The sequence below is a fragment of the Clytia hemisphaerica genome, unplaced genomic scaffold, assembly GCF_902728285.1.
Source record: "Clytia hemisphaerica strain Z4C2 unplaced genomic scaffold, Clytia hemisphaerica genome assembly, whole genome shotgun sequence".
Taxonomy (NCBI): Eukaryota; Metazoa; Cnidaria; class Hydrozoa; order Leptothecata; family Clytiidae; genus Clytia; species Clytia hemisphaerica.
The window spans coordinates 27,154-99,242 of NW_027103633.1; the positions used below are offsets into that span (position 1 = coordinate 27,154).

A 72,089-nucleotide genomic window follows, 5' to 3' on the forward strand; every position below is an offset into this window, starting at 1 on the left:
TAACAATGTAGAGAATCTGTCTAAATATAAATGATGGGCTAAGTGGTTTTTCTATATGCAATAAATATAAATAAGTACAAATCACAACAATGACTCCTTTATAACTGCTTTACACTGCATCCCATTAAACAAACCCTCCCCAATTTCTTGCTGGTTATCCCGTAAAATATATATAGGGGAAAGATTCCAGAAAAGTATCAAGAATCTTAGTGCGGAAATTGGAATCTTATACAAAACAACGGTACCACTGGAGATTTTAATGATTCAAAATGAAAATCCTGATTAGTAAAAGGTGTATCAAGATCGGTGAAGCTCGATATTGAAGCTTGGTTTATTACCTTTTTTGCCCATTTCCGACGGCTTATTAGCAGACGCCCACACTAAAAAGCTTAAAAAGCAGGCTAATATCTATCATCCCATCGACCGGGTGATTTCAACCAAACTGTTTGATTACCGAACCAAATCGAACAGTCATCGAACCAAGAAATTCCAGTAAGGTTCGATTTGTTCGATTGATGTTTAGTAAAGTAAAAGTATGTTTGATGTGCTTGATTTACGGTTTTCGTTCACAAATTATTCTCAGAGCACATGAACAACTCTTCTGCTAATCCAATGATTGTAAGGGATTGTTTAGGCTAGAGCTGTTGCGCTAGCAATAACTGGAACCATTTGAGCTACAAAAACATTGATTGAACTTGATCGAACTGCAATACAAGTAATCAAACTGAAGATTTTCCGGTAAAGTTCGATTACTGTTCGATCAGGTTCGGTAATCAAACACCTAACCGTTCCATTTCGTTCGATGAAATTTGATGGTTCGATAACGAAAATTGGTTTGATAGGGTCCGGTTGAAATCCTCTGGGCTGGCATCGGGAGAGAAAAGCTGGAACTTTTTTTTAAACCAAACACGTTGAACACCAATCAAACTTCATCAGATAAAAAACTGTCATCAAACTTATATAATCAAACTAATCAAAACATTTTCTTACCAAATCAGGGACAGTAATCGAACAGCTATCGTTTGATTTCGTTGAATAGTTTGACAGTTCGATTACAAAAAAATATTGCTGAATTTCAATTGACATAATTTCCAGGAAATACATGGAAATACTTGCTAAAAATGACTGTTTGTCACAACTGGTTAACATTTAACACATAAATATCTGATGAAAAAAGGAAAAAAAGATCATACCTGTGCTGTTTGTAGTTTTAGTGAAGAAGTGGGCTATGTGTTGCTGTTTGCTGTTAGTGTTGTTGCTGTGGAAAATTAACTCTTTTTGTACTACTTACTGAGAATTATCAATTTATTGGTGCATTCACCAGCTACACAAACATAAAATACTTAGTAGTAAGCGAATAATAAACTTCTTTAAATACTCTACAAAATACCAGAAACATGATAAAAATGTATACAACAGCAGCAAGTTTCAAAAGCATTTGTGCAATCAAGGAGCAAACATTAAAAATTTCTCACGATGAATGTTTACAAAGGCTTGGTTACACTTTTTACACTAGCGTATTTTAATTATTAAGAAAAGTGCTGTTTTTTATCTTTGTGAGTGAGTCCACCTTTAGAATATTGACCGTAGTACGCCTGCAGCCAAACACCCACGCCATAATTTGCGCCCCAAAAGTATTGCCCGGATAAACTACAGAATGTGAAACATACAGAAACTGAAAGACGACAAAAAAACAAACAAACTGACAAAAATTTTCACTCGCCTCTTCAACTCATCGCGAAACTACTACGCCACCTACGCTCCGCTGCGTTTCGCTCGGTGGCAAAAAGTAAAATATTTTTTCACAACATGTTTGCCTTAAACGTTTATCTTTGATATTTCAAATGCTTATAACATTTGAACACTTGATCTTTTTGCTTATAAGGTTAACCTTTTTTTAAACTAGCCATAACTTTCATTAACCCTCTTCAACCTAGGCTTTTAGGGGCGGTTCAGAACTAGGGGGGGGGGCTTTCCTGTACCACCCCTTAACTTTTGATCTAGTGGGTCTTTTTGGATGAAATTTGGCAAACAAGATCCTTGTCACCTAAGGTAACTTTTCACAAAAAATTTTTTTGATGACGTCACTCATCATGCCCAAAATGAGCAAAAACTAAAAATTTCCTTTGTTCTTATAAATGGCTATTGTATTCTAACAAAAGCTAGAAATGCTTATTTTATCCTAAATATTCAATAAATTACGGTTTAAACGATATATTTGACATTAAAAATAAATTTGTATTGGAGAAGTGTCAATTTTTGTGACACCTTACTGTCAGAAATGTCATCATCCTCAAGGTGTGAAAATTTTTATTTTTGAAGCTAGATAAAAGTTAGGAATTTGCAGAAAATTTCACGGCAAAAGCTCTCTTATTTTAGGAGCTATATTGATATTTAAGCCTTAAAAACTAGATCAAATGACTTACTGGTTTTTCCTATAAAAAGCGTATATCTGAAGATACTGCTCTTCATGTGTTATTTTACTAATGTACACGTTTAGCAACATAACTGTTCGAATACTCTGAGTAGAGTAAGATTTTTAACCTATGAAGAGCGCTTAATAACTACTTGTGGTATAAAAAGGGAATTTCCCAGAGAAGGGAATTTCCGTAGATTCATTAACTCTCCAGGGATAAGAAAAAGACAAACTGACATTTCAAAATGAGTAATCAGATCAACATAACTCCGGAAAAGTCTTTTTGATGATGATAAAACAATAGAGAGACCGTAAGATAAGAATGCTACCGTTAAGCGGAACTAAAATACTGAAAAACACGCGCAAAATTATGAGATGTTTGCCCAACTTCCTTATGCATGAAGCTATGAATGCCATCCTCGGTCGCTTTAGGCTCCCTGCGGTGGCAATTAGTATAAAATTTTGCGTCGATTCGTATATAATATGACCACTTTTCGCGGAACCACCTAAGCAACGATTTTTTACGCCCAAAAGGGCGTTCCCAGGGTTGGTTCCACCGCCCTCGGGAACGGGACCAAATTTTTTAGAAACTTTAGAACATACATAACACGGATCAAAAGGTTCCAACTGTACGCAGTGATTTGCCTACGAAAGTTTTCCCAGCGCTTTACAGATTGTGATGGCTAGTCGCTAGTTTGTATTTACTTCACTGTATTTCAAGGTAGACTCCAACCTCGTTCCCTGCGCATCATCAGCTTTTTTATGCTTTAACTATATGGCGCTAGATAATGCCCTGGCATTGTCTGGCCAAACGTTACGTCATCGGGCCCATTATCATTTGGTTACATTAATTGCCTGTTACCAAGTAGTCGCCGGCAAAACTAATCAAAAGGTCAAACAAATTAAAAATTACAAACAAAGTCTGAAAGTCTGAAAGTGAAATTGATCGATAAATACAGTATATGTGAAAGTTTTGTAGTCTCTGGTCTGAAATAAGAATATCAAGTATGTAATTAACCACATTACATCATTATAGTTATATGACTGGAGCTCGGAGACATCATGTCAGAAGGTAAAAGCAATTTTTTATGAAATTTATAGCTATCTAAGGTGCTGACCCATCCTCCCCTATCCTGTGTCATGGATTTTTCCTGTACCTACATAATTTTTTTATGTAGAGCTGGCTAGTGAGGGTATGATGAATGAACAACAAACTGCTAAAAAAAGAAAATGTAAAATATTAAGTATAATTTTTGAAGTCATGTAAAACTGATATGACACCAAGATCAGTTCAGCACACCCATAGTCACACACTTGAAGATGAGATAGAAATGATTAAAGATATCCAAACAATTAACCCGTCTAGCTATGAACAGAACCGTGCTTTCAAATGTTCAAATCATCTATCAGGATCCCGTGGTGTACGGTCATGCTCTTGATGTGCTAACGTGTCTTTTAAAAAAGGGCGTTTGAAATTTTTTGCTCAATCTTTTTGCTTGGCCATTGGTTTTTTGATTTTCTGTTGTTTTTTGGCTTGGTTTATTGATTTCTTCTTCTGGTTTAATTGTTATTATGAGTCAAAAGACAAGAAGCTCAACTGAACTTGCTAAGATGATAGAAGAAATATTAGACAACAGACTTGAAAACTTGGCCTCGAAGGATGATGTTGCTGAGATCAAAGGCATCTTTAACAAGATTAATGAGAACATTTTGTACCAGGATAAGAAGATTGCCTCACTTGAAAAAGACTCTGTGGATCATGAGGAGAGAATTTCATTCCTTGAACAAAATTTGCTTATCCTTCAGGACAAAAATGCTGTTTTGAGTAGCACAGTAGACTTTTTGACTAAAAAAAGTGACGATCAAGAGCAGTATTCACGTAGGAGTTGTTTGCGGATCAATGGAATCGAGAAAAGGGAAAACGAATCTAGTGCTGATTGTGTTAAAAAGGTAATCGAAGTTTTTAAGGACATGGATGTTGCTATTGAACCCAAAGACATTGACAGAGCTCACCGTGTAGGCAAAGAACGCAGTACTATGATAGTCAAACTTTATTCTTTTGATAAACGTACATCGATCTACAAGGCTAGAAAAAAAGCAAAAAATAACATCAAAGTTTACTTGGATTTAACAAAAAAGCGGTTGAAATTATTGGATGAAGCTAAAGAGTTTATCACTAAGGACTGCAACGTTGATTTTGTTTTTGCGGACATCAATTGCAACACTGTTGCGAGATTGAAGTCAAACCAATACAATTTTTTTGACAATATTGATTCGTTCAAGAGTAAGATCTTGAAAACACAGAGTTTTTTTTCTGTTGTGATCTTGTTTTTCGTCAAACTCTACATTGTTTCTCTCATAACATTTTTTTTAAACCATCTGCCGTTTTTGCATTTTATATAATGCCCTTTTTCTACACTGAAAGTGATTATTAATTGCTTTTCTTTTTGTCTTTTTATCACTTGCAATTTGATTACGGGTGTGATTACCATTACATTTGTGTTTGAGTATTTTCTACCTAATTACTTTTTATCAACTCTTTTTTTCTATAATGTTTTGTCTTACCTATTTTACTATTTTATGTGTATGTTGGAGCTACATCTGTAAGGTTTATTTTGGTTTTGGATTTGTCGAACCGGATGACTTGATATGGGAATAAGTCTACAGCAGTATAGAGCGTGCGTTGGAAATTTTAACTCTTGCAAATATCTTTTCGGGAGATTAAGTCTGTGTATTAATCTTACGTTTGGGGGGTTACCAAATGTTCTCCCTATCGTTTCCATCTTTTCTGGTTACAATATTTTTATATACTTTTTCAGCTTAATCTACTTCTTTTAGCGGGAGATATCGAGTCCAACCCGGGGCCCAGAGAGAAAGATAACACCTTATCAATTTCTCATTGGAATCTAAACAGCGTTTGGGTTGATAAATTTTCAAAGATTGCTCAAATTACTGCCTTTCTGAGTGCTCACAAGTTTGATATCTTCTGCGTAGGTGAGTCGTTTCTCGATTCCTCTATCGAGAGCTATGATTCGAGGTTGAAGATAGAAAATTATGAGTTGCTCAGATGTGATCACCCATCTAACTCAAAAATAGGTGGTGTTTGTCTTTATTATAGAAGGGGTCTTTCTGTTGAGAGAAGGCCTGAGTTGTCTTCTCTTGACGAGTGCCTTGTTTGTGAAGTTAATTCTGGTTCGCTACCGAACTCCTAGTCAAAATGCAGAAGAATTTTCTGCATTTAAACAAAATTTGGAGGAAACTATCAGAAAAGTTCATGATGTTTCTCCTACTTTAGCTATTTTCCTCAGTGACTTTAACGCAAGAAACTCAGTTTGGTGGACTGGTGATATCACAAATTCTCAAGGAGAGGACATTAGCGAGTTAGCTTCACAATATGGGTTACATCAACTAATTGATGAGCCGACTCATCTTCGTCCTGGGTGTTCTCCTACTTGCATTGATCTTATTTTTTCATCTTCGCGGACTCCTATTTTAGATTCCGGGGTTTTACCTTCACTTAATCCACGTTGCCACCACCAGATACCCTTCGTAAAACTAAACTTTCGAACTATATTCCCTCCAGCTTATAAACGCAAGATTTGGGACTTTTCTCGTGCTGATGAGAGGGGAATCGTGCTTGCCCTGAATGCCATTGATTGGGAAACCTCCTTTCTGGGACTCAACGTAGAAGATCGTGTTTCCCTTCTTTCTGAATATATACTTAATATTATTTCTAATTTTGTTCCAAATAAAACTATCACCATCAGAGACAAAGATGCGTTATGGATGACTCCTGAGATTAAGCAGATGCTTTTGGATAAGGCTAAGATATATCGTCGTTGGAGAAAATGGGGAAGTCCTTTAGATGGTCAGACACTTGATGACATGGTTGACAGGTGCAGATTGGCCATCAAGACTGCCAAGGATAGTTATTTTTCTCGTCTTGGCAACTCTTTAAATGATCCGAACATAGGAAGTAAGAAATACTGGTCTACTCTGAAGCAGTTTCTGAACGTACGTAAAACCCCGAAAGTTCCACCTATTCGAAATGAAAGAAACGTCCTTGTAAGTGATGTTTCTGAGAAGGCCGATATTTTTAACTTTTTTTTCTCAAACCAATGCTCACTTATCGATACTGGCAGTGTTTTGCCACCTGAACAATTTCTTACTAACTCTAGACTGGATAATCTTGTATTTGAAGAAGAAAAAATCGAGTCTATTATTAATTCTTTGAATGTTAACAAAGCCCATGGGTGGGATAATATTTCTACTCGTATGGTCAGAATCTGCAGTAAGTCTCTAGTAAAACCTTTGCTTAGCATATTCAATCTTTCTATCAACTCTGGCATCTTCCCATCACAGTGGAAGAAAGGTAACGTGGTTCCTGTCTATAAAAAGGGAGACAGGAGCATAGCCAAAAACTACAGACCAGTGTCTCTTCTTCCTGTGTTTGGAAAAATATATGAAAAGTGTATTTACGATACACTTTACAGGTATTTTGAAAACAATAACTTATTTTCTCCTTGTCAGTCTGGTTTTCGGGAGGGGGATTCCTGCATTTCTCAGTTGTTATCCATAACGCATGATATTTATACAGGGTTTGACAAAGATCCTTCTCTATATACCAGGGGAGTGTTTTTAGATATTTCAAAGGCATTCGATTGGGTGTGACACGATGGCTTACTCTTTAAACTTAAATCTTATGGGGTGACTGGACCGTTGTTTTCCTTAATTCGCAGCTTTCTTAACGATAGGCATCAGAGAGTTGTGTTGAATGGGAAAACATCTGAGTGGAAGCGAATCAATGCTGGGGTACCTCAAGGCTCGATTCTTGGTCCATTGTTCTTCTTAATTTATATTAATGATCTTCCAAAAAACCTTGAGTCAAAACCGAAGATCTTTGCTGACGATACCTCTTTATTCTCTCTTGTGATTGATCAACTCTTGAGCCTTGATGTACTTAACAGAGATCTCTCCAGGATAACTGACTGGGCTCATCAATGGAAGATGTCTTTTAACCCTGACCCATCTAAGCAAGCCATTGAAGTCTATTTTACCTGTAGACTCACTCCTCCTAATGTTCCAGTAATCTCCTTTAATAATTCTAATATCGCGACCAGTGAGTACCAGAAACATCTTGGTCTAATCTTAGATTCAAAACTTTCTTTTGATCGCCATCTAGACGAGAAGATAAAAAAGGCCAATAAAGGAATTGGTCTTATTAACCGACTTCGCAAGCATGTGCCTAGGAGATCTCTACTAACCATTTATAAATCTTTCATTAGGCCTCATCTTGATTATGGTGATATCGTATATGACCGCCCAGGAAATGCTACCTTTGTGCAGAAGCTTGAATCTATTCAATATAATGCCTGTTTAGCTATAACAGGCTGTTTTCGTGGAACGTCTCAAGAAAAACTATATTCAGAACTTGGTCTTGAAAGTCTTGCTGACAGGCGCTTTGCTAGAAGAATGACATTCTTCTGTGGAATTATTAACAATTTAGCCCCTTCGTATTTACGTAACTACCTGCCAGTAAGACTTACAGCACCAGGTGGCCTTAGAACAAGAAATCCTATTTATCCTCTTAATATACGAACTGAGCGTTTCCGTAACACTTTTTTTCCGTACTGCATATCTCAGTGGAATGTTCTGGGAGGTAATATACGAGATCTACCTTCAATTAAAACTTTCAAAAAAGCAATCTATGAATTTTTGAGACCCAAGCAATCTCATGTTTTTGATGTTCCTGACATTCAAGGAGTGATCTTTCTTAATCGACTTCGGGTCGGTTTCAGCCATCTCAACGAGCATAAATTTAGACATGGCTTCCGCGACACTTTAGACCCTTTCTGTGGTTGCCGAACTAACTCTGTTGAAAACACTCAGCACTTTCTTCTGCACTGCTCTATATATTCCCATGCAAGAAAATCTTTGTTCGACAAACTTCAGACCCTAGGCATTATTTTTCATCCGCCGCTTAACCCTCCTTTTTTCTGTCGGCTTTTATTATATGGGGATGAAAGTTTGAGTTCAAATCTAAATAAATATATTCTTTGTTCTGTTGTTGAATTTCTTAACGAAACTGAAAGGTTTAGCGGTGCTTTATTTTAGGCTTTTACCTAACAATTGGAGCTTCCTTCTCCAAGATTTTTTTTTTCTTTATTTACTTATTTATTTATTTTTTACATAGTCTAGTACCTCTGGCGATATAACGTTAGTTCCTAGCGGGGGAGGGACTATATTTTATGTTAAAGTAATGTTTTGTAATATATGTTCGTAGTGTACACGTGTTTTTGTTTCAATAAAGAAAAAACAAAAAATGTTTCGAGGATATCAAGCGTTCTCCATTACGTTATTTCAAAGTTCCTGATTATATGATTATATGATATATATGCATTAGGCATATTGTTCCATTCTTCTAATAAAAGTTTCAATGAATCGTGAAACATTGACAAATTTTCTGAGGAAAAGGAACGAAGCTTTTGTTGAATTTCATTTGAATGTAGAGTTACTTCAGCTATTGCAGTCTTTAACCCATTCATATCACAGTTCGAACAACACCGAATTTGTGAGTATTCATTAAAACCAAAATATTTGAGGATAAACATCCTCAAACAGCCTGAACTTTGACAAAAAGATTTTACTTCTTTTGCAATAACTGGGGAAGCCAAATCAGAATTATTGTAGTAGAGTAGAGTTGATGCTTCCTTTGTGTCTCTACCAGCTTTGCCAATTTCTTGAATAAAAGATTCCATGGTTGTTGGGGGCGAATATGAATGATCTGCCTGTTGGAATTGGCATCAACACCCATTCCAAGTGCTGTTGTTGCAAAAATTACCCGAATATTTGAGGTGTTGTCTTTTATCTCAGACAGTATTTCATTACGGAGTTGTTGTGTAATTGAGGAATGAAATTCAGTAAAGAGGCATGTGGTGGGTTTCGGAACATCAGAAACGTAAATGTTTGAAATCAATCGCTCGAACAAACGATAAGCATAGCCAAGGTGTTTCAGATTCATGTAAATTATTGTCATGGGAAAGTTCTCACGGAGGTTGTTCAGCTCTATTGCAATTGGTTGCAAAATTAAATCATAACCTTTAAAGCCTTCTGAATCTGGAAGTCTCATAGCTTTACCAATTTGGAGAAACCCTAACAATTTTTGGATTAGTTACGGTCAAATCTTTCTTCATTTTGCCAACATCTTGAGGTGAAATGGTTGCTGTAAGGGCCAATGTTGGTATGTTTGGGAAAATTGCTTTTAATGATGAAAGTTCAAGGAAATCTTTGCGAAAATCATGTCCCCTAATCATGTAAAACAAATTGAATCAAAATCAGAAAAAAAATGAAATATAACTCAGGAGTAAAATCTCAATTTTTTTGAAATATCAGTGGCATTAGTTAGCTAACTTTATATACCTGATGTCTGAAAAAAAAAAAAAGTTATGAATTTTTCTAGGCTTGGCAGTTAATTCAGATTTGGATTTAGCATAACATAACCCTCATAACTTAAGTTAGATGAAAAGAGGCAAGCTTTTTTACAGATATTTTGAATGAAGCTTCAGATAAAATTTTTCCGTGAAATGTGAAAAATTGGTCAACTTACCAAAGTTTTATACAATGAGCCTCATCAATAACACACGCCAGAAAGACCTCAGACCTTAAGGGTTTTCGTCCTTTCTCACACAATAAAGATTCCGGATGTGAAAAGACAATTGATATGTTACCATCAGTCAACTCTTTTGATATTCCAGCAGATTTCTTGTGTGATTCTTCTGACAACTCATCCTCAAAAAGTTTAGTCAAGCCTTGCTCTTCAAAGCAATTTAGTACACTGGATTTTACATTCTTCTTAGTTAATGAATCCATTTGGTCTTTAATGGTGGAATTTAAAGGAGAGACTACAATAATGGTTTTAGCATCATCGAAGATGTCGGGAAGAAGTTGGTAAATAATAGATTTTCCATACCCAGTTGGAAGCAATGCAAATACATCTCGTCCTTTGAACACATAATAAATTGCAATTATTTGTTTTACCTTCAAGTTTTTTTTCTAATAGTCTCTGTAGAGTTTTTAAAAATGTAACAACTTCTACGAAGCCAGCCATGTTTTGTTGTTTTTTGTTTTGTTTTTGTTGCTGCGCTCAAATGTTTCTGCGCCTCCCGCATCGTAACTGGTAAATTTTCACCGAGAAAAGTATTACGTAGAGTTCCCCCTCTCAGAGGGGGAACTTGATCAGCCAACACCAGGGTATTCTCTGGCGTCCATCAGCAGTGTAAATAAAGCCTGGGATACACGAGCACGAGGTTGGGTAGACTCATGATATTCAAAACATAATCAATTGTATTCGTATTTCGAATCAGCTGGCTGATCAGCTTTATCCTCCTGTTGTCTAGTAAAATAGAAACATCCTCAAGATGGAACAAGTGGTTTACTAAATTTTTTGAATGTTTGATCACTCCAAATAAGCATTTCAGCGAGCAACTGGCTTGTCTCTTCAGGGTTTCTCTGGGTGAATGGGTGAGATCAATCAGTGTTTAACTCCTTGGGATAGCGTAAACGGTTTAGATTTGCACCCACAATATGATATTGTAGCTTCACTTTTAGGGTAGAAAGATTTATGGACAAAGCCAAACTGTGGTGCTTTGGATGATTTCAAAGACTGACACCTGTCAACAATAATCGTTTCTATGTACATGTACCATTGTACACCTTACACCGATATGTACACCTTATCGATTGTGGTCAATGTAGTCACAACGGGAAGGTGGTCACTTGTGTTAAAAGTGTGATGGTCAAGAACTGTGGTATTTGATGTGTTACCCCAAAGCTCAGCGGATACTAGAATGTGATCGAGGTATGATCGATTTGGCATGCTTAGATGTTGGTAGGTGTACATGGGGCTTGAGCCATTTGTCATTTCTATTGGGATCATATTGCTTTCTTCCATGAAATTGTTGAGATAGGGTGATAATGAGTTCATTGTGCATTACGAGTTGAATCAATGACTGAGGGACAATATTGGAAATCTCCAAGTACCACATATTCCGATGTCATAGAAAATTGGTTGCATATACCCATAATAATAGCTAGTTCAGTTTTATAGTTCTCAATATAGTTTGGAGATCCAGATTAGGCTTAAGAGCAAAATAGTTAACTTACCTCTAGTGTTGGGCATATCTCGAATCGGCAATTCTTTCTTCGTTGTAATTATAAAGGTAGCAGCACTTTGCAATTGGTAGGATACCTCTTTTTCTATATCATGTACGGTGAATTTGTTATTGGACTGTTCTAATTTTGTTAAGTGAATTGGCACATCACTTACGTATATTAGATCTTCTTTCCTTTTCTATCTGGGCTTTCATGAACATTGCTCCATTGTATCTTATTGTTATTTTGTACGAATGTGCCCTGCCCGGAGGGGGGGGGGGTACTAGGGACTAGGGTTATTGGATGAGGGGTATGTGCGGACGGGATCTCCGAAGACCAACCCTTAGAGAGACTTTTTTGAAAAGTTTTCTTCGATTTTTTAAAAAAGTTTTACCCTTAGAGAGACTTCTATTCTTGGTACGATGATTGGTTTCAGGGTTGTCGGTCATACGAACATTGGGTTTAGAGTTGCTCGTTTTAGGAGCACTAGTTGCAGGCTTAATTGTGGTTTGATCATTGCCGATTGTTTCAAGGCTGCTCATTGTATTACCAAATGCCTCGCTAAGGCTGTTTGTGTACGTTTGTGATCCTACTAGCAGCGCCAAGTTTGATTCTAAGATAAACATCCCAAAGTACCGGCACCGACTATAAAATACAAAGCCGTCCTTTCAGTACCGACTATAATATAGGCTAGTTCCTAACATGTGCTGCCTGACTCAATAGTAGAGTTGAACAACAAGACTCATACCCTTGTCTTTGTAACTGATTCTGAAAAAGCGCTATACGATTCCTTTAAAGCAGATTTTCGAGATCTTCTTTTGCTATGTGATTTACATATGAAAGATAATGTAACAAGCAAACTTGTCGAGTTGGGTAGTGAAGGGCCTAATAAAAGCATTATCTTCAAGGATATATTCGAAAAAACTATCAATAATACCAAGGAACCTCGGTTAGTTGATGTGGAAATCGGGAATTGTTTTTTTAAATATATTTCAATATCTTTAATCACCAAAACAATGTGGTATAAATGATAACAATTTGTCCTCTAGATATATCTACAAGTTTTCATTGTTCTTAAAATGTAAAAATGCACTCATGTGGTTACTAGTTGTCCTGGAGGAGAGATTGCGCTGACCAACGGGGCCTATCCGGAGGTATACCAGCAATCTTGCCCCCAGGGTCACCATGTGGCCCCATGAGGCCGTTCAAGAATAAAGTTAAAAATCGGGCCTAATGGAAAATCTCTGGTGTGCGTATGCGTATAGAGCTAAAGATAAGAAGATTGTCTCAAAGGCTTGTCATCAAAGAGGGAGAAAATGGGGTTTGGGAACAAATTTGAAAACAAATTTCGGGACTTTTTTCTTACAAACAAAGGAGATGACATACGAAATTGCACGACTACTGAATTAAAAGCAAAGACAGGGTTGGGTTTTTCCCCAAAACCCTGCACGCAGAGTCCCAAGGAATCGAGTAATTCTAAACTAGAAGCTGGCCTTAACTAAGTCTACTTAAATTGTCGTTAAAACAATTGAGTGAATTATTGCGCGTCAACAGCGAGTGCCAAGATCAACAAGTGGAACTGACTTTACTAAGAAGAGGCTCACGGCGGTTTGTTTCAGAGTATGAAAAAAGTTCTAATATATTGCTCGTATTTATGAAATGAACAAGAGTTGATGATCATAATAGGCTTTGTAATGCTTGGTAGCTCTGTAATTTTAGTAAAGTTCAATCAAACCAAAAATTTCTCAGTCCCTAGCCACAGAGTTTGGAAACTATTCTAGTCGCGAGTTAGGGAGTTGCTAGTTTCGAGTTGGGGAGTTAAAAAATTACCGGCTACCGAAAAAGAATAACATACATCAAAAGTACGATTTTGAAAGTAAATGTAATATGAGAGTAATATATAACACATATAATAAGTATAATACATATACCACCTGTAATATGCTTATTTGCCTTAAACACGTGCGCTGAGAGCATGGAAAGCTATTTTCTACTGTCAATTCATATCCATTGATATTTCCTGCATCACATTGAGTATAAATATAATTCTTGATTAAAGTGACTTTAGAACAATTGTATTTTATAATGTGGTCAAAATTTTTATTAAAAAGTGCCAATTCCAATGATAAAATGACAAAAGAAAGTGTCATTATTTTTCTAGCTCTATGAGCTATCTCTACGAATTTTTTTAGGCTAAGATGACTGTCAACTTATATCCTTTTATACAATAAGCATCACTTGCAGTATGATCAATATTTTTTGGGGAATTTGTTTGACAATCATTGTATTTAAAGCTTTTGTCAATATTTTTACAAGAACGTGTCATGTTGTCAGCATTATGACAATGACATAACAGTACTAAGTATTTTGGCTTTGCTAGCCAGCACCTTACCATTTTCATGATCTTAAAGTCAATAATATGTTTGGTACTGGCTAATTTGAAATTTGTACTTTTGGGCTACATTAGTTTAATTAGAAAATTTTCGGTCGCCGTAAAGTTTTACGAACTCCCCAACTCGAAACTAGCAACTCCCCAACTTCCCAAATCACCAACTAGAACATTACCTAGACTCCTAGCCACAGCGTCTCATTTCATTTTTTACAGTCTTCTCTTTCTATGGTTTCAGTGTTTTGCGTTTTATCATTGGTTTTAGAGTTGCTCGTTGTAGGAACACTAGTTCCAGGGTTGTTCGTGATACAATAATCACCGGTTTCAGAGTTGTTTGTGGTACAATCATTGGTTTCAGGGTTAATTGTGGTTTGATCATTGCCGATTGTTTCAAGGTTGTTCATGGTATTGCCAGATGTCTCGATAAGGCTGTTGGTGTACGAAAAACAGTAGATTTACTTTGTCCTCTCTTTGATATAGATTCTGATCCTTTTTTACGGTTTTCTGATCGTTGTCGACATCGCAGAGATCTGAAAGGCTTTGTCCTGTGAATCAAGACGATTGTTGGATCTACCTTGGAGGTCCTTAACCGATGTCCGTCCGTCCGTTCGTCCGTCTGTTACCAGCATTTCTCAGGATTGGCTCATTAGTTTTTTCTAATTTTTGGCACAATGATGCAAAATGGCAATGCCCAAAATGTGACGGAGCCCGATTTTGGAAAAATACCGGAAAAGCTACTTTTTTGGCATTTTCTCGAGATTTCATCATTAGTTTTTTCTGATTTTTTGCTCAAAGAAGCGTATTCACAATCCCCAAAACATGGCCGAGTCCGATTTTTGAGGAAAACTTTTGTCCGGCTTAAAATGCCGGAAATCGCCGTTTTTCTGGATTTTTATTGGACTTTTTCCTTATAATTGGTTGTTTTTTCATTCAAAAACATTATTAATAGCAATGCCCACCATCGAGCTTGATTTTTGAAGTAGGAACTATTTAAAAATCGCCGGAACAACCTATTTTCGCCGAAAAGAAAGTATTTCTTGAATTTCTCGAGCTGTACTTTATATTTTTTATGAAATTTTGCACACTGATGCAAAATGACAATACCTAAAATATGACGGAGCTTGATTTTCGAAGAAAAAAAATTTCGGCCAAAAATGCCGGAAATATGCCGTCAAAACCGGTTTGTTGCCATTTTGTCGAGATTTCATTAATCGTTTTTCCCGATTTTTGCTCAAAGATGTGTATCAGCAATGCCCTAAGTGTGACCGATTCAGATTTTTGAGAATCATGTTGTTCCGGCCGAAAATGCCGGACGTATGCCGGAAATCGCCGTTTTTGCAGATTTGAATTGGGCTTTTTCCATATATTTCTTTGTTTTTTCACTTAAAAAAATTATTGATAACAATGCCACCATCAAGCATGATTCAATTGTCTATAAAACTTTTGCAATTTTGCAACCAGAACTTTCTATTTCTTTTTTTCCCTAACCCACCCCCCTCCCCCCATCAACAATCAATAATGAAATTTAATGCATTTTCGCTAACCGCTATATTTTCTTAAGTCGTCGTTAACAAACTTTTTGAAAATGTCAAAAAATATTCAAATTGAAATATCTCAAAAAGTATAAATGATATATTGTTGAAATTTTGTATGATGATACTTCATTATCATCTTGATCTAAAAATAGAAAAAAATGTTAGAAATTTCAAAGACGGGGGTCATGACGTCATTTCTAAAAATAGATATCAAAATCTAGTGGCAAAAGAATCTCAACAACCAGATGGAGTTAGATTTTGATATTTGGCAGTTATGTTACAATATTGACCTACTGTGTTTTGAGTAAAAAGTTTTTTTAAAAAAATCAAAAACCGGGGGTAAAAGCGCAAAAAACTGTTAATTTTAAAATCAACAAAACATTTTTTGAAAAATCTGTTTCACTCAAAACACCCCTTGCACTAAGAAAAAGCTGTGTACAAAATTCCAAGTAAAACGGAACAGATTCTTCCGCCACAAGATTGAAAACCCCCGGTTTTGCTGTTTTGCGTAAACTGGCCTATATATATAATATAATATTTTTTGCTGTAGAAAGAGGAAAAAAAGCTTTCAATATGGGATTTTTGACAGATTTCAGTTGAACTTGATGCACTGATCCAATTTTCACATTAAGGAAGAAAGTAAAGTCATTTTCTTTTGCATGTCTCAGCAAATTGTTGCATAAACCTTACTTTTGCTTGCAAAAAAGCTTAAATTTGGCGAAAAGTGATTGAAAAGTATTCCCTAACCCTTTCATTGGTTAAAGTAACACATTTCACTGTAACAATGCAAATTTTTATCCCTATTACTTGAAATACAAGCTGCGCTCAAGTCTAATAAAGAGCACTTTCACTTTCACTTTTGCGAAAACCCCGAAATACACCAAAATCAACTATATCACTATCAAAATCCAACTAAATGTGTATGGATAGCTTCAAGAAGAAGTTATGGACGTTTTAAACAATAAATTATCAATTAAATAACTCAAAAGAGAGAGAAAACAGAAGAAACATTACACGTACCTGTCGCACATTGTGTGGTGCTGAAATTTGATCCCAATGGGAAGGAAATTAGAAAGATTATCAAGTAAAAATGTTCCTTGGAGTTTTGAGAAACTCTTTATATGAAAAGGAAGTATCAAACCATCACTTACTACAAGAAAATAAGCCATGAAACAGCCATTCCCTTTACCAAAAATCAACACTTGAAATTTGACAAGATTCAAGATGGCGGGTTTGTTTTGATTGTCATAAATCCGGAACTATTAAAAGTACCGGTGTAAAATTTCCGGGAATGTTCTTTGTGGCTCTAAGTAGGGACAGTAAAAATTTGAAGTCGCTCCAAGAACCAGAAGGGCTAATATTGCGATTTTCGTGACGGGCGGCGTGGTGGGCGTTTGGGGCGGACCACAAATTCTGCTCAGGTACGTGTCTATAAAGACCTAAAGTTTTCGACTTTCCTCTTCTTTATATGAAATAAAACTTCGGGATATTGTTTCGCAAGGTTCAAACTTTAATTCAAACCAAAAATTGAAAAATCGACCCGAAAAAGATGATCCTATCTCAGAAGTTTTAACGACCACCTTAATGATTGTTTTTCTCCTTATTGCTATCTAAGTTTCATCATCACGTAGGTCCATTCAGTATGTTGCTTGTTTTCTTTTTAATTCTCAATGAACTTGGTTTGAATTCCTTCCCCGTGAGAAAGGAAATAAGGGTATACTCGCAAATAGAGTAAGCTTTGAACCTTTCACAGGTCTCTTGACACGATATAATTCCATCATTTTTTATTGACACGTTAAAGGGTTGGAATGGATCTTGTAAATTCTTGCTGATTGTCAATGTAGATGCCCTCTGGAGAATGTGTAATATTGTGATGGCCAAGTAATGAACACCCATCATTAAAGGGACTGGGTTGTTGCTCAAAGTAAGTCACACTTACCCCAATTTATAATAAAAACAAACTTCTTGAAATATTAGCATCCAATTATCTTCCATTAGCTTACAATTGTTAATGCCACACAGGAACTGACATTAGGAATTTGTACTCGTCAATAAACATATATTGTACGGCTAAAACAAAATAGCACAAAAACTAAGTTACAACTTTATCCTTGACAAAATTCACATATCCTAAGGTCTGTATTAACTAAACATACACGACATGCAAAAGCGTATCTGTAAGGTACAATAATACAATGTATACAAGCATAGAACAAAAGAAATGTAACATAAATTTAAAGAACAAAGTCAAAATATATAAACAAATGTTACTAAATTAGATTTAATAAATAATGGCTTGGATACTGAAAAGACACACAAAAGATACTGCAAACAAAAAGAGACTGGAAACAAGGGAAAACACTGACCAAACAGAAAACACAGAAAAAACTGAAAAACCTAAAAATGGGGAAACCCCAAACATCCTGAGGAGAACCATAAACAGACACTGTGCTTCAGCCGCTACACGACTCTAAGATGTGCCTGATCCTCAAAACATCTTAAAAATCCTACGATAAATAATAACAAAAGAAAAATCTTTTTTTGAATAAATTTTCTATTACTAACAAGCAAAAAATGTTTTTGGTTTGAATAATTAAATCTTCCTGTTACTAACAAGCAAATTGTTTTCAAACTAATTTTTGATATATTAAAATATTTCATCCTTTGTTTGGCTCCTTGGTGGGGAATTCAATTCCATAACCGAAAATCAGTTCAATCAAAACAAGTTTATTAACAGGCCGAATATATTTGGATTGGCCTTGTTTAATTTCAACAGTTCTGACGACTCCATCATCACTATGTCGAAACGTATTGACTAAAGCCATTTTCCATTCATTTCATTTAGCATCCTCTTTAAGAAGAACTCCAGCTTGTAGATTACGTTTAGTGTCGTTAAATTTGTGACGTATTTGAAGGTGTTGTACATACTCCTTTCTCCACCGTGACCAAAACTCGTTACAAATATACCTCCATCGCCTTCTTGAATACAAGTCTGCTTTTTCGAAACGTCCTGGTGGTGGCATGACAATGGTAGATTTCATTGTCAATAGATGATTTGGTGTTAAAGGTGTTGGACTCTCTACATCACTGAGGCATTCAACAGTTAATGGTCCTGAACCTCTATTTCAACTAATAATGTTCGAAACGGTTCATCATTTAACGAATGACCATGAGTGGTCAATAACGTATCTAAGATTGCACGTGTAGAGCGTATTAGTCTTTCCCATACGCCTCCAAAGTTGCTTGCGTATGGTGGATTGAACTTCCAGCAAACAAAGTCTGCATTGTGTTCCATCAGATAAATCTTGATTGCTTGATCGTCCACTTCATTGATCGCTTTGACGAATTCGGTTCGAGCTCCAACAAAATTTGAACCGTTGTCACATCTTACCAGTTGTACTGGTTCTCTTCTTGCAATGAAACGTCGTATACACATGATGAAAGAATCAGTGTCCATAGAATTAACACTCTCTGGATGGCAAGCTCGTGAATTTAGGCACGTGTAGATAATACCATAACGTTTGAGCTCGCTTCGTCGCTCTTTGACGAGGAAAGGACCAAAAAGGTCTAGTTCGACGTAGGTGAATGGTGGTAGATCAGCCATCTTTGGTGATTGAGACTTCCCACGTAACTTACGACAACTTACACATTGATGAAGAACATGACGAACAAGGGAATTACCGTTGATACACCAGAATCCCTTTTCTCTCAGTGTACACAACGTTGCGTTGCGCCCTCCGTGTCGCATCTCTTCATGAACTTTTTGGATGACACTCTTTGTTGTTGTTGATGGTCTGGGTAGCACGATGGGATGCTTCTCTTCATATGGAATGTTTGTTGCATTGTTGATACGTCCACCAACTCGAAGGATATCTTCTCCATCGAAGAATGGTGCCAATTGATATATTGGGCTCGTTTTCTTCAGTGGTTCCTTCTTCTTCAATTGGTTGATGTCGTCAGGGAAGGCCTTCTGTTGAACTAATCTGATGATAGCCTTCTGACTTTTGCCTGTTTGACTTTCGAAGTCGAATCAATCTGTACATGATACGTATCATCTTTGACCACGAGTTAGTACGGCTTTCAAGAACATCGACTAATTCTGGGTGAACAACTTTGGACGTTTGAACCTTGGACGTTTGCACCTTGACCTTCTTTACTTTTTTGTCGCCATTTGTCAACTTCAGTACATTAGGTTGCTTTGGCCATTGTGCTTTGCTCTGATAGAGGAAATCGGGTCCCCTAAACCAATGTCTAATCTTTTCGGTTGCTGTCAGGTTCAAACTTATTGTAGGTCTTTTCGATGGCGCGACTCTTGATTTTGATAACACCAGTTGGCAATGAATACTTCCTTTGTCGTTCGAGTACCTGATGTAAGATACCTGTCCATAGCCTTCCTCCGCCCCATCCGAAAAGTGGTTAAGGGATATGTTGACGATGTTACCAAAATCTTTTGGCTTCAAGCATCTATGGATCTCGAACTGCTCGATGGACTTCAATTGTAATTTCCATTGTTCGAATCGTTACAATTGCTGCTCAGTGAGTGGTTCATCCCAACCGTGTTTGTTGGCACAAATTTCTTGTATAATCTTCTTTCCTTCTAACAGGAAGGGTGAAATCAAGCCCAACGGATCATACATTGAGCTGACGGTCGACAAAACTCCTCGCCGTGTTGATGGTTTCTCTTTGAATTGAACTTTGTAGGCGAACACGTCACGTTCTGGACACCACTGCATGTCCAGGGCTCGTTCGTTGGGTATTGTGTCGGTTGTCATATCAAGGTCCTTCAGAGACTTTGATCTTTCTTCTGATGGTATTGATTTGATAGCTGAACGACTATTCCAATGAAACTTAGTGAGACAAAAACCACCTTCTTTGCACATCAGTCGTGTGTTGTTTACTGTTGAGATGGCTGAGTCGTCTTCTGGAAAGGACTTTAGCATATCGTCTACATAGAAGTTACGATGTAATACTTCAGCTGCTTGCTCGCCATACTTGAATTTGTTCTCGGTAGCAGTTCGTCTCAGTGCATGATTGACACAACTTGGAGATGATGTGATACCAAAGTAGTGGACGCACATTTGATATTCTTGCAACTTGCTTTCCAGGTCCCCGTCTGGCCACCATAGGAAATGAAGATAATCACGTTGGTCGTCAGGTACTCTGACCTGACAAAACATTGCTTCGATATCACCCATAACTGCCACTGGCTCCTCTCTGAAACGCACAAGGACACCCATCAACTGGCTTGTTAGGTCTGGTTTTTGTAGTTGCTCTTGGTTCAAACAATAACCGTTTGCCTTCATGGAACAATCGAAAACGACTCTGATCTTGTCTGGTTTCTTTGGGTGGTACACACCATGATGCAGTATATACCAGGTTTTGCTATCAGCTGGTGGTTTATCTGCCTTGGTTGCATATCCTTTGGAGATGATGTCGTTCATAAACTTGACGTAATCTTCATACATTTTCGGTTGTTCGGATAGTTTTCGTTTCAACCAATGTGCTCGTTGTAGTACTTGATCGAAGTTGTTTCGAACTATCTTTTCTTTGGATCGGAATGGAAGTGGTGAAACATAATGACAATTTTAAAACGGTGTCTCGTCTTCCATCATTTGGATGAAACGTTTGTCTTCCATGGATACCACTTGGTAGTCATTTGACTCGTGAAAATCAATTGATTGAGCGGTGATAATCATATCTCTCAGTGAAAGATCTTTGATGGTCTCTCGAACCTTAATACTGACACGATTAAACAAAAACGAATTCTTACTTTTGCTGCTCATTGGGCTGGATATGCACCATCCCAAACGAGTCTTATATGCATAGGGACCGTCACCTTCACTTTGAATGACTTCTATTGGTTCCAAGACTTTAGGACAATTTGTTCTAATCAGTAAACCGATAACAGCTCTCTCAGAAACCTTTGGTAGGTAATGTTTGATACTTGATAAATACGTCCACTTTTTGATTTTTTCGGATGTCGCAATGTCACTGTCATCAACAGGCAGTGATAAACGAGTATAACACTTGGGAAGGTGGATAATATCCGTGCTGTCAAAAGATGAAACCTTAAGGTGATTGATAAACGAGGTATCTTCTCGATGACTACCAGCCATGGTTTCGATTTCAATGGTGGTCTTGGTTCCAACGATACCGAGTTGAAATAGCACGTCTTCAGTGACAAAGGTACCTTGTGAGCCATTGTCTAACAGTGCAAACGTCTCGACACACTTGGTTGGATTTGATGAATGAGAGATGATGACTCTGACGATACTCAGACTGACGGATTTTGAACTGTTGGAGATGCAATTAGAGGTGACTTGCTGCAAACAGCACAGGTTCTCTTGTTCTTACAACTTTTGGCATTGTATGACGAATCGGTTGGTTTCAAACAACAGAAGCATAAACGTTTGCGGAAAATGAACCTCTTGCGGTCAGCTAGATCCATCTTCTTGTAGTCTCGACATTTCTCCAAATCGTGCGGTGTTTTGTAGTTACAACAAATGCATTTATCCATTGAGATGAGGTTACTTCTGAATCTTTGTCGATTTTGTCTCTTGCTGTTGTTGTTGTTGGTCGTGTTCTTTGAAAGGTTACTGATGAATATGACTGTAGAGATAATAAATCCAATCGTTTTTATTGTAAATTGGTGTTTGTGAATAAACTGAAAGTTTGACGGCTTTGGTGAATCAATGCAATGGTGAAATCAATGGTACTGGCCAATACAATGATGGAATCAATGGTGCTGGTCAATGCAATGATGGAATCAATGGTACTGGTCAATACAATGATGGAATCAATGGTACTGGTCAATACAATGCTGGAATCAATGATGCTGGTCAATGCAATGATGGAATCACTGTTCAATGCAATGATGGAATCAATGGTGCTGGTCAATACAATGATGGAATCAATGGTGCTGTTCAATGAAATACTGGAATCAATTGTGCTGGTCAATGCAATGATGGAATCAATGGTGCTGGGCAATAAAATGATGGAATCAATGGTGCTGGTCAATGCAATGATGGAATCAATGGTACTGGTCAATACAATGATGGAATCAATGGTACTGGTCAATACAATGCTGGAATCAATGATGCTGGTCAATGCAATGATGGAATCAATGGTGCTGGGCAATAAAATGATGGAATCAATGGTGCTGGTCAATGCAATGATGGAATCAATTGTTCTGGTGAATTCAATGGTGGAATCGATGGTGGTGTACAGGTGGATGCAATGCTGCACTCACCAATGGTACTGTTGTGCGGGTGAATGCAAGTTAGGGATTGTGCATTTTTTGTAAGCATCATTTTTATAAGAAATCCATCGATAATTTTCGATTCAAGGTGTATTGACTTTCGGCGATGGGTTCTTTTAAACCAAATTAGGGATTGTACAAAATGTGAGCATTCTTATTTTTCTTATAAGCATCATCTTTATAAGAATACAATCAATAACTTTTGATTCAAGGGTTATTGACTTTCAGCGATTGGTTCATTCAAAGCAACTTGGGGTTTGTGCAAAATGTGAGCATATTTATTTTTCTTATAAGCATCATCTTTATAAGAATACAATCCATAACTTTTAATTCAAGGGGTATTGACTTTCAGTGATTGGTTCATTCAAAGCAAGTTAGGGATTGTGCCAAATGTGAGCATATTTATTTTTCTTATAAGTATCATCTTTATAAGAATACAATCCATAACTTTTAATTTAAGGGGTATTGACTTTCGGAGATTGGTTCATTCAAAGCAAGTTAGGGATTGTGCCAAATGTGAGCATATTTATTTTTCTTATAAGCATCATCTTTATAAGAATACAATCCATAACTTTTAATTCAAGGGGTATTGACTTTCGGAGATTGGTTCATTCAAAGCAAGTTAGGGATTGTGCCAAATGTAAGCATATTTATTTTTCTTATAAGCATCATCTTTATAAGAATACAATCCACAACTTTTAATTCAAGGGGTATTGACTTTCGGAGATTGGTTCATTCAAAGCAAGTTAGGGATTTTGCCAAATGTGAGCATATTTATTTTTCTTATAAGCATCATCTTTATAAGAATACAATCCATAACTTTTAATTTAAGGGGTATTGACTTTTGGAGATTGGTTCATTCAAAGCAAGTTAGGGATTGTGCCAAATGGGAGCATATTTATTTTTCTTACAAGCATCATTGTTATAAGAATATACAATCCATAACTTTTAATTCAAGGGGTATTGACTTTCGGCGATTGGTTCATTCAAAGCAAGTTAGGGATTGTGCCAAATGTGAGCATATTTATTTTTCTTATAAGCATCATCTTCATAAGATTATAATCCATAACCTTTGAAGGTTTTGAATTTTGGTGATTGGTTCATTCAAAGAAAGTCAACGATTTCACATAAGAATAGCATTTTAATTTTAATTTTAATCGGTTTCGTTTTTTTCCGAATTGAAATATTTAATCAGCTTATGATTAAGCTCTTAACAATTTGAATGCCATTCACTGATTGCTCGTTTCTTAATTGATTCTTGTGCAATTGACATTGTAGCAAAATTTTAGCATTCCATTCTGCAAATCAATTCAACAAAACAATATTACATTGAGGATAAGATGCGTTTTAAAATGAAAAGTACTTCTTCTCTTTAATTTCATAAATTCATTGGGAGTCAACCAAAAAAAGCCAGTATTTGCCCTTCTTCGAGTTAAAAAATGTTTTTTTATTAAAAATGTCAGATTTCAAAAACGGCTCTTTTAACTTTTAAGAAAATAAGTGAATAAAATAAGGAAATTAAGGACATTTTGAGATTTTAAAAACATTCGAGCCTGAAAATCACGTCGGGAAATCACGAAAATTTACTGGTTCGTATAAAAAAGCGATGATGATTCAAGAAAAATGCGTCGGTATTTTGGTGTTCGCGACCCCCGTGAGAAAATCATGATTCATGGGAAAAAGCATGCAAAAAAATAATACAGCTTGGCTAGGTCAAAAACTTTCTTGACTATTGTAATATACACGATTGTAGAGCTCCACGTGCAGTATGATACAAAATATGCTTACAAGTTGTAAAAAATCCTGTTTAATCCTGTTAAGAAAGATCACATGTTTATGTAAAATGTTTTCCCAAGAAACATACACTTTCACACCTTTTAACTCGAGTTAGCAGCTGTATCTTTTTATTTTACATCGTATTGAGAATCAAAGAAAGAGATTTGTGTAAATTTGTAAATACGCTCTAAATAAAGCAAAATTTGCCAAACGGAAGAGAGAGTTGATGTCACTGGATTGTCACTCAGTTCTTACGTTCTTTATTTTCATATTCTTTAGCATTTATCTCTAGGATAGTTATGGCTCTTTTTCTATAAAGGTTTAAAAACTTTGAAAAAATTGAAAAAAAATGATAAAAAAATTGTATTCTTATGAATATGATGCTTATAAGAAAAATAAATATGCTCACATTTGGCACAATCCCAACTTGCTTTGAATGAACCAATCGCCGAAAGTCAATACCCCTTGAATTAAAAGTTATGGATTGTATTCTTATAAAGATGGTGCTTATAAGAAAAATAAGAATGCTCACATTTTGACAATCCCTAACTTGCTTTAAAAGAACCCATCGCCGAAAGTCAATACCCTTTGAATCCAAATTATCGATGGATTTCTTATAAAAATGATGCTTACAAAAAATGCACAATCTTTAACTTGCATTCACCCGAACAACAGTACCATTGGTGAGTGCAGCATTGCATCCACCAGTACAGTAACTGTTTCCATCATTGCATTGACCAGTGATTCTATCATTGCATTGACCAGCATCATTGATTCCAGCATTGTATTGACCAGTACCATTGATTCCACCATTGAATTCACCAGAACCATTGATTCCAGCATTGTGTTGACCAACACCATTGATTATATCATTGCACTGACCAGCACCATTCATTCAATCATTGTATTGACCAGCACCATTGATTCCATCATTGTATTGACCAGCACCATTGATTCCATCGTAGCATTGACCAGCATCATTAATTCCATCATTGCATTGACCAACACCAATGATTCACAATAAAAACGATTGGATTTATTATCTCCACAGTCATATTCACCAGAACGATCAGATCCTGCTGTACAATCATCAGATTTCCAAAATTCTTGAATAGATTAACCAGAGTTCTAACATTCTCGACTGCTTGAATTCATATCCCGAAATGTTATGAAAATACTTTATGGCCATTACGGTCGACTCTATTATTGAAAAAGATTTTCCTTCTTGTATTGATCCGATTATAAACAAAATAATGTGTTGAATCTTTGCTGGGAATGGTTTTATCTCTTTAAAACGATTAGACCAACTAACCCATCGTTTAAAATAACATTCATATTTTTTAATTGTGTTGTTAGCCCTGGAACAGTTCAATACCCCTGGTACCAGATTAACTTACGATTGTAACTCCGGATCATTAACGTGAAAACTTTGTATGATTTTGCTTAAAAATCAAATCTAAATAAAATAATTATCGATTAGAAAAACGTAAAACGGAATGATTAAATTTTTGTCTCCTAATATGGACCTTTTATATTCCCCTTGTGATACGAAAGTCCTAGAGTCATCATAAAACTGTTTTTCTCTCACGAAATCTTTAAAGACCCCTTCACTTTTATCAAATATGGCCAAAACACCGCGGAAGGCCAATAGGGCACGATCAAAATACCTCTTGTTCTTCCTTTAGAAACTAAAAAATGTTTAATTGCTTTGGGAATTAAATAGACCGGTGGCAAAATGAGATAAAATTCTCCTGTTCAATCGAAGGAAAAAGCATCCGTTCTAAAATTTCCAGGACAAAAATATTTTGAACAAAACCGATCATATTTCTTGTTGAAACTATCTGCAAATAAATCTATAGTAATCTTGCCCCATTTCTCCTCTATTGTTCTCACAAATTCCTTTCTAATAAACCAGTCATCATAGTCTATTATTTTACTTACTTTATCTGCTCTCTTATTGTGTTTTTTAGCGATCCAAGTCACTGTCAATTTTAAGTCCTTTGTCTTACAAATCATAAAAATGTCATTGGCCAACTCTTGTAATAAATCTTTGTTACTGCCAATCCTGACGATCAATGCTGTGCCAATGTTATCTGTGTGCCACAAAACCGTTTTATTCTCTAAAAACTGGTCAAACGATTCCATAGAATATTTTATAGCCAATAACTCCCTAAACGTGGAATTTTCTCCTCTCTCTTCCTTTTGTAAATTTCTGTAACAAACCAAATTATTCAAAACTGCTCCAATCCCTGTGGAACTGGCATCTGAAAAGACTATTAACTCCGGAACTTCATATTTTTTAATGGCTCTTTAATTTAAAACACGTAAATTTATTTTCCAAAACAACAACTCCCTAAGGATGTCATGAAAAAATGTTAAATTCATTCTCTTATCCCAAGACACTCTAGATTCGATTCTTGCTGTAACGCGTGTTGGATGCTGAAAAATGTTTTCAAGTGAAGTCAATAAAGATTGGATGCGCTTTTCGGAAATAGAGTAAGTTTTGTTTTTGAAATCGATTTTTATACCCAACCATTGAATCTCACTTACAGGTTCCCATTGCGATTTTTGATTGTTAGCTATAAAACCAGATTTTTCTAAAGAGCCAGATACAAAATTCGAATTTTCTGTTGCTTTCTCTCTCGAATATTCTATTGATAAACCATCATCATCAAACATGCTATTCTAATCCCTTGAGCACGCCAATAATTCTTAAGTACCCTTACGCGATTTTGGTGAAAATAAGTGGCCCTGAGCTTAACCCAAAAGGCAATACCGAATACAAGAAATATCTTTTCTGTGATCCGCCAAAATCCCAAGAAAATCCCAAAAGCTTTTAGTGGTCCTTATGAATATCAACATGATGGTAACCGCTCTTTAAGTCGAATTTGAAAAGATATGCTTCTGCATCCGAACCAATGAAATCTTCGAAAACTCTCCAATCGTCAAACTTAATCTTCTCCTTCCATAAAAATTGATTTAAATAGCTAACATCTAAAATCAACCTTTTCTTACCACTTGGATCTTCTGATACAGATAAAGGATTTGTCGCAAATGGTTTCTTGACCTCATAAATTTTTCCTTCCCTTAGCAACTCTTCCAAAGCTAGGTCTACAAAATCCTTGTCCTGAAATGCTGATTTATTATTTTTAAATTCAAAAGGGGGTGGGTTATATCGAAATGGTATTTTGCACCCATGTTCTATCGTCTCCAAGATATGTGGGCTAGCCTCTAAAACCTCTCTCCAAAATTGTACATGTCTTCTAAGGTTCCCCTTTACCCTTGGCTTATTGTCAAATAAAGTAAAATTAATCTTACCCTTATCCACCTCCGGATTTTTTAGGGCACTGGTGCTTCCAATGCCCGACTTCACCACAGACGAAACACGCATTGAGTGGGACTGGATACCTTGCCGGTTGACTCTGGTTACCGTTGTGGAAGTGGAGGTTTTGTAGGCCGACTCCTGTGGCTCCTTACTCTCCTTGATATAGAAAGGGCCGTTGAAAAGGCCCGACCAATTGATGTTGTGGCAAATACTGCTGTACAACCTGTTGAGGTATCAAAGACAAACCTTGGATCGGATTTTGGAGATGTGGAAAAGGTAAACTTTGGCTTGGGATTTTGCTGAGTTGGCATAAACCTTTTGGCTGGTGGCTGGTTGAAGAAAACCGATTTTTGTTTTCTTTTTGTCATCGCTCTACCTTCTGCTCTTCGGAGCCTGGTATCGTCATCCGAGTTATCCGCCAAATCGTTAGGCAAATATTCATTGATGGCATCCCAACCTGCTATTGACCGATCTGCGTATTTGAAGATCTTCTGCCGTTTGACCAACTGCTCCTCCATTTTGTCGAGAACAGATGACAACCGTTTCCTAGAAACTGCCTCAAACAGAAACTGCCTCAAACAGAACCTTGGCTTCGTTATTTAACTCATATAACTCTTGCACGAAATTGTATTGTAGTTTATTTGATAAAGTTTTAAATTCATAAGACACATGTTTGTTTCTCATGCTTTTTATTTGGGATTTTAGAAAAGAATTGTTCCTTTCCCTTCTCTCGTCTGCCTTATCAAATTTGTCTTCCAAGAGAGTCAACAAATCATTATGAAAAGCCATAGGATCGAATTGGTTATTGGCCTGCTGTTGAACTGTCCCTTGTGGCTGTGGGTTACCTTGGTGTTGTGGATTTCCTTGTTGTTGTTCCTGATCATCCCTTTGTATCTGTATTGGGATAAAAGCATTTTCATCCTCAGTATCTTGTCTTAACCTTTCCACCACGCTGTTTTTTATATTTTCACGCTGTCTGCGCGCAACTTTTTTTGAGAAAACGCGGGGTTTGGGAAATTTGCCATATCTCAAGAACTAATCATTTTCAGATAAAAAGTAAATACTTTTTGGAAAGCTAATAGAATTGCCTACAATTTACAAAAAACTAGAAGTCAAAAAAAATAATTTCAATAAAAGTTACACTTCTCAGAGTAAGACCCTTTTTTTATGTTTTGCGCTAATGTCACTTTTTCAAAAAAAAGTGGGGGAAAGTTAATTATAATTTTTTTCTTATAGATTTTATCCCAAATTGGACCTTTATGAACTAGAATCCAAAAGAACAGCACTAGAAAAATTGAACTTCATGTGATATTTTACCTGAAAGACATGCCATTTTTAGCAAAAAATATCAAAAAATCTAAGTTTTGCGGTAAAATCAAAAAATAACTAGACTTTCTCAAATAACAATAAAAGGAGGCTTATTACACAACTCAAGGTAAAATATAATGATCCTATCAGTAAAAAATAATCAACAAATAGATATAACACAAGAAGTAACCAATCTTTTTGGTGTACTAGTCAACAAAATGAACGCAATGGTGAATACCGCAAACCACAAAAACTCAATTTTTAGAACTCAGCTGCTCAAAAAACCCATTTGCAAAGTAAAACTAATTTCAAAGTGGCCTTTGAAAGTAAAAAGTGCAATGAGATAGTAAGAATTGCTAGAGATTTGCTTCACTAGAAAAAATGAGACAAAATGGGTTTTGGCCAAGCAAAAGTATCGAAAAACAAGATTCGCAAATATGCGACAAAATATTTCCCAACAACAGCTTTTAAAATTGTAATTGAAATTATTTTCTAACGATGAAACAAAAATTCTTGTCCTTACTTCTTCTTATTCCTTAACTCTATCAATCACTGTAAATAAAGTTATCAAATAAATATACTATAGAAAAGAGAGTATTTTACAAATACACCCTGATAAGAATTTGTTTTCTTCGCACACGCACGCGGTGATAGGCGCGAGCGTTGCACGTATAGAGGTTGTTTACATCAAATTTCTCGAGCGATACTTTGTTAAATTAGTTTCCTTGTGGTAACATACACGGAACCGTCCGCGATAGATGATCTAGACATGTTCACGGACTTATATCCGGATGACGGACTTTTGGCTATCATCCTTTATAAATATTGAATATCATGATACTAGCTGGTCTCTCTGCCAGTTTTTTAGAGAAGTTCTAAGAAATTTTACTTCCCATCGACCGGGTCGTAGGTAAAATATCTTAAATTAATGAATGTCTGTAATTAATTCAAGATTGAAGAATTCGCAGCGCTTTTTTGGTTGCGGTGGCCCCAAGGTGTACTGGAGATCATTTTATCTACATCATTCATATATACTACTATAGCATGTTATCGTATTGAAATCTTGCCACGTGGGGCATACCCCCTAGATACCCAACAGTAGCCCAAATTCTTTAAGTCCTTTAAGCACAAATTAACTTTTGGATTGGATACATTTTTCAGCATCTATTTTAACTTTAATAATATGGTATTTATTTTAATGATTTAACTCAAATTTTCTCAATTGGCGCTTTATTAAATTTTTGTGAATTTACTTTAGGTGCGGCGCGATATTAAAAGTTCAATTCAGTTTTCATATAAAAATTTCTTTTTTGTCTAAATAATAAATGAAAAAGGAAGCAGCACAGAGAAGGGTTAAAAAATTTGGATGTAAATACGGATTATAAACATTGAATATTAATATCAAAAGAAAGAAAAATAATATCAAAGTAACTATTTTTTCTTCGATAGCCAGTTAACTGTCCTGGCAAATATATTTTTGATGCCTTTTAAAAAAATTTATGCCCCAATGAATTTTTAACATTTTCACACTTGATTTTGAACTTTGAAATCCATCGTCCGTTCATAAAGACTGGAATGGAGATTTCCGTTAATTCTTCTCAATTCATGATGTAATCTTTTACACGGAAGCACGCGAAATAATACGGACTAGTGGCAAAAGTCTTTTGTTATTTTGCCACTAGTTCCGGGTTATCTCGGGTGCTTCCGTGGAAAAGATTACGTCATGAATATCATGAATAGCGAGGTTAAATATTTTGATGAAAATCGCCACGACGGATGGAAAATGCTAGTGATGACGTCATAACTCGAGAATTCCGAACCTCAGTTTTGACAAATCATGTTGCGTATTTTCACAAGTGTATTTCGTTCGTCGCAGGGAATTACCCCCTATTTTCATTACTGGGGGAAGATAGTGCCGTAGCCTGCAGATATTTAAATTGACTTTTATTCTAAAAGCCATTCCAGTTTAAATCGACATTCAGAGCTTAATTATACTACATAAGTAAATTGCTGAGTTTTAGTAGGAGCTGCTACTTAGGAAGTAGAGAATTGGCCTAAATCAAGCTGTGTTTGAGAAGTAACGTCGAAATCTTTTAGTGCTTTTTGCATCTAATTTTTGCGGTCGAAATAAAAATATTAGTAAAACAAAATTATAAAAAGGGGGGAATTTAGTTCCCTAAGGTATTGTATTGTATATTGGTGTCCCAGGTGACTTTATGGCATGTGTCAAAATTTTCATCTTTTTGAGACATGCCATAACTTACCTCAGCTTTTTTTTAAAGACAAGCCTACATAATGTTTGCAATGAAGAGTTTCTTTGAGCTATTTACAGTATAAAATATAAAGTACTATGAAAATATATTTAAATCCACATAAATTCATAGAACATCAAATACAAAAGAGCAGGAAAAACTGAAGAGTTTCTTTTTTAAGTTATTATACAGTTTAAAATATGAAGTAGTATCCATGAAAATATATTAAAATCTATATACGCTTAGAATATGAAAATACAAATTAAGAACAGCAGAAGCAAAGTATATGATTGAGAAAGGCAAGTCAAGGAAGCTAAATACTGGTCTATTCTCAAAGCTGGCAAGTTAGATTGGCCAAAACAGTGCCACAGGATAGCTGAAATATAGGGCAAAACAAAATAGAAAAAACAACAAATTGACACACATTCACATTCCGTTCATAGCCCATACTTTTATAAGAACAATTATAATTTGATTTCAAAGTTTAGAAGATGGAATGAAGATGAAACCTTCAAATATCAAAAGAGAACAAAAAACAACAATGTTTTTTTTTCTGCAGCTTTCTCAAATGCTCGTTTTTTCAATGATGAGAGACACACAAGCTCACTGAAGGTATTTGTGTCCATCTGCAAAACAGCATTGAAATAATTACAGTTTTTAGCGGCAAAATATAAAAATATTAACATATGGACAAACATTCTCATCATAGCCCATACTCTTATAAGAATAATTATAAATTGATTCTTTTCAAAGTTCAGAAGACTGAGTGAAGATAAAACTTAATAACCTTCAAACATCAAAAGAGAACAAAAAATAACAATGTAACAGTAGAACGGAATGGTATTTAATTTACCTCCAAGTCATAAAAAGATCAAGATTAAAATTCAATTCTTTTTTCCAGCAAAATTCAAAAGACAGCTACTGTAAATGAGAACAAATATCAAAAGAAATTTTCTTTTACTATAATAAAAGTCATCAATGATAGTTCTATAAATTTATACGTCTCACAGCAAGGGAGTAAGTTTACTTAAACCCAATACAATAATTTTGTGCATCATAAAGCATGATAGAGTTACAGTCCTGCAGTAGGGCAATACTGATGTCATCAACATCACGGGGCACGGCAGAGCCAAATCTTTTAAAGTATTCCTCCACCTGGCTTCCTCCAAACCTAACTTTGACCGATTCGTGATCATCCTCAAATTCTAATAGAGTACTAATTCTCTTTTTGAGTCAGTTCAAGGTAAATTCTCGTATCTACAGAATCTATCGGATGACGGCAAACTGATATAGCATTACATCATCGAAACTGGTTCAATACGAGGCTGTTCTATAATGGTAGTGAGAGTAATGTGTTGGAATTAAAGTGATGATTTCTACTGATTTCTCAGGAGGACCTAGCTCGGAGTCTAAGGAGGACCAGACCAGGGAGACGACCAGGGAGACAAGAGGCAGCGCTGAGCTCTACCCCCATGAATATAGACAACATGGACATAGCTGTCAACAGTTTAATATGTTGTATATTACCAGCCAAGTTGTATGTATTTACAACTACTGATAACTATAATGAACATTATGCAAGCAAACATGATGGCCATATATTCAATAAGAAGAAGGTAAAATAACACAACCACAATCATTTATATACATTGACAATCATTACTCATAACTAAATATAAATTATGGACTCATGTCTGATGATTAGTATAAATAGGAAAAATTATTTTTGTTTGTAAGACTTTCTTGACTTGACCACGGGAGCTTCCGTTGTAGGAACCTCCCACCCGCCCAGCGCACCGGAAACCTCCGGTGCAAAAAGTGCCATTTTTCCGTGCACCGGAACACAGGAACGTGCACTCCCGGTGCTTTGAGTTGAGCTGCACTGGAACACCGGAAACGTTTCGTTCTTTATTTATCGACGATGTTCCCATGTGTGATGCACGTGATAATTGTTTATAAATTGAGCAAAGTCAGCTATATCGTATTATTCCTGACTAACTCTATCGCTGGATAGCCCTGTATCTGACGTTCATATCATACCTTTTAATTTATTGCGCAATGATCAAATAAAAAGTTCGGTTGGTACTGGCTAATCGCATTTTCTTTTCGTGACCCTGTCAAAACGACTTTTTAGAGCGTGCGAAAATCCCTTGCACCGGAAGCACGGGAAGAGCACCAGAATTTTCCGGTGTGCAAAAATGGCGTTTTTTTAGCTGCACCAGAAAACACCAGAGATTTCCGGAGCGCCGGGAACGGAGGGTCCTCTTCCGTTCACTCCGACCTTAAACTAGAACTAGAACTAGGACTAGACAATGATTATAATAATCGCGTCACACAGCGTGATTTTTTGACATTTTTTAACCGGCAGGTACAAAATGCATAAAACATAATGCATATTGCATAATGCATAATGCGTAATATTTGAAAGATGTCAATTTTAGAGGCTATAATAAGGAGAATTTGAAAGATAATACTTTCAACAAAACAAATATACCATTTTCTACCAGAAAATAAAGGGTAGAAAGCTGTAAATTTGAATTTTGGATGATGAAGAAAATCCATGATCCACTGAAAATGCTTGTCGCCATGTTGATTTTCATAGTTGTATTTTACAGAACGTAGTATAATGTAGAAAAAACACGAAAATATCTCCTCCGTATATTACTTTTCTTACTCGGAAACGTAAATTTTGAAGCAAGATCTTTCTGGGTTTTCTCAGAGATTTTTTCGAACAATTGCGAATAAATTTCAACGGGTTTACCCTCTTACAAAGCATTAACCATGTGAATGCTTTTTGTTACATAAGCCAATATCCAGCCAATATAAATTAAAGAGCTTCATCCGGGAGCTAGATCAAAGAAAAGAGACTTCGAATCTTTTTACATTCGAATGTTTATGTTTCTTTTGAGAAGGAAGAAGGGGGAAATCTTTCTGATCTGTTGCATCTTCTTATTATTTATGCGGAAAACCCTTTGATGTATAATTCGAATATTTTCTCTTTCGTTCGGATTCGAAAAGTAAATATTATGTCTGGGGAAATCCCTCTGATTGGAATGTTTACAAGAAACTTTTCTAAAGAGGTTTTTGCGGTTTTAGCCTCTGCAAAGGAGAGTTTTAGAAAATATAAAATCGTTCTGTAAATTACCCAATACTATTATGCATTATGCAATATGCTTTATGTTTTATGCATTTTGTACCTGCCGATTTTTTAACCAATGAAATCATTTGTTTATGCCTCACTAAAGGTCTTTCAAGATTACAACACAAAATAAAATGGGGGTCAACATGAACTTTAAAGCCTGCTGCAGGGAAGGGAAATGGTTTTGACGAACCAAATATATACAATAATAAGCCAGGGGATGTCAATCGAACAATTTGATTGTCGAATCAATCGAACTCAGTCGAATTCAATCGAACTGATCGATCCAACTGATATATCGAATCAATTGAACTCAATCGAACTGATCATTCCAACAATTGAACTCAATCGAATATTTACATTTTTTTTACGGTTGATTGGGTTCAATTGATTCGATCAATCAGTTCGATTGACTTCGATTGACTCGACAATCAAATTTTTCAATTGACTTCGATCACAAGATATATTGTACTCTTTTTAACCAATCACCAATCAGATTGCAGATATCTTTCGGAACGCTGATAAATGCACAATTATCAGGTCCAGGTATCTTCAGAACACTCGGTAACAATGAAGACACATTCAAATCAATCATAAATTAACAAAAATACTTAGATTCTTGATACTCAGATGTGTCAACTACAAACTAGGCAGATCCTAGGGGCTTGCATGTTGTTTTATTATGCTATGATGTTCCTGGGTGTGTTTTTTCCTAGATATAATAGCTTTAGTGTTCCAGTCCTTCTTACTAGCCAAGTAGTCTGTACAATCAGCAATATATACTATGTAAATAGGCAGTCAATTTAGCTTCTGAACAATCCTTTATTGGTATACTTATACAGTTATCTTTCGCATTTGGATGTGCTTCTTTGTTACAGTACAGGTCTTCAAAAGCATTTATTAAAGGGATTCTGAGCAGCGACAGATCTGAGGGGTGACAGGACAATTGCCCCCAGGACAATTACCCCCATGCCCCTAGACAATTTCATTATTTTTCATCCCCCTTTCAAGTGCCTCATTTCCATATAATAATCATTTGCATTTTGAATCCAAAAAGATGATACAATCTTTTCTTTCTTCTTTACTTTGATGAGTAGCGGTTGACGAGATATTTTCCACTTCAATACAATGTTCTTCATCAATCCCGAGATGAGAGCAGATGAAAGAAGTATTAACAACAGCTCTCTTCTTTTTACTGAAAACGCATTTTCCGCTTTTTGATGGTAGATCTGCTGCCTTCCCAATCGATTCCCTCATTAAAGGCTCTTTGACTTGATAAATATCTTTATAAGAAAATATATCCATGTTATTGTCAACTGACAATGGTTGTTATGAAAGATGCAGTTGAACAAAATGGCAACCATTGATTCCGGATTTCAGATACATAGATTGGATTATAATAATCAAAATTAAAGTGAGCAACAGAACATTTCGCGAGGAGTTTAATCAGTCATTTTCGTGACGGGAAAAGGTGGGGTAGGGCGCTGAAGTGTACTGTATACTTACTTGAAATACTTGGAAATGTTGATTTTGTGTTTTATTGAGTTAAATCCAGCATTGTTTGTGGCACCCGGAACTAGCAATGGGTTCCGAAGTTGTGACAATATTCTAGATAAGGTAGAACAAGTGTCTTCAAAGAGCGAGTGTTGGTGTAGTTGCTCTTGTTCTGGAGGTCCTGAGAATCGGGAATGAGGTTTTCTGGACATTTGAAAACAACATTGCTTATGTGGTGCTTGAATTAACAGGCTTTGACCAGGTCCCTGCTTTGACATTATAATCATACTCTTAAATTACAGTGTTTCTCTTAATCATGTTGCTTGTCTCTGCTTTGACTTAAGTATTTGGTCTTTAATGTAAAACTCAAACTTGACACTATTGAACTCCATGTTATCATCCGCCCAGTGATAAACTGTATTTTAAAATTTTAGGTCTCCTTGAGGTTTTTGAGTATATTCAATGTTAACTACACCTTTAATGAGTCTTGTGTCATCTGCAAAAATTCATCATGAATGTCTCCTACTAAGATAAGGAGGGGGTAGATGGAATGCTATCCATTATTACGTTTTGGTGATGATTTGTTAAGAATGATTGTAATAATTTGAAAATCTTTTCACTCGTATCAAGATTTCGAACTTTGACAAGTGCCAGGTTTATGTCTACTTTATAAAATACCTTGGAAAAGTCAAGGTAGACAACATTTGTATTTCTGTCTTGTTACAATAAGGACAGACAAGTAAGATCTTCTGGAGTGAAAGCTATGCTGGTTTGAATTGAAGATAGCATTCTCCTCAATGAATTTTGTCAATAATTCTTGTACTGCAGGATCTCTTTTCAAAGATTTTCACAAAGTAGGGCGATATCTTCCAGGTTGAATTTGATTTCCTCCGTTGTGGATATATATAGGCATAATTAGGAATTTTTCAGGGTTCCAGGGATTTTTCCAGTATTTAGACAATGAAATGAGGTAAATTATCGAAATGATCCAAGGGAGGTAAATTCGCTTGATAGCCAATGATAAAGTTATGTAGTCAGCACAGATACTCTCAGAAAGCCTTTGATCCTGGAAACCCTTGACTGTAGGAGATACAAATTAAAATCCATCCAAAGAAAGTTGTTGTAATGTAAGATTTCAACCAATTCAAGGGAGAATCAAATTCTGCATCGTTTTTTCCCTCTATGTTACAATATTGTCATATATATTTTTTTGACACACTAGCTACTTTTTAACAAAAAAAAAAAACAAATAGCAAAAAATATAATACATGTCGATTGTTGAATGAGGTGGGGTTGGGCTGGTAAGAGATTTCCGGTGGGGGTAACCATATGTAGGTGGGGTTGACCTTTTTCAAGTGGGGGTTGGATGCTGCCCACTATGACTGTCAATAAACTGCCATCAAATTGCAAACCTTACTGATGAAATTGAATTTAAAAAAGCAATAGATAATAAATCAAACATTCCCAGCAGGGATGGGGGGTACAAATCATTTAAAGAACTTGAAGATTAAAAAGAATTATGATAGTTTCTGTTTTAAACGTAATGTACCTATAAAAATAACTGTTTATAATAGGAACTGTCTTACATGAGATTTACTTTGACGTCAAAAGTTTTGCGGCTTGAAATTCCTGCGATTTTAAAGAATTTGCTTCGATTCGCGAAACTAACTGGTCACGAAAAAAGTTAATATTGCTGACTCGCGAAAGATCACTAAAGCTTGGTGTCTACTGGAAAAATAAGATCGTCGCGAATTTATCTGTCGCCAAAAATAAATCCAGACATATATCGTCGCTGTAAAATAAGAGTGCCTCATGTCCATTTTTGACATTTTGAGGAAATAGCATTTCAAGTATTCTCATGTTTGTAGTATTTGACATAAGGCACTCTTATTTCCACCCTTATATCGTCGCTGTAAAATAAGAGTGCCTTATGTCCAATACTACAAACATAAGAGAACTTAAAGCGACGATAAACTTGTTTTTTTTATATAAGCATTGAACTTATAAGCATAAAGCAAGCATTACTTGAGTCTACGAAAAATGTTTTTTTCCTGATTTTGGCTTTTTTTGGCTGGAATTTTACGGATTTTTAGTATTTCCCTAAATTTATTTAAAAACAAAAAAAACAGCAAATACTTTCACTTTCCACTTTATAAGAAAAACCAGGCAAAAACTTTTTCTTCATGATTCGACACACACCGCGAAATATTTCATTAAGTCAAATGTGCGAAATAAAATTCTCGCGAAATAACAAAGATTTTCTGGCCGCGAAAATTTTTGACATTAAAGTAGATTCAAAAATAACTGTTTTACAATGAATGTAGCTATAAAAATAACTGTTTTACAAGGAATGTAGCTATAAAAATAACTATTTTACAAGGAATGTAGCTATAAAAATAACTTTATTTGGTACAGGCGATTGCAACAGCAATTATTTTTGCAAACGAGTCTTTTCGAGCCAGATTCCATTGGTAAATGAAAAATTGGACATAAAAGGTGAAATGCTCCTGTGTCATCAGTTTCCCTGATGTCTTGATGCACTGCAGAAAACTGTTAAACTGCTCGCAAATGGATGTGTTCAAGCCGTTGAATCCAAGCAATCTGTTTGACTTGAACACATCAGAACATTTATGTCCATATCCATGGAAGATATCGTGGAAAAAGCGGGTGGCTTGGAAGAAACCACTTTCCCTGTTCCTACCATACTCCTCCAATGAACAAGCAAAGTCATAGAAAATTTCATATGGTGCCTTTTTCAAGAAAGCGTATAGAGACGCTGCAGCATCTTTTCGGCCTTCTGCGTGGGGAATTATATGATATCCGTAACAGTGCCCGTGTGCAAAACCACAAAAACAAATAGGATCTGCCTTTGGCAGTTGGAAAAATCTTTGAACAAACGTCTTTGTCAGGAAGATCGTCAAAGTTGTCCAACCTTTTGTTGTCTTTGTCGGCGCTAAACTTTCTCGTTTCCCGAATCTGGTCCCCATCATGAAAATAGTACGCTCTCCCGTCTCTTGGAGGATTATATTTCTTGACTAATCTTGGATCTTCAGGGGGAACCTCATCATCCATTATCTCTTTTCTTAGAAGAAAAAGATATCTAAGAAATTCAACTCCGTATGTTTTAGGTGCAGATCCTTTGGAGAGAGATGTTACGATGAACAGCCAATCACCGAGCTCAGGAAAGAAGAACTTTGAAGACCGATGGAATTCTTCTACAACTCGCCACAGATCACTGTTCTCTTCGATTGCATTCACCGACGCCAATAAAGTGTTCAAAGTTTCAAATTGAGGTAGGTATCTTTTTGGAATTAGATTAGTTAAACTTGTATCTTTGGTTAATATCACTATTAATTTACTCAATGATGTTCTTTCGAGAGTTGAGATATCACACTCAAAGAGTTTTTCTGTCACTAAACGCACCACAGGGATTTCTGATCTCATCAGTGTTTTTTTCGCTACTTCTAAATCTTCTTTACTGGCCTTGACTTTGCCACAAAAATGTCTTGAAATTAAATTTAGAGCCTCGTTGACGACTATTCTTGATTTACTGTTGCGGTTGTTAATGAAGGTTCGGTCATATCTCCTTCTTTTTGTAGGAAAAGAATCTCCGACAGGCTGCTCAATTGGTGTCACATTAATCTGCTTAAATGTAATTCCGATCTTTGTGGCATCGGCGGCCAGGTATTTTGGATCTGATCCACAACTCGGACATTTTTGAACAAAGTCCAGATCCATTGCTGAAGCCCAGCTGAACCACCACTTGATCAGAGTGTTCCTGGACATAAATTCACATGGAGACTGGTAGTCTGTGTACCTGTTTTTGACAACCTTGACAAACCCTGAAAATGTTTGTTTGCTGGTCATTACGCTGTCCACGAACTCCCAGCCTATTTCGTACCCGCAGGCAACTGTTGTGCTAGATCGAAACAAACTGTCTTCAGACCCGTCATAGTCCCGAAAGCAGCTGCCACCCATACACGTTCGCTCGTAAAGTCGACCTTTGGCTGCACCCATGGTAGAGAGTAAACGATAGTTTCCCCGCGAGGCATTATATGACCGTCTGGATTCTCTTCGTTGTACCATCCACCCTAAATAAACAAGATAAAACTTGTTATGAAATGTTAGAATGACTTTCATGGAAGTGGATATGATATGACTGCGCTTATAACAAATGGTATCACGCAATAGGCTATCGACACAACAATAGGCTATCGACACAACAATTGGTTATTTTTGCATTAAAATGAAATCAAGTCAGTTAACTTTTAATCCACAAGATTTTCATAGATTTTATAACTAACTTTGATTTGATTACATTGACATTGGAAAAACGTAAATTAAGCTTACCTCACATCCACAATTACCATTCTTTGATGGAATGAGTTTGATTTCCTGACCAAGTAAAATTTGTATGGCCCGCCTTTTGATGTTTTCTTGATAAATTTCGTCCCTCTTATCGCTGACGCGCCAAACGCTTGGAGCTTTCTCATGGAATTTCCATCGACCAGTATCTTCGTCGAACACCTTTTCCCACTAAAATGAGATGGAATAACGACTTAAAATGTTATGTTACACTAGTGAACTGTTATCATATAGAATGACATCTTACTTTGGCTGCGTCATCGTCTATTCAGATTCCTTTTGTTAAAAGTGATTATTGGTCGTAAAAACAGTTTCTCAAAATCTGAAGCATGGATAAAAACCTCTTCATAAGGGTATATTGTCACTACATTTTGTCTCAGTTCAGAAAGATTTCATTTAAAAAAATGTTTGATATTTACAAAATTATTTCAGCTTACAATCTGAAATTTTGCATTGCAGCTAAGGGACCCCTTATAGACACGCTTCATTTTGAGGAAAAAAGCTTGTATTTATTCTATCTGATGATAGTTCTATGGTTACACTATGATAGTGTGTGGATTAGACACCCTGATCGGGTTATTTTGTTATTTTTATCAGTTGTACATATTGTGTTTTTTTTATCATATTCAGCTCTTAATTTGACCTTAGTGTATTTTGTAATTAAGATTTAAAGTTTGTAAAGCGAGCAATACCTCAATAGGTTCAGCGTCGGATACAAAATCATCACATTCCATGTCGTTGTCGTTTTCGTTTTCATTTTTATCTTCGTCCTGCACACCTTCTGTGAACTTCAGGGTGGTCACATCAAAAGAACTCCTTAGAAACTCAAGGTGTGGGCAAAGGTTATCAGATTTTTGGAACGTATCCAAGTACCGCTCCTTGGAAATTTTTGAACGGCAATAGGAGTTATGACACGTTATTGTGTTGTGTCCCTTTTTATTCCTGCAAATCGTAATCAGTTCCGCCTCATTGTTTTCGATTACTACAGCGAACCTGAAAACGTTTATTTTTCCAGGTAGCTGTAGGATTGGCTTATTAATGGATTCCTCTGCCTTGGAAATTGAATCTCCATTAAAATAATGTCTCCCTATTGAAGTTTCCTCGAGTTCATTCGGCACGAAATTCATGGGTTTGAGCACGAGTAAATCTTCTGCGAGCCGAGAATGACAGCATTTCAAGCCTCGAAAACCCACTGTACCGTTTACATCTTCTTCGTTTACTGTGGACTGCAGGAGGTCGAACACTGCGCAGGAGCAAGTGATGATTGGACCTGTCGTCGTTCCTTTGATTGTCACGTGCACAAAATCTTTATCCTAAAGTAGAAAAGATTAGAAATAAAAGACAACTCTTCCCTGCATGGTCTAATGGTATCGGATTCCCATAGAGTAGTTAAGCCCAAGAAATAAAAACGCACTAAAAAACGAAATACCTTATAGGAAGAAATTTTGGCGGAAAGAAATTTGGCGGATTTGGCGGATTTGGCTGAAATGCATTTTTCACTGGGATTTACTGTTCAAATTTTAAATTTCAAAGCACTGACTTACTTTAAATTCACCAGTCATCGGATCAATGTTGTTCATTAAGATTATTTGAAGAGATGGAGCCTTTAATACTCTCCAATTCAAACAGCCTGATGAAAAAAGTTTTTCCACGTAATGCAGATAGAGTTTCTCGTCTTTGTTTTTCTGTGTTGCGATTGAAGAGATGTTTTTGGATAATTCTAAGACTTCCTCCTCGTCAATACCAAGGTGGTTACAAATGTATGGAGTGTCAACGACGACTCTTTTCTTTTTGTCAAACACGCACTTTCTTCTCTTCGAAGGTGGGCCTTTGACATCAGAATCATTGTATAAATCAAGCATAACATGAAGGGCATTAATGATATTACTAGGTGTTGCGTTAAACACAACGGTATTTATAATTCTGTTTCTTGGCGAACTACACGGGTATTTTGTAGACGTGGAAAAGCGTTGAGCAAATTTAACTTGTTGTTCAGCAGGATCTTTGGCCAGCGACCAAAGATAATAATGATTGTTTGGTATTTCAGATAAAATGTCTAATTGCTCTTGTAGAGACAATGGACCCGTATAATTACTTTTCTGGAATATTGATTCCGCTTCTTCGGATGAATTTAAATTTTGGAGCTTATAAGCAACAAGAATTGCTTCCCAATCGATGCCTTGATCGAAGTCTCTCTGGCTCGACAAATACCTGAATAAGAAAAGATCGACACTTCATTATTCAAGATGTATTTTAAATGTTGTTGTTTCTTTGGTAAAACCATGAATCGTAAAACTACCGACAGGTTGTACGTTTTTTACGGTGCAAGTGAACCGAGAACTACGTAGATGACGAATTATGCAAAAATAAGTATGCCTACTATTTTTTCCCTTGCGCACTACAAATACAATGTGTCTACCCCTAATTAGGGCTCGGATTATATTTGCTTAACTTTCTATTGTTCTTAATCAATAGAGATCATTGTTTCGTTACCAAAAACTTGTACCTTAAATGTATCTGTTAAAATATGTACCTTAAGTGGGTTAGTTTTTGTATGATTTCTTTCATTTTCCTAGGGGTTTTGGCCAAAACTCGGATTTTAAGTTATTCGCGAGGACTACATTTCTCCGAAATCGGGAAAATTAATCCACGCTAAATTTAATTCAATCTACTATTATCAAAATTCATTTTTGCTTGTATTATACACAACGGGGGTTTGCGGTTTGCGTTGGGCGGGCACATAATACTGCAGAGTTTTCAACCTGCCATAGAATAGTTTATCAAAATAGGTTCTTTCGACTTAATTATTCACTTTTTATGTACATGTTTTTTTATAAGCAAGTGTAAGCCCCTTGGTCAGGCTCGTGTATGCTTAAGTTCTCAAAGCATCCATGCATAGCTTATTATATCCTTATGAATCACCCCGAGCCAAGTTTTTAGTGAATTTTCAGAAATTTTGTAAAAGTTTGTTCAGTTTTTGGGAGCGGTGGAATGTAGCTAGCCGTGGAATGTCTTATTTTTTACTTGACCTCTACCAAACCTTTTTCAACAGATAAAAAAATGACAACAAAATGTTTCAGACTGATATATAAGATTATGCTATGCTTAGGAATTCTGCAAATCTAAACCTTCATATGCTTATAAGCGTTATAAGCGCTTATTAAAATGCTAAATGTTAAAAGGTAACAAGGCTAAATGTTATCCCGTGTCTTGGAGCTTCTACTATTGATGCTCAAGGATCAAGGACAAGAAATACAAATCACAACAGTCAATTTGTCGGTTCAATCCTCACACACCGGACACTATAGGTTTGATTAGAAATTACTTTGATGTGGATTTCAGGTCAAAAGTTAAATAGCCAAAAATTCCCCAAAAATTTCGAAAACAGATGTCAGATATTTTGTTCATTCTATATTCTAAAAATTCTATTCATCGGCGAATATTCAGGAAATAGGGTATATCTTAAAGTGATACGGTCGAGAACTTCTCCGGCTTGACAAACAAGAATAGTTAAAATTGTTGGAATCGTGATAGGAATAGGAAAGAATAAGCAACACGGAGTAGTTTGCATTTCAATTTGAATGAATGTATTTCAGATGATTAAAAGGTACTGTTGAAGTACATCGTTCAAATAAGAAATTGAAGATATTTAACTGTAGAACTTACCAAAAACGGGATGTCTGTTGTGTAAAATGTCTCGTAGGTAACGTAAGGTGTCATAATATGTCATGTGTCAAAGAAAAAAGTATAAAAAGCAAATTTTGTAACTGTCAAAAAACGTTGTAATCTGAAAAATACACTTATAAATCGTCCTATTAGATATGGCATCAATAATATATGTCAAAAAACTTTTTTTAGCCTTTAAAACCTTATCTTCATAAAAGTAAAAGTTAGCCTGCTGTCCAAAAGATCATCATAGAGAATAACTGTTGGTATAATGGCGTTTTAGTTAGTAGCAGTCACTGTTTTGTACTGATACGAATATCTAATTTCTGATCTCTAATAGATGCGGAGGTTAGAAAATACTGCTGGAGCAGAGCAGAGGAATATTGATGATGATTCCATAAACTAACTAACAAAAAACCTATGACAGACCAGAAAGCGGTTAATCGTATCAGGATATATCAGTAGTTGTAAATTATTTTTTAATATTTAATAAAAAATTGAATATGATTAATCAATAAAATTACCTGTTGTCGGAATCATTTGTTTTTGTAGTTGCCTTATCCACTAGTACGACACAGCCAATAGTTCGGATTTCACTCGAAGCCTCTAATTCCGATAATAAGGTTTTGAGACAGTTTACAACACTCGTCTTGTTATTCCTTAAATTGTTGGAATAATACCCACGCTGTCTTGAGGATCCTAAAAGAATCAAGTAAGTAACCGACTCATGCATTATTCTTGATCCATCTTGGTACTAGAACCAGTAATGCCCATTGTGTTAAAAAGAAATCATAAGATATTCTCGGGGATATTCTGCAAAGAACGAAACCCTCCCTCCCTTTATAAGTTTTTGAAATAAGTTCACAAATGTTTTAGCTGCTAAAAGAAATCATTTTGATCTAAATAGTAAAAGAATTAAGTAAGAAGAAAATTATACCTTTAGTTTTTTTCAATTTCTTTCGTATCATATCTTTTCTTAGTCGGTCGTTCGCGACATCAGCAGCGTTAAATGATTTCAATGACAATGTCCTACATTCCAGTTTGTTGTTTATTAAAGCTTCGCCGTAACTTCTAAAACGAAAAACAATAAAGAAACAGAAGCATTACTACAAACATTTAGTAAAGAAGCTAAACTAATTCGATATTTGAACATAGTTATACGGCTAATAGTTATTTCAATTTCATGGTTATTTTCTGATTTTATTTTTGTAATAAATATCATTAATACGCTAGGGGTTTCCAAAAGAGGGATCAAAGTTACCTGTAGTAGCCAGAGTAGGAGCCATGCTCAAGATAACGCGTCATTATAGTTTTTTCTTTGATTAATTCGAACGTGCAAGCAAAAAATAGTCCACCCGTTTCATCGCAGCTGGATAAGTTAAGAAGACTCTGCTCACACGACAACAAACTCAGATAGCTTTTGTGAGAAGCAGCTTCCAACTTCTCATCTATAGAGTGGATAAGATGGCATGCTTCACTCGTTTTGATTATTTTGTCAGAGGCGATTAATGTTGAATTGTTGATACCTTTGTGTGATTAAACATAAAAACAATATATGAATTAATGTTTTCAAGAAAAAAATTGAAGAGTGAAATACAAATTGCTAAAATTAGTTTGTGTCTTATTAGTATCTACCTGGCAAAAATGACTTTTGAATTTTAACTCTTAAAATTGAGAAATAAAATAATGAAAAAAATAATTGCGAACGAAACAAGTGTAAACAGAATATGAACAGTTGGAATACCTTCCCGAAACATGGCATCTGCGTGTCGTGTACTTGTTGATGGCGGATATGTTGAGGGGTCTAGAGAAATGAATGGGAAATTTCCAGATCAAAAACAGATAAAATCAATAGTTAATTATGATTCCTTATTTATATCAACTGAGATCAACTCTGTCACTAAAATTTGAAAAATACCTTCCGAAGATGACACAATTGGTTCTTCATCAGCAATGCCCATGTCAATGTCATTAGATAGTGAAGAATCTAAAAAATATATAACTTGACATCGCAGGAGGATCGTCTTTCATTTTATCTATCAACAGCTGGTCAATTATATTCAACTGAATTCTGATAATTAGATATAATCATGCTAAATTCACACAAAAGTTGTGAAAAAGTTTTTATATGAACTGATGAATTCAAGGCAACTGATTACGATTTACAAAATCTTCAAAGTATGATATTAATGCACAACTTTTTCTAAGATAGGATAGGGATGAGGATTGAATCTTAAGAATCAAATTTCATTCCAGGATTGAATCCTGTTGTATTAAGTATTACCTGATGTCAATGATTTGATTGGTTCCAACATTGCAGAGCTGTATTGATTTTGAACAAACCATTAATTAAAAATTTAACAAACTATTAATAATTCTATTAAAAATATCTGTTTAAGCAGAGATGTGTCTCATCATGACGTTAGGAACATTCGAAGCTTGTTTGTGAATTTCTTTGCTTAAATTAAAGTTACACAAATGTCTTTCGAAAAAAACTGTGACTTTAAATTTTAATGTTTAAAAAGATCTAAAAAGATCAAGATTTTTACAAACATACCTGAGGAAACTTTTTTGATTCAGATTAGATTTTGTGTTTTTTTAATATATTTCAGTATATTTTCCAATCTGTAAGAGGAAAAAAACAAATAAATTAGTTCTTAATTTTTTAACTTTTTTTAAGCTTTGAATTCAACCTTGCAACGTTTCCTTCTTATCAATTAGCAATATCTTCAAATTCCTACATTGAGAATCACAAAAGAGATTGAAATAAAACTTTGTGAGTTTTACAAAATAATATTTCAAAAATAGTTACACAGCAGAGCTAGTTATTTTTAAATATATAAAAATTTTATTTTTCCTTTTTCTGACAGGACACATATTTCAGATCTAAATAAATTTATAGCTTACAGATAGCTAAAACGAGCCTTTTCTAAGAAGAATCAATTTAAAACTTAATCATCAAAACAATAGCAGGAAGCATTTCTGGTGCACTTCCAGATCTTCAGTGCTGCGTACAACAAACTGAGTAGACAACATGCAACAAACTTGTGACTGACCGCCTATAATTTTAAGAACCATAGTGAAAACTGATTACGTATGTGAAAAGAGAAAGAATTGAAAGAGTTAAAAGCTACAAGATCTTAGGCTATTAGGTGACAGAAGATGGCAGGCTAACAGAGCAATTAAAGTAGAGTAACTTTGTGTAATGCTGGTATACCGTGAGATTGGGTAAATTGCATCAGTTGAGGCTAACATGCATAGCCCTTAAATGAAAGACCTGGCTGGTCATTAAAATACAACTACGCAGCTCCGCTCGCAGCTCTACCCTACCATTTTCGTTTTGATTTAATTTTGTATTTTAACGACCAGCCAGGTCTTTCATTTGAAGGCTATGCATGTTAGCCTCCGCTGATGCAAGTTACCCAATCTAACGGTACCTTGTCTAATTCCATCATAGCAACTATCTGATTTTTAAAATGTTTATAAATAAAACCTTATTCTGAGTTTACATATATAAAAAATCACTCTAACTACTTTGCAGACCAGATAGTTGCTATGACGGAATAAGATAAGATATGTTGGCATTACACAAATCTACGGTAAGCAATCATTACTTTTATTAATAATTTTGTGAAAAGTAAGGTCATGTTAAATTTAGATAATACTTTTTGAATAAATAACAATAGAATTTGAGGGCTGAAATACTGATTGTTACCCCTTGCTTGTGAAAGTAGCGCTTATACTGCCCTGACTAGCTAAGAGCCAGTAAGCCTGTTCCATGTCTTTTATATCTCCCTCCGCAATTGTCCAACTAAACACATCTCAGTGCCATAGCTACAAGCCTAACAGTCGTGGCTTCCTCACAATTGTGAAAGACACATCTGGACTTATCTCGCTTCTACTTTCAGTCGTTTACCGTAACTTGGTCTAGGACACCCTTTTTTAAAGCTGAAAATAATACCAGAAAGGTCGGAAATATTTATCTTGCATTATTTTTCAATCAGTAATTCCATCTTCCATATTATTCCTATCTCTAAAGAAGGGTGTTGGAATTAGATGAGGGATGTCAGTATTATTAGACCTTCTTAAACCATAGTTCAAAGTTTTTCTGACTTTTTGGGACTTTGTGAGTTATTTTCTATGTTTTTCAACTGTTTGAATGATTTTCTGAAAGATTGCCACAAGTGCGCATTGGGATTCAAACCCACTAAATGAAACCCCACGCTTTCTAACCACTGTTCCACGGATTCATGCCAGGGAGAGTGTACTGTTAGTTGGTCTGTCTAATATCGACACCCCTCGTCTATTTCCAACACCCTTCTTTAGAGAAAGGAATAATATGAAGGCTTGAATCCCTCCCTGATTGAAAAAGGATTATTCCTCTCTGACCACTAAAAAGCAAAAGAAAAACAGTTTCAACCTTTCTATAAGTTTCAGCTGATAAAAAGGATGTCAGAATTAGAGGAGGGCTGTCGACATTTAGACCAAGTTACGGTATCTGAAAACTATTTTATATTTGTACAAACTACAGACCAGACTATATTAAGAGAAAATCACAAAAGAATGCTTGTTTCAAGCTCCAACTAACTCCTAAATAAAACTGATATTAACCCAAATTCTACTAGCTAATCTCTGATACACAACCAGCCACACCCAATCAAACCGCATCACACCAGACCAGTTTGGAAATGATCCAACAATAACTTTCAATGGGCTATCTTTCCGAAAGTTGGCTCAACCAACATTCAAACAGTCAAAGCCTTTTTCTGAGCAATGTTCAATACAATATGTGGCTCAATTATTGGCCCAGTCAGACAAATAGATGATTTCTCGTCTGGAGCGAGCCTGTTACTACTGTCGATAACCCCTCTGTCTAAGCTCTAATCTACTTCTTTTTTTCTTTTTATAAATCCATCAGTCCATGCCTAAGCCAAGCCACACCAGCTATAAGGCCACACAACTGACAACCAACCCAATTCAACGACGCCTTCTAGATACGCCTTACACCCGCCTCTTTACCTTTATAGAAATACTTGATAGTGGTGTAAGTGCGATAGGCCAATCACATCACTGCATTTGACTACCATTACGCAATGCTTTCTATTTTTAGATAGATACGAGATTTTACCATGACCGCCCTCTTTTCATGCGTACGGTTGAGAGATTAGATTTACATGATGAGCAAGAAAATAAGTTTGGATTTGGTGATGTAGAATCTTTGAATTTATTACATGAAATACAGTAATACCTGCGTTGCAAATTGATCACTCTGATGGGTGGAAACTTGACAGCTGATGTTTTCTGATTAGTTGGTAGGTCTTGGTAATGGGGATGGGGCTACAGCAGTGTCATCATTGTAAATTTTGGTTGAAGAATTAGTGGTTAGAGACAACTTGCCATACCCAGACTTCACTTTAGCGTTCATAACACGATAGGTTCCACTACTCTCCACTTGATTTACTAAATCACCCCAAAGAGCCAATGGCATTGCACCAGTTGAGTCATTAGCCCAACAATCTTTTTTGTTGACAGGATCACTCTTATAAGGAAGCTGCACACTTACAACTGGACGGTTATCAATATTAATGAATGCCTTAATTGATACAATGTCACAGATAAGGGTGATGTCGCTAATATTGATTATGGGTGCATCTGGCTGACCTTTTGGTTCAGGAACTGGCAGATACGGAAATTCTACAGCCGTCTTTGTTTCTTTTGACGGGCTTCCAAATTTGATGACATCATTGTATTTCTTCAACTTACTTGGGCTTAGATAAACATTATCTAATTGAAGAGGGTTTTTTTCTTCTGCAGCTTCTTCAAATGCACGTTTTTTCGATGGCGATAGACACACAAGCTCGCTGAAGCGTTGTTACTAAAAGAGGTAACGAGTGGTAACGATGTGGTAACGATGTGGTAACGATGTGGTAACGATGTGGTAACGAGTGGTAACGAGTGGTAACGATGTGGTAACGAGTGGTAACGATGTGGTAACGAGGTAACGAGTGGTAACCAGTTGAAAACGGTGGCCCTAAGTCTCCAAATTTGAATTTCTCGATTCTGGTGTTTTTGCAACAGATGCTGATGGCTCTTGAGGTTCTGCAGCAGGACCTGGCAGATCTGGTGAATGTGCAGTAGGAATTGGAAATTTAGGCGAATGTTATGGTGGAGTTGATGGTTCTGGTGAATGTGATGGTAAAGCTGGTTGTTTGGGTGAATGAAATGGTGGAATTGATGGTTCTGGTGAATGTGAATCAAAGATTGATGGTTCTGGAGGTTCTGCATCAGGAGTTGGTGATTCTGGTGAATGTGCATCAGGAGTTGGTGGTTCTGGTGAATGTTATGGTGGAGTTGATGATTCTGGTGAATATAATGCTGGTGTTGATGGATCTGATGAATCCAATGGTAGAGTTGGTGATTTTGGTGAATGTGCATCGGGAGTTGATGCTTTTGGTTAATGTACAGCAGGAGTTGGTGGTTCTGGTGAATGTACAGCAGGAGTTTCATGGCTCGCACCCCCCTCCCCGCCTAAGCAGGGGGGGGCTACACCTAAAATTTGCCATATAAGAGGTGGGAGCTGTTTGTTTTTCCTGACAGGCGGGGGGGGGGGCTCTATCTTGGGGGGGACCTGCATAATTTTATGTAACGCTGGGGGCTGAATAACATTTCCTAAATGTTTTTCTTTACTGTTGGTTTTTAATTTCTCTAAACCTTTATGTTTTCATGCGAAGTGTGATCTGACCCTTAGAATGCAAAAATGAAGACATTCTATTGCATTCTCTAAAAGTGCACACACATGTAAATAGAGCTTTGTGAATTCTAAACTAAAACATTCGAACATACAGCAGATTCAAAAGAAGAAAAAGTTCGCAGTTGTTCTACATGTAGAATATGTGCATATTTTAAAACAAAAACAACAGTTGAGAAGTAAGTTTCGTAAGCTATTAATAAGTTGTTATTACAGTGTTATTGATTGATTTGATGTTTTCTTTAGGAAATAAGAAAAATGAGAAAGTAAAAAAGTAATATGTCAGAGAGCAGTAGCAACAAGCGAGGTCAGGTCACTGGTTTTGATGGGATCCAGGGGCCAGCCACGCAGAATCGGATCAAGTTTTGGACCAAAAACCAACCTCTGGGGCAGTGGAGAAGACTCAAGCCTTACACAGTTAGATATACACTTATAAAACAAAAGTATAACCAGGACGCACATTTGTCCTTTCGGAATGAAGGAGTTCTACAAAGAACTCTTATCAGCCAAAACCAACAAGAACAAAATCGCAATCCCCGTTGAAGTGAAAAATGCCTTGGGAATCCAGCAGGCATGTGATTATGATCAAGATGATATCAAAATAAGCTGTGTAGACGATGGAGACAAGAGATTCGATAAATTTATTGTCCTGTTTTGTGAAAAATGTGTAAAGGTAAATCAACTTTATTTACTTATTTACTTTTTGTTCCACATTATTATACAGGGGGGATTCTGTCAGTGTAGCAATTATGTCAATGTGAAACTTCTTTGTAATTCTATGCAATATTATGCTGTTGAGTTTTGGATGCAAATAAAACACCGATTCTATCCAGATTTCTTACAAGTTTGAATTGATTGAATCTTTTTAGGAAAAGATCCCCAAAATCGCAGGAAGAAAATCAAATTCTTCAATTATACAAGTGGACGCTAGTATAACAGATGTACAAAATGCATGGGATGATCTTTGTAAAGCAGACCCCAATGTGGTAGACGATGTTGGGCGCTTTATCCTTCGTCCAGTTGATCACGCAAATAAAAATAGAGATGTTCATACCTTGATTAAATCTGGAGAGAAAAGACCACCTACTAAAACCATTCCAATAGAAATTCCATCAAAAAAAAGTACCCTGACTACTTACAACAACATTACGAAGCCAGGACGTAAAAATGGAAAAAAGGTAACTGTTACCTTATCAAACACCTGAAGACGTAATGAAATTTCGTTTTTGATGAGAATTGCTCAAGGGATCACTTATTAATCAAATGATGAAAAAATAATGTAAGTAAAATACTTTAAGGTTGATGTTACTGTTAAGTCAAATCGATGGCACACCACAAAAGACATCGCCTCCCTTATTGATCCTTCTATCTCTATGTTTGATGCTGCAGAAAATCGAGACCAAGTTTTGGCCCAAAATCACGTGCTATCAATAGTTCTGTCTGGCGCAAGTAAAAATCTTTCTCAGGAAGCCACCATGGCTCTGTACGAAGAATCTGTCAAGGCGATGAGGAAATACCATACCGAAAAGCTAGGAGATATTGAAATCGAGGGGAAAAAGTTCCTGCCACCAGTGAGAACAAAATTAAATGATAAAAACATTTCCAGAATACAGGAAGGAGTAGTCAAAGCCTTCAAAGATTTACAAGAGCCTACTGATGTCAATCAGGCTCCATACACATCGTTAAAGTGTGGACCATTTGGCAAGTTTTACTCGATTATGAACGATGGGATCCAGAAATTCATGAAAGAACTCAACGGCGTTTTTATCAGAACCATTGACTCCGATTTAAAAATAGAAAATTTGCCATGGGCACTTACAAAAATTCCAGGTGAGTTTTTTAAAGTTATAGTCTCTCATATATATTATATTGTATCATCGAATTTCGGTAAGAAGCTGTCATTCATTGAAATCTTTTTTACTTATTGCAAATAAAATACAAAGTTGTGCATCATTCCCAACACTTTAAGTCTCAGTTCACGTGTTCTCTCATCAGTATTTTATGACAGGTTCATTTTTTTCAAATACAGGTGGATCAATGGACTATTTGAAACTTATCTCACAGCTGGTAAGAATCATCAAAGAAGTTACACGGTTTCGTGATGAATCGTTTATAAATGCAAAGCAAGAATTCATTCGTTCCTTCGAGAAAGAATACCCAAACGTTATCGCTCCTTCAAATTTACCTGTTGTGTTTCAGTGTACTTCGATGGAACACTGTGACTTTGAAGAAAAGAAAGTTCAACTTGTTTTCAATGAATGGCCGACTGCATTGGTGGCTGATGGCTGTGCCGTCAACCCTAATGCTGGAAAAAAGTTGCTTGATTGGTATGGGTTGCTTTCTCCAACAACTAGATGCTCTGGTCATTCTGCATCTGGATCAATCCGAAGGATGACAAGCTCTGAAACAATGCAGGTAAGTGCATAAAATATCTGAATTTAATATGTTTTGGCACCTATATTTCAAAGAGCAGCAAAGCAAAATTGAGTACCGTGCTTTTTAGACCAACCCTAATGTAATGAGTTTCTTTATCTTTAACTTATAGGTTAACACAGTTGTTACCTTTGCAGCTGGTCTCAGACCGATCTTGAGGCATTTTCAGCTAAGTGGAAAGAGCTCGTCTACTTTAAATTCAGCATTAGAAATGCTCGAGATGAAGCAACTAAAAGCAGTAACGTGGTCACCCACTCGTATGGCCAATGTTTTGACAGCAAGTGCAAGAACAGTACAAATTTTGTTCCCCCTCAGTGATGTTTTGGTTTCCACCAATGTAAAACCAGACGAAGCTGCCTATTTCTTATCCCCAACCTGCCTTAGCACATTGCATCTTATGGCTGACCTGGAATCTGTGTTTGTTTTTCGGTATGTTGTAAAACTGTTGTGCCTTTAGTTCAAAGCAATAGGAATTAAAATTTAGGATAATAATGTCAAAGTCATGAAATCCCACTTTTTCAAAATAGAAACAAAGAATATCACAAAAATAGAGTATATAATGGAAGCAAAAATTCAAGAAACAATTTTCAGTAGTGAGTGATTATGTATAGGACTACGCGGCCACACAGACAAAAAAATACATTGCTTTAGTTTTTGTTTGTTTGAGATTATCCGACTGCACCAGAAAATAATAAACAAATCATCTTCCTTACTAGATTTTTACGAAAATTGGACACAAGCGATGCCACCTTGTTCGAAGTGTTTGGTTTGACAGAGAGATTCATCTCTGAGATGAAAACAGTCAAAACCCCGCTTTTAGATCAGTTTCTGGAGGGTTTGGTTGACGCTGGGCATGGAAATATCAAATATGTGAAAGTAAATCAAGAAAAAGGCAGCCACTCAATTATCCTCAATTTCAATCACAGACCAAGTAAACGGTATGGTACAACTACGACACAGAAGATCGATGAAATTAAAAAGGAAGCAGAGGATTTAAAGAAAGAAGTCATTCAAAATCTTGTGGAGAACGCAGAGGACCAGAACCAGTCTGGAACGATTGTTGAGTATGCTTCTGCTTTTGACTTAATCAATGTCAAGTACAGCAAAGCAGACCGAGTAAAACACATCAAACAGCTCCACCTCATCTATGGAAAAGAGTATACTCACACTATCAAAGATGATGCAGCCAAAGGTAGCTTATGTGATTATGATATCAACATAAAATACCCACCAAAAATCAAGTGTACACAAGATGAGCTTGTCAAAGAATTCAACTCCATTTGGCCATTAATCAACAAGACCTGGTTAAAATTCAAAGCAACAACACCCAAAGCTACCCTTATAAAGAGATTTTGGATTCAAATTATTTCAGATCATGCTGTAACCTACCCAAATTTGTGCGATTTGTTGGTATTACTCTTGAGTGTATCACCAGGTACTGGTCCTGTAGAGAGAAGCTTTTCTAAGCTCGCTAAAATCTGTTACAAAGATAGAGGATGTATGAAAGAAAAAACTATTGAAAATCTCTACTTAATCTCTGCAAACGAAATCAAAGGGGACGATGACAAATTTTTTGATAAAGTTCGTAATGCATTGCAAAAGAAATAGGGGCAGACATCACCCAACCAACAGTCATGGTAGCTATTATGTTCGTTGTTGAAATTTTGTTTTTAGTAGTTTTATTGTTCCTTAGTTTTTGATTGATATAAAATCAATGCACTTTTACAAAAACAATGAAGAACTTATATTTTATTTTCAAAAAAGAAAAGGCTGTTATTTTATCCCACAAAAGCGAAGTTTCGCTTTATATTTTATTTTGTTGATATTTTGATATTTATTTCATAGTTCTAAGTTATAGTTTTCACTATATATTATTTTTAAGGTTTTTGAAAGTTAATTCATGTGATATTATTTTTATGTCATTATTTATATACCTGGGTTTTTTCCAAAAACGAAAACTTCATTACATTGACATTTTGACTCTTCCTTTCTTATGTAAAAAGTCTATACAACACAAACATTTCTTAAAATTTTAATTAACTTTCTGTTAAAGAAAAACTCCAAAAGGAACCCCTTGGTTGTGTTTCTAGTCACAGAGCCAAGCTAAAAGTTCATGCAGTCTTCTAGAAATATCTTAGCTGACTTTTGTTATAGCTAAGTCTTACTGCTTGCCTTGAAATTGTATTACACATAACTTAGTCCTTTGCAAAATCTTTCTGGAAAAAGTTAAGCCTCTTGGCACTATTTCAGAGGGCAATTAAGAACTCAAGGGTGCATAAGTTGTAAAATGTTTAGTTATTACTAATTTACTTTACTATTTATTTACTGTTTATTTACTTGTGTTTTCATTGACTAAAAGGTAAAAATTCACACTGAAAAAAAATTATTCATCAAAAATTTTTCCCCTATTATACTGGGACCTAAACCTTTATCAGGCTGGGGGGACCTTGCTCTCAGGGGGGCCTAAGTTTGGCGGGGGGACCTAGAACCCCAGTCGGAGCCATGAGTTTGTGATTTTGGTGAATGTGCATCAGGAGTTGATGCTTCTGGTTAATGTACAGCAGGAGTTGGTGGTTCTGGTGAATGTACATCAGGAGTTAGTGGTTCTGGTGAATGTACAGGAGGAGTTGGTGGTTCTGGTGAATGTGCAGCAGGACTTGATACTTCTGGTGAATGTGCAGCAGGAGTTGGTGGTTCTGGTGAATGTGCAGCAGGAGTTGGTGGTTCTGGTGAATGTGCAGCAGGAGTTGGTAATTCTGGTGAATGAAATTATGGAGTTAGTAGTTCTGGTGAATGTGCAGCAGGAGTTGGTAATTCTGGTGAATGAAATTATGGAGTTAGTAGTTCTGGTGAATGTACAGCAGGAGTTGGTGGTTCTGGTGAATGTGCAGCAGGACTTGGTGATTCTGGTGAATGTGTAGCAGGAGTTGATGGTTTTGGTGAATGTGCAGCAGGATTTGATGGTTTTGGTGAATATAATGCTGTTGTTGATGAATCTGCTGAATGTAATGGTGGAGTTGGTGGCTCTGGTGAATGTGCAGCAGGAGTTGGTGGTTCTGGTGAATGTGCAGCATAGCAGGAGTTGTTGATTCTGGTGAATGTGCCGCAGGAGTTGGTGATTCTAATGAATGTCTAGCAGGAGTTGATGGTTTTGGTGAATGTGCAGCAGGATTTGATGGTTTTGGTGAATATAATGCTGGTGTTGATGAATCTGGAGAATGTAATGGTGGAGTTGGTGGTTTTGGTGAATGTGCATCAGGAGTTGATGCTTGTGGTGAATGCGATGGTAGAGTTGGTTGTTTTGGTGAATGCAATGGTGGAGTTGATGGTTCTGGTGAATGTAATGGTAAAGTTGGTTGTTTTGGTGAATGGAATGGTGGAGTTGATGGTTTTGGTGAATGCAATGTTGGAGTTGATATTTTTGGTGAATGTGTAGCAGGAGTTGTTGATTCTGGTGAACGTGCATCAGGAAATGATGGTTCTGGTGAATATGATAGTGGAGTTGATGGATCTGGTGAATGTGATGGTGGCATTGATGGTTCTGGTTAATTTGATGGTGGCATTGATGGTTGTGGTGAATGTGCTGTAGGAGTTGATAGTTTTGGTGAATTTGCAGCTGGAGTTAATATTTTGATAAATTGTTATTGAGATGTTATTCATGGATGTAATAACAGCACGTTCATTAACTAGCGAAAAATTTCAGATTCACCACAACTGTATTTTCATTACATCCATGAATGACATCTCAATAACAATTTATCAAAATATTAACTCCTGCTGCAAATTCAGCAGAACTGTCAACTCCTACAACCATTCATCACAACCTTCAATGCCACCATCAAATTCACCAGAACCATCAACTTAACCATCACATTCACCAGAACCATCATTTCCTGATGCACGTTCACCAGAATCAACAACTCCTGCTACATATTCACCAAAACTATCAATTCCACCAATGCATTCACCAAAACCATCAACTCCACCATTGCATGCACCAAAACCACATCCACTAGAAGCATCAAAGCCTGATGCAAATTCACCAAAACCATCAACTCCACCATTGCATTCACCAAAACAACCAACTTTACCTTTACATTCATCAGATCCATCAACACCAGCATTATATTCACCAGAATCATCAACTCCACCATAACATTACCAGAACCACCAACTCCCGATGCACATTCACCAAAATCACCAACTCCTGATGCAGAACCTCCAGAACCATCAATCTTTGATTCACATTCACCAGAACCATCAATTCCACCATTTCATTCACCCAAACAACCAGCTTTACCATCAAATTCACCAGAACCATCAACTCCACCATAACATTCGCCTAAATCTCCAATTCCTACTGCAAATTCACCAGATCTGCCAGGTCCTTCTGCAGAACCTCAAGAGCCATCAGCATCTGTTGCAAAAACACCAGAATCGAGAAATTCAAATTTGGAGACTTAGGGCCACCGTTTTCAACTGGTTACCACTCGTTACCACTCGTTACCACCTCGTTACCACTCGTTACCACATCGTTACCACTCGTTACCACATCGTTACCACTCGTTACCTCTTTTAGTAACAACGCACTGAAGGTATTTGTGTCTGTCTGCAAAACAGCATTGAAATAATTACAGTTTTTAGCGGCAGAATAGTTGGTTTTGGTGACCTTTTGAACATACCCACTTACATGATCTAGAAAATAAAATAAAAATAGAATTATAAGTCTATTATTAGAACCTAGTTTATAAAAACACTACTTAAGGGTGAAATTAGCCAAATATTTAAGACCATTTTAAGAATATGCTCAGCCTAAGCATTGATAAATTTAGGTGAAAAAAAATCTTGAGTTTCCAGAAATTTTCCTGCAAGCCTTCTTCTCCAGATTTGGTACAAATTTCCAAAACTTTCATCGAAGATGGGGCGGATTGACACATACTACTCAATTTGTGGAAATTTTGGTCTGCAAACTTTTAACTTAACCCATGTAGTATATTTTAGCTTGAGCCTACTCCATTAACTGAACTTCTTTGTTGAAAATAGTTTCTCCAAGTAGTATATAGCACATAAGGTAGTGTAAAAACTCTTCTCTATAATCGATTCCCGCAAAAAATTATCCCCTTAAAGTAAGCCCTAAGGCGAAATTAATTAAGCGTTGTGTTTCTTGAATGCGGGCAAGAGAAAACAGTTTTAATTTGTCCGGCCGTAAAATAATTTTTTCACCTTTTTTGATGAAATATGTATATTCATTCTTTTGTGGCCGGGTAAGATTTTAAAATGTTCCACCCAGCCCCTTTCCGGAAACACTCTTTTTTAATTTTTGCCTAAAAGAAGATTCCCTCCATAAAATTGCTCCTCCAACCCCTCCCCTATTAATTGAACAAGCTCAAAATGGCGAGCTGGTAAACTATCCTGGTAAAATCTCCACTTTTATTGCATCATGATCAGAAAGATTTAAACAATACTTTAAATGATTTGTGTCATCATAAAATGTTGATGTAATAAAAATATTGTCTATAAGACCTCCATCAATATGAGTTGGTTTTTGTGCAATTGGGAAAAAATGGGAAAAAGTCTCTCCTTTTCCTCACTTTCCTTCAGCATGTCAATGTTAAAATCCCCATGATAATATCAATGTCTGGTTCCTCTTCTAAAATAGTGTGAAGTTTGTGAAAAAAACACATTCAACGTTTCTTTATGGCTACGATAAAGTAGTAGAATTTTATAAACTTTATCACTAAATGTATTTTTCTGTAATTTAATCAAAGAAAAACCAGAAACGTGTTGAATTTCTGAAATCGAGACAGATTCTTTGTAACCAACAGCTAAGCTTTTGAACTTGTCTTCATTATTGAAGACCATTTGGAAAGGTCTTATGTTGTATTCAATTTCATCAACACTTGAGTCATAGGAAATCTGTGTTTCAGTAAAGAATATAACATCAGAATCAATAAGTTCTTTGTAGTGTCTGATTGAGGCTGACTTTATCCTCAGGGATCTGATATTTAATAAAGTCAGAACCAAGTTAGAGTTGGTAGGAACAATTGAAAGTAAGGGTTCCAGTAAGTTTTCTGCAGATCTTAGTCTTTGATATTCTTTTTCTGCACTAGCATTTGCTTTAATAGCAGAAGATGTATAGTTGCCAGTAAGATACAATCCATTTAAAGAAGTCACGTCACGCGGCTCAAAGCCACATAGATTTGACCTGGATTAAAATAAGTTTGTTTATTCAACTGAAAACTGACAACGATTTTTTCAAGAGTCAAGCCTTGTACTTTATGTACTGTACATGCATAGGATGGAACAATAGGAAATTGTGTCCATGTTATCATAAGAGTTGATTTTTTATTAGAAACTCCAAAAGATTTTTTCACAATTTCCATTTAAAATAGTCGGGTGTTTCACAGTACCAAGCTGACCATTTACAAGTCTATCGCTTATGTCCATATTCGCAGTTAACATGATTCGTGCACCAACTTTAATTCCAAGATTATATACAAGACCACCTGTATCAGTATAATTTTTATCCCTGATTTCTCTAATTTTACTTGTAGCAAGTCCAAAAATATTGACTAAAGGAGTAGACAAAGTGTTGAGCATTCTTTCATTGTGAATTTTTACAAGACTATTCTCAGCAAACAAGTGAAGAGCATCCCAAGGATAATCTGGATTCTCTCTCTGGTGAAACAAATCTTGACTGCAGGATTTTTTCTTCATCCTCTGTTAATCTTCCAATTCTTACGTTATTTAATAAATCAATAAATGTGTTGTCACCCTGTTGACGCATGACTTTATCAAGTTCTGCAAATTGAAAGTTACGCCAAAGCTTTAGCAAACTTATTATAAATCCATCAAGGGAAAACACTTGCTTTGCTCTTACAGGTGGCAATTGATACAAATCTCCGCTGACAATAATAGTCTTATTAGCAAATGGTATGCGGTCAGATACACCAAATATTTCACAAAGGCGTTGATGAATTTGTAATAAAAGCTTAGGACTAACCATTGATATCTCATCTATAAAAATGACACTGACTTCTTGAAGTTTGAGTCTAAGATTGGTTCTCTGTTTGTCACTAAGCGGTATAAAATTTTTACAAGGAATGCCAAGACCGGTATGAATAGTTGTACCATCAATGTTAATTGCAGCAACACCAGTTGGTGCCAACAGCATTATCTTAGCTTTTGATGTATCACCTTTTCGAGAAAGAAGTTTATTCAGAGTATTATAAAGACATTTCACCAAATAGCTTTTTCCACATCCACCGGCTGCTGTTAAAAAAATATGTAATGGTTGCAATAGCTCAGGCTTTTCCAAGTTTCTATTTTGGACAAAACTTTTCGCCCATGTATAAACCACATCAAATATTTTTCGTTGCTTTTCATTCAATGATTCTATGCTTGAGTTTAGTTCTTCATCAGAAATAGCTGTTTGATGAACAGTGGCAGGGGGTAAATTGTCTAGTTCTTTCTTCCTCTTCGTTCAGAGGTTCACCCTCAGCTTCATTGCTGTTAATTAATTGATCATTTAAAAGATCCAAAACTTCATCATTTTTCCTGTTGGGCAAAAGAATTTTGGTTTGTATGTAAGTCATTTCTGTAGTTTTTGCAAGGCTACTTCTTCAACTAGTTCAGAATTTGGTTCAAATATCTCTTTGTTCCTATTAACAATCTGTAAAACATCAGGATCAGCTAGCTTGGACATATAAGAATTGTTCAACTTAAGGTCTTCTTCTTCTTTCCGAAAAGGGTAAAATAGCATTAAGAGATGGTGTGCATACTTTTCTGGATACAAATGACGATTTGGTGTATACGTTCTAAGAACCTTTCTCACTTTCCTGCATCTCATACATTCTTTTGAGGACATTAAGGGAATTCTTTTTGGGAGTGTATTTTCTTCATGATTTTCTTCAACAACTGAGTCATTTAGTACATCAGGTTGATTGTCATTTATCAATTCTTCATAATCAATTTTTTTGTCTAGTTCATAATTACTACAAAATTGTGCATAACACAGGTCATTGATTACTTCAAATCTGCCATTTTTAAAATTTTGGTTTGGTCGATCAATATACCTATCAAAGATATTTTTTTTGAAAACATTTTCACTGTCTTCAGGAAGTTCAGCCAATTCCTCTTCTGATTTAAACATATGAAAGCGGTCTTCAGGCAAGTTAGTATTGACAAAGGTAACTTGAGGATAACCCTTACGTAGCCACAACTCAGGCATTAGTTGATAGACTGCTTCTTGAACAGAACATTCTCTATTGTCACTATATGCTTGAGCTACTTTTTTCATAGTTTCATACTTGTCTTTATCAAGTTCTTTGCATTCTGCTAATGCCTCTTTCATGGCTTCTGAACTAGAGGTTTCACTTTTTGGAAAAATAAGAACACATGTATTGTACAGCTTTATAATGATTTAATACTGGTTGCAAGTCAATATTTGCTTCCCAAGCAAGAAGACCTTCTTCAAAATAATTGTTTACAAAGCATGAATTTGTACCCCTTTTTAAATGAACTTGAAAGTCATCATCTCTTGAAACTGATAAAGCATCTTCATAATCAGCAAGGGAAATACCCAAAGATTCTAGGACCTGGTCAATGTTTGGAATTTCTTCAAAGTTTGGCTTTTCAGGGTATAAAAAATTCCTCTTTTTAGGATTCAAACACTTGTCAATATATTGCTTCACTTTTGATAAAACTTCCTTTTGCTTTGCTAAAATTTGATTCTTATTGGGATTATCTGATGGGATTGGTTTTGCAATAATCGTTCTATGCGTGAAAAACTTTCCAAATCCAAAACGACATTCTTTATTATTGTATTTAGTGCAAGTTTTAGAGTGGCTATGTACCTGATATTTCTCAACAAGCTCTTTCAGCCTTGAAGGTTCAGTAGGTATGTTTGCAGAAATGATAGAATCTAAAAATTCAGTATACTCATCAATGGTTTCTAAACTTAGGGTAGGCATATTTTCAACCCATATTAAACAATGTGCATGCGGTGATCCTCTAAATTGAAATTCAATTCTAATGACATGATATTTAACTTTACCAAGTGGACCATTAAGTACTATTTCTTTGTAGAAAACCTCAACACGGTAATTGAAGTGTCTTGCTAAAAGTACTGGATTGCTATTGAGTAGCTCACATCTTTCAAAATAAGACAATGCACTTATTTCCTCATCTGATAATTCTTTACCTTTGAGCCGAGATATGATGAATGGCAATTCCAGCCATCTTAAATCAGCACAAGATAAAGTCATAAAAAATGATGGAATTACTAGCTGTTTCACCATAGCTAAAACGTCAGAAAGCATATTTTTCCAGTAAGCTGAAGAACCTTTGACAGTGTTCATGAAGTTAACGATAAAATTTTTTACAGTTTCTTTGAAATTGTCACTCAACATGCCAGCGTTGATATTCCTACCTGACACTTTGCGCATTGCAACATTCATTTGGTTTTTCAAGTTTGTTTGCTGGGAAACAAAGTTGCCAAAAAAATATGTAATCTGTATCAGAGGCAAATTTCTGTGTATAATTTAACAAGCGCTGATTGAAATACTTTGTATGAGTAAGTTTTACATCTCTAGTTGCAGTATAGCCAAACTTTCCTGTTGGGAATAAATCAGGGAAAGCCAAGACTTCAGCATTAGGGTCTTTCAAAATATTCAAAGGTGCCTTTCCTTCTCCTGGAGCGACTACAATATTTTCGTCATCTGCAATAACATGGGGACATTTAGATATCAGTGTAGTTTCAACACAATTTAACCGATGATCATCCATTGGATCCTCATTTTCAAACTCATCATGTTCTCCATAGTTTATTATCTGTGAAACATCTTTGTCATCAATAAATTTAAGGATCACAGTTGTAGAAGAATCTGCTGATTCATTATTGATAGTAAAGTCTACATCTCTGTCATCAATAAACCTTATATCAAAAGCATTATCAGAAACTATGTCTTGTACATTTATATGAGAATATAACGGATTAACATTTTTGAGATGATTTAGGATTGAAAATACTATCTCTGGTCTTACCGATTCTGCCATAACATGGCCATTATAACATAATTTTCGCTTTAATTTCATAAAGATAACATTACTATTATCAAGGGTTCTTGGCAAAACATTACAAACTTCTTCTGTTTCAATTGGTATATTACAAACAATACCTTTAATTTTAGGAAATTGACCTTTAGGCATAATTTTAATTTTTGAAAATAAAATTCGCTGTGATATCACCGCACGTTCAATTTTATTGATATTCTGTAAATGATTTGGAAGATCATACAATTCAAGTTTATTTTTTACACTTTGACATGGGATTTCCTTCTTTAAGAGTTTTTTATCACAGGTTTTACAAATATAAAATAAGTTATCAAAGCTACAAACAAGCTCAAAGTCCACATCAAAACCATCTTTTCTAAATACTGATCTTTTGTAAAGACATTTGTGACAGCAAACACAAATGTAGAATGGTCCTTCCTTAATTCTGTCTTTAAATCTTATTATTCTTTGATTTCGATTATTAGAATCAATTTTAATTTTGGCTGACTTTTCTTTTATTGCAGTTTTATTACTCTGATAATATTCTTTCTTGCTTTTGTTAATTGATTCAGAATTTTCTTCTCTATATTTTTTCATGTTTTCTTTAATAAATTCTGAATTTTCTTGTCTATATATTTTCATCTTTTTCTTAATCACATCAGAATGTTTTGAGTAGTGTCGTTTGCGGATTTCTTTTGTTTTATCATTTATTTCTTTACTCTTATTGCTTTCAAGATGCTCAGAATATAGTTTTGTTCTCCTAAAGTTATTCAAAAACTTCGTCAATTCAGTTTTGTTTCCCATCACTTTCACATGGATGTATGCAAGTTGATAAGCATGCAAACCATACATAGCAAAAATATATTCAGGAATATCTTTAACAGATGACAATTTCAATAAAATAGATTTGCCAATTTCACTGTCAACTATATTTTTTTCCTTCAGAATTACGACTGTGAGAATCAAACAAATAACATTTATTCTGGTTGTCTTTCAGAATTGCAATACAATAACCTTCAATAAATAGTATAACTCCAGTGACGTTTTCTTTAAAAAACAAATTTTCATCAAGAAAAGCATCAACATGTACTCTACTACCATCTGATAACGTATCTATGTACCCATCGGTTTGTCTGACAATAGTAATATCAAAACGACAGTTTTCAATCATAATTTGTGCAGGCAATTCATTGATATACAATGGTCTATTTATGCCAGTATCTTTAAATACTTTGTCACCCTTGTGTAAGATATAGTCTAGATCATAATCTTTCCAGATATTAATTTTGCGAATATTTGTCCAGCATACCGAAAAAACTGTAATTGCAGCACACTGCTTACCGGCAGTATGTCCAAATATTTCATTGGCTTGATTGAAGTTACCTTGGATTGTTTTTTCAAACCTCATGTTGTCCGAATTATTCGTCTTAAATCTACGCTATTCCAATCACAAGCACAAGTCAAGTGTGTAGAAAAGTTGTTAAATCAAGGATGGAAAAAAAGTAATTAAATCCAAAAAAGCTAGGAATTATTGTTTTTAAACCTTGACTAGAATTGTACAAAGTATATATAATATTTTTCAAAACAAAAATCACTTTGACTTTGTCGAAAAATAGTTTAAAAATCCAAATCCACAAGTGTAGAGGGTTTTCAAATTGACTTCTTTGTCAATCAAAAATATATTTCAATCCACTCAAGTGGAAAATCTTTGTATCGACCTCTTTGTCGAGAATGTATTTCAATCCACTCAAGTGGATAAAGTATATTTTTTGCACTGAACTTTTATATCGGTGATCAAGCAATTATTACTCACTCTTGGAGTAAATGCTCTATTACACACACCTGCTCAGTCTGGCACGTAGAAAAGAAAAAAACAAAAAATATGATAAAATATTGCATACACAAACCTCAGATTCACTATAAAAGTTATCTGAAGGGGAAACTGGACTCTGGACGACACTTTCAACCAACTCTTTCAATCTAGAGCAACACAGAGCATAAAAACCAAACGTGAACGCAAAGCTTACTGGGTAATTAGTTTGACAATTAAAATGTGTCTCTCACTTCAAGAATACTAGGGAGATAAACTTCCACAGTTTTCCATATCCTTAATATTGTTTTTATCTCAATAGTAATAAAATAGCATACGCCAAAGCTTTGGAAAGACTAGCTACTGACACTTATTCATTCTATTGTCACACGCTTTCAGATCGCGCGACCGCTTTCAAAAGTTTACATCGAACCTCCCTAAAAAGCCGATTTTAAAAACATTTCCCCATAAAGCGGGAAATATAATAGTTATTTTCGATGGCCAAAATCTCCTTACGCTTTTACTAGTCAAATATTTAATTTTGTTATTACTTTGCCGAAAATTGGATGCCTAAACCAAAATTGAATGGGCTTTTCCAGAAAAAAATCCATATTCCCACTGTTGAGGAGGATGTCGATTTTTTTTAACACCAGACCCCCTGGTTATCCATGCCGAAAATTCCGAACCCCCTGGATATCCTTGGTCCTCAAATTCTAACCCCCTGGATATCATAGAATATCGAAAATTTTGAACCCCCACCCCATGGATATCCTTGGTCTCCATATTCTTACCCCCTGGATATCCTAGGATATTGAAAATTTCAGACCCCCTGGATATCCTATATCCTCAACTCAACGGAAACGAAAAGGTTTCGAAATATTTCATATTTGAGCGCGGATTAACTTGTCACTGGCTTCACGTACAACAATAAATATAAGTAATTCTTCCGTGAAAGCTTTTGCAAGTGTGACCAGGAATTTTTGTTTTTATTCGTCTTTTTCACGTTTGGACTTGGACGCTTTTTGGTCAGAAATTTCCTTTCAATATGGCGACGAGCTTGCATTGAACTGGTGGCACTCAACATAAGGCTTTTGAATGGACCTGCTGCCAATTTATTGGTCATGAAGGTGTTTCACTCACTATGCACATCCTGAAGAAGTATTGAAAAAGGTAACTTGATAATTCTTTTTAACTTCTAGAGGTTTTCCCACATTCAAACTTGAGAATTATGCACTGTGGTGACTGTTGATTTGAGACCTCCTTGATCTCCCTTGTCCATGTGTAATGACTTTCACTGCTGTATTGAGCTGACGGCAAGTTCTTATGTAGACTAGAGGTATGTCTGCTCCCAGGAGAGCCCTCTGCTTTATTTATCTGAAAAACAGCTGCATGTTCCTCAATCCATAATCATCAATGACTGAATGATGGATAGACATAATAATCGATCATCCATCATGGATGACTAATCGAATCGATAACCAATTGATTGATTCGGGTAATTAATACGTAATTGATAACTGTTACCAATGGTAATGGATGACCAATCGATTGATCTCGGATAATCGATAGGTTATCGCAGTATCGTACCTATTTATTCTGAAATCTTGAGTATATATCTATCATGACCTTTGATTGTTTTTTTTCATTCAGGCAATCAAGCCTACCTTGAAATTCAGATTATCGATTGTCTATCCATTATTGGAATTAATCGATATACAATCAATTGGTCAACATGAATTAGAAAAAGTTACAGATTGTATTGATTGGGAGAGTCTGGTTTAACTTTAACTCTTTCTATTTGATAATCATGTTTTTTTTAAAGGAGGCTTGATTGCTTATCGATTGATTCTATGACTATAAATTGGCTCTAACAAGATTAAAAAACAATGATCAATCAATATATACAGTACTCAAGATTTTAGGCTTAATCAAATATATATATCAATTATTGGGATTGGTTATCAACTAAATTGAATAGACCTTTTTTCAAAGAGGATGTTCTGTTGAATAATTATGTAGTCCAGCCATAAAAACAATGATAGAGTCATGCATAATTACTGTATCATGCATACCGTAAGTTGGTCTAATGTCGACATCCGTCTTCTAATTTCGACACCCTTCTTTAGAGATAGGAACAAATAGAAACTGAGGAAGGTCGGAATCGCTGATTGACTTTGATTAGCGCAATGAGAGGAAAAATCTTTAGTCTATCAGTGATTTCGACCTTCTTTTTATTCCTATCTATAAAGAAGGATGTCGAAATTAGAAGACGGATGTTGACATTAGACCAACTTACGGTATTGTAATAATTATGCATGGTTTTATCATTGTTTTTCTGCTGGACTACATAATTATTCAACAGGGTGGCCTCTTTGAAAAAAGGTCTATAGGACCAGACGGTACTATACTGTTATCCAGTTACTTTTTCGAAGCGGGCTACACGGCTTTTTGCGCAATGCAATTGGTTCTTTTCGCATGACGACGGGCCTTCACTGTCCAGAGTTGCCCGTCGTTAGGAAAATTCATTGTGACGTCACTTTTTCAAAGGAAAATTAACAATGCATTTACATCATTTCTCTCCTTTTTTATTTCTGACGTCAAGAAATTATAACAATTTTTTATCTCTTTTTGCTTGTTTTTTTTCGCTTTATTTCGCTATTGTTCCTGGATAAAGTGCTAAAAATCAATCGAAGCTGAAGGAAATGGTTAACAAATACAATAATGACCGGTTTCTTTCGGGCTGTACTGAAAATATTGTCCTCGGTCAACACAACAACCTCGCAAGCTCGGTCGTTACTTGACCTCAGGCAATATTTCTCAGTAGAGCCCTCACTAACCGGTCATTATTGTATTAATAAAATCAATAGCTAATCGATGATTAAAATATCGCTTAAAAACTTGCCTTGCAATACAAGGGTGAATCACGGTACAGGTTCGAGCCCTGGTGGCTGCTATCAAAATCTCATCAACATTCTCCTGGGAAGATGATGAATCGATATAAGCCCATTATAGTATTCTTTCTGAAATTAAGTGGTCCCCAAAATGTTTCTCAGGTGTAGAAAGCTAATTAACCAGGCTCATTTTATAGCATGGGCTTATAATGGAAATCCCATGATAGAAGCCCATTATAGTATTATTTCTGTATTATATGTTAAATCTCACTCTAATTGTTGAAGCAATTTGTGGAAGTTTGACAATTCTGAGATATTAAAAGCTTGAAATCTGATCAACCTTTTTTCAACAGAAAAACAACAATTTGATGAAGATGAAACAGAAAGTCTCTCAGAAGCCGAAAGTGAAGCAACACCACCAAGATCAAAAAAACCTTATGGCAATCAAAGTAAGAATTCACTTTTCCTTTGTCTTTTCAATTGCTGAGTAGTTTATGTTTGTGACAATGACTACACAGTCAGTAACCCAAGATGGGTTTTATTAATAGCCTTACTGTACTTACAGAATAAAATTTATGGTGTTTCATCTTTTTTTTCTCTTTTTACTGGGAGCTGAGAGTAGGTGTGGCGCTCCACCTCAGCATTCAATCTCCCAGGTCTAGCGCAAATAGAAAAGGGTCTCCCTCACTCCCGGCTCCACCGACAGCCACCAGATGAAAAGAAATACTTTTTTAATACTTATCTTTTTAATAAAGAATAATAATTGTTAAAGTTTAAGAGAATAATGAACCAAGTTTAGTATTTTGAAAGAAAATGTCTTTATTTTTAGGTACCCCCGTTTCAGGAAAAAAGAAAGACCTTGACATGACAATATCACCAATTATTAATGGTAAATAAAAAAGTTGCAGTTTTTGTTTAAAAAATCCTTAGTAACCCCCTTACTGCTACAGTAACCCTACAGTAGCCCCACAGTAGCATATGCAGATGGAAAGGCAAAAGTTAATTTCAAAATTATTTTATTCTATTTCCACTTGTTTTATTATTTTATTTAAAGTTTATACCAAAAATGTTTTTCTTTTTTTAGATCATTCTGTCTTAATTCGTAAACTTATAAAGAAGCAAAAAGCTTTAGAAGAAAGGATTGATAAACTAGCTTCTCAAAACAAAAGAAGACCACCCACAATAGGCATAAGATCAACAACAAGTGTAAGAAAGGGGTTATTCTGACTTTGGGAAGCTGATATTGGTGCAAAGCAAGGCGAAATTTGTGCTTTTATCAAAATAAGACCATTTTAAGAATTTTAATTTTTTTACAATTCAAAAATGCCAGCAACAACAAATTAATTCTCTTTGCAATCTGCCAAATTAGTTTCCACAGCCAAATTTTGTTTCCCTCAAAAAGTTCTTCCTGTCAAATTTAGTTCCCCTATGAAATTTAGGGTAAAAGCTTTGTTTTCAGAATGAAGACTTTCTACTCATGTAATCTGTAAGGTTTTCATCACACGGAAACTTAAGGGGATCTGCTTATTTTCTATTGATTATGAATTGAAAACTTGTCTTTTATCTTTTCCCTGCCTCTCCGTGAGCTTTCCATAACCTTCAAAGTCTCTAGTAATGTATCATTTTGAACGTTGTCTTTTCTTATAGAATTACATCAAGGTATGCTACAGCAGGCTATGCGAAAGACACAATCATAAATGGAACTTTGATTATGGGTATGATTATTCAGAAAATTGATCACCTTCGTAAAAATGATATAAGTAATATTTTCTTTAAGATAAAGGGTGTATGCAGCAATATGTATTAAATAGACCTCTAAAGAAATTTTCTTTGGATTTTGGACAGAAAAATTGTTTTCATTTTTTTAAACTGTTCGGTCTTTCATTTGGGTATATACTTATTTCATTTATCATTTTGGTTTTCAGAGTGTGCTCCCAAGTTAATAAAGAAATCACAGAAAAACTTAAAGAGAACGTCATAGGGTTAGATAAAACCATAAGCAAAGACGAATTCAAAGGTAACTTTGTCAGTAGTTAAGTTAAATTTTTATTAGAGAAATCTTTTTAAGAGGGTTCTACACAATGCATTTCTTTTACTTGACCATTTTGCAGTCTTATCTAGTTGGTGTTTCCAGCTCAAAAGCTAAAAATTAATTCCATCCTTTACACTTTGGATCTAGAGGTTTTAACTTTGTCAGTGAACCAAAGGAATTCTCATTTATTTTCTTTTTTTATTATTTTCCCAGTTCCCAAACTGCAACAGCAACAGCTGTCAAAGCCATTGAGGGTGGACCTTTAAAAGTTGTGGCTGACACTGCTTAATAAAACACAATCTGGAATTTTCATTTTTTTTATTTATTTCATTCAGCATGAGTTGAGACATATTTTAAATCTGTGAAGTTCTACACCCCAAAGTAAACCGCATCTTATTTTCAAGAAAAGGCTTACAACCAACGCAAAATAACGGTAAAGATTTAAGATTTTCATTTGTCTATCACGTTGTCAGGATTTAATTATTTATTTAGTTATATATAATATAATACAATATTTTCACATGTTAAAATTGAAAATTTACTTAGATTCAATGATTTGTCCTGTTTCAATTCTACCTCCTTGTAGATCTGCTTTTAAAGTCAGCTTTTTATACCTTCAAAAATGAAGATGTAAAAATATTTTTTCTAAGGATCTGTAAATTTTCTTTAGCGTCAAATGAAAATTCAATCTTTCCTGATTCGAAAAAGTATTGAAGTATCTATGTGAAACTTTTTAGATCGGAAGATATAGCTGCTCAAAGTAGGCACACTTTCCCCGATTTTGGCCACATTCGAAGGCTTGTATCTTTCGATCCGAAAACGATTCGATTCGAAAAGCCACGAATATTGCGGAATATTGATTCATACTTTTTGAAATGCAAAAATAAATTCAGTTTATTCATACAAAATTTCGAGTTTGTTGAACCAATAGAAAAGTTTTTCCTTTTTTTTCGTCTTCATTTTGCTTCTTCATTTTCGAAGATGAGGAGTCATTGAAGAAATTAGGAGAATTAGGTCTCCAATATAAGTAGTACACACATATTTGGAAAAAACTTTAGATTGAAATTTTTTATTTACTTTTTAGAAACTCAAGAAACGGAAGTCGACTTTAGCAAAGGTAAAAACAATTGACCCTGACGATGTTTCAAAACTCAATGATGTCCTCAATATAGAATTTATGTCTTCAGAAGAAGAAAAGTCAGACTGCAAGGAATATCATTTCGAAAAGAGGCCACTTCGCTGGCGGAGTGTGGAATGTGATTAAAAGTTCGACATGTTGAACAAGAAGGCATTTTCTTTGGTGTCAGCAAAAGCTCGCCAGCAAACTGTGGTTAGAAAAAATGGGACCATATAGTTCAAGGTCAGCGCCACAAAGTACCACCAAAAATAGCTGGGCTATAAGGCAAATATGAACATTTTCCCATTATTTATTCTTTTGTTACCAGGGTGGTAGATTACACCCCCTGGTGTAAATAGGGTTAAGGGAAGAAATTTCCGATATTTCCGAAGATATTTTCGCAAATTACAAATTTTTGAGAACTCGTGAAAATTTCTTGCACAAAAATACCTTCTCGCAAAATTTCTTCCCTTAGTAGTACGTTTGTTCCCCTTAAATTCAACATGTATATAATATTATTCCCCTTTTTAAAGGGGGTTAGGGTTAACCCTAACAGACAGAGGACACTAAGTAATGTGCTTCTGACCTCTTTTTTGTAGAACTTGTTTCTTTTGACGTCTTTTTCAGTTTTACTCTAAATATCAAGTTTTTTGTGGACGCCTTTTTACAAAATTCCATATGTTTTGTAGTAGCAGCATATCTTAACATTGAGAGATTTTTTATGATATTACTGTATCGATTTAATTTTCATATATAGATATATATCTTTTAACTTTTACCTTTTTAGCAGGACTAAGGTTTTTGTGATTTTAATGACCGTTTAGTATTTCGACAGGTGGCAGGGATTTATGGAACACTGGAAAACTAGTTTCAGATCAAAATTTTTGTAGCTCTGATAAGCAATCTGTGATTTCAATACTTTCATGTCGGAT

General features: G+C 35.6%; 4 protein-coding genes and 1 long non-coding RNA gene across 5 annotated transcripts; 2 read left to right on the forward strand and 3 right to left on the reverse strand.

Moving 5' to 3' along the window:
• Window positions 1-18,593: 18,593 nt before the first annotated feature.
• On the reverse strand, window positions 18,594-20,955 carry LOC136802671 (uncharacterized). Its single transcript, XM_067059431.1, has 2 exons — window positions 20,015-20,955; window positions 18,594-19,506 (listed from the first exon to the last, which is right to left on the reverse strand). Exons 1-2 carry the CDS (start codon window positions 20,953-20,955, stop codon window positions 18,594-18,596), a joined length of 1,854 nt encoding a protein of 617 aa, XP_066915532.1.
• A 12,053-nt stretch (window positions 20,956-33,008) lies between these two features.
• Window positions 33,009-39,725, forward strand: LOC136802602 (uncharacterized). Its single transcript, XR_010846022.1, has 3 exons — window positions 33,009-33,025; window positions 39,171-39,335; window positions 39,642-39,725. It is a non-coding gene; the product is annotated as an uncharacterized lncRNA (long non-coding RNA).
• Window positions 39,726-39,932: 207 nt separating this feature from the next.
• LOC136802601 (uncharacterized) lies at window positions 39,933-41,147 on the reverse strand. Its single transcript, XM_067059355.1, has 3 exons — window positions 41,100-41,147; window positions 40,393-40,578; window positions 39,933-40,133 (listed from the first exon to the last, which is right to left on the reverse strand). The coding sequence occupies exons 1-3, from the start codon at window positions 41,139-41,141 to the stop codon at window positions 39,933-39,935; spliced, it is 429 nt and encodes a 142-aa protein (XP_066915456.1). The 5' UTR covers window positions 41,142-41,147.
• Window positions 41,148-41,389: 242 nt separating this feature from the next.
• LOC136802672 (uncharacterized) lies at window positions 41,390-46,700 on the reverse strand. Its single transcript, XM_067059432.1, has 10 exons — window positions 46,631-46,700; window positions 46,358-46,395; window positions 45,992-46,060; window positions 45,818-45,877; window positions 45,335-45,599; window positions 45,011-45,144; window positions 44,598-44,772; window positions 41,952-42,618; window positions 41,606-41,720; window positions 41,390-41,400 (listed from the first exon to the last, which is right to left on the reverse strand). Exons 2-10 carry the CDS (start codon window positions 46,386-46,388, stop codon window positions 41,390-41,392), a joined length of 1,527 nt encoding a protein of 508 aa, XP_066915533.1. The 5' UTR covers window positions 46,389-46,395; window positions 46,631-46,700.
• Window positions 46,701-66,035: 19,335 nt separating this feature from the next.
• On the forward strand, window positions 66,036-71,707 carry LOC136802603 (uncharacterized). Its single transcript, XM_067059356.1, has 8 exons — window positions 66,036-66,287; window positions 68,362-68,457; window positions 68,838-68,897; window positions 69,093-69,214; window positions 69,656-69,723; window positions 69,934-70,025; window positions 70,376-70,473; window positions 71,125-71,707. Exons 3-7 carry the CDS (start codon window positions 68,873-68,875, stop codon window positions 70,378-70,380), a joined length of 312 nt encoding a protein of 103 aa, XP_066915457.1. The 5' UTR covers window positions 66,036-66,287; window positions 68,362-68,457; window positions 68,838-68,872; the 3' UTR covers window positions 70,381-70,473; window positions 71,125-71,707.
• Window positions 71,708-72,089: the final 382 nt, after the last annotated feature.

Excerpts from the sequence above, each read along its gene's own strand:
- LOC136802671 (XM_067059431.1), bottom strand. The coding sequence starts at position 20,955 with ATGTATGAAGATTACGTCAAGTTTATGAACGACATCATCTCCAAAGGA. Across the intron at positions 19,507-20,014 it reads CCACTCACTGAGCAGCAATT|TCAAACAGGCAAAAGTCAGA; the intron begins GTAACGATTCGA and ends CGACTTCGAAAG.
- LOC136802601 (XM_067059355.1), bottom strand. The coding sequence starts at position 41,141 with ATGGAATGTGATGATTTTGTATCCGACGCTGAACCTATTGAG. Across the intron at positions 40,579-41,099 it reads CCGACGCTGAACCTATTGAG|TGGGAAAAGGTGTTCGACGA; the intron begins GTATTGCTCGCT and ends ATCTCATTTTAG. Across the intron at positions 40,134-40,392 it reads ATGGTAATTGTGGATGTGAG|GGTGGATGGTACAACGAAGA; the intron begins GTAAGCTTAATT and ends TTGTTTATTTAG.
- LOC136802672 (XM_067059432.1), bottom strand. The coding sequence starts at position 46,388 with ATGTTGGAACCAATCAAATCATTGACATCAG. Across the intron at positions 45,878-45,991 it reads AATTGTGTCATCTTCGGAAG|ACCCCTCAACATATCCGCCA; the intron begins GTATTTTTCAAA and ends TCATTTCTCTAG. Across the intron at positions 45,145-45,334 it reads TCCTACTCTGGCTACTACAG|AAGTTACGGCGAAGCTTTAA; the intron begins GTAACTTTGATC and ends TTTTCGTTTTAG.
- LOC136802603 (XM_067059356.1), top strand. The coding sequence starts at position 68,873 with ATGACAATATCACCAATTATTAATG. Across the intron at positions 69,215-69,655 it reads GCATAAGATCAACAACAAGT|AATTACATCAAGGTATGCTA; the intron begins GTAAGAAAGGGG and ends CTTTTCTTATAG. Across the intron at positions 69,724-69,933 it reads AAATGGAACTTTGATTATGG|AGTGTGCTCCCAAGTTAATA; the intron begins GTATGATTATTC and ends TTTGGTTTTCAG.